Genomic DNA, 57,595 nt, shown 5'->3' on the forward strand with positions numbered 1-57,595 from the left:
CTCCGGTCCTAAATTGAATTACAATATACTTCTTATGATTAGGATGGGAGGTATATGTTTTATATTGGACACCCGTAGATGCTTGATGCTCAAATATCATGATGCGTGATCTCAGCTGTTAATTTTGGATCTGTTCTAGTTTGTGTGCTTTGCTATGATCATCTACAATTATGTTCCCTGTATTCCAGAAGGCCATCATTGCGGTATATGGCTTTTAATTGTCTTTTTTGTTTTGTTTTATTGGAATTTTTTCAAAGGAACTTAGCGAAGTGAAGAGGAAGAATGCTGCTCTTCAGATGCAACAGTTTGTTGGGGAAGAAAAAAATGATCTACTGGATTACTTGAGATCTCTTCAACCTGAACAGGTTTGTCTTCTTCAGAAAAAATCATAACTGGCATTGCTCTTAGACCTTGTTTTATCTTTTTTATGTTGTGTGATGTTTATATGTTATGGTATCTTGCTATAGTTTAGTGTTATGTGATTTTTCCTGGCTCTGGTTTGTCATCCTTGCTTGTTATGTTCATTTATTGCTCTGCAAGATTTGGATACCAAGTGCTGAGAATCCTACTCAGCTGTCATATTCTTGTGTTTGTCTATTTTGATTATGAATGACCCTAAGGAAAGAGTAGCGTGGCATCTAGTATCTGGTAAAAAGCAGTTACATTGCTCTCTGCTTTTGGCACATCTTATGCTTGCCCTTTGTGTCTCTAGTTTCTTTGTCCTTTTCTCTTGATAAATACTTTTTCAGGAAAAAAAGGAAGTTCACATGATTTTCCGAGTTATTCTTTTTTAAATTTTCTTCTGTTCCTTCATTATTGTGATGAAAAACCTTAGGATGCATTTGTAGCTAATGTTTTTATTGTCCTCTCTTCTGTGTGTTTCTCATTTGAGTGCGGCTTTATGAACTTGTCCAAACCTGTTCAACTAAGTTTCCAGCCTTTTTTTTTTTTTTTGGGGGGGGGGGGGTTTGTGGGATGAGTAGGTTTTCACTTCGCATATATTCCCCCCCCCCCCCCTCTCATTTGTGCCAGTGACTCATGCTATTTGGCCCTAAGCAGGTAGCTGAGCTATCAGAATCGACATCCTCTGAACTTAAGAATACCATCCACTCTGTTGTCCACGGTCTTCTAGCTACTCTTTCACCGAAGATGCATTCAAAAGCTTCTACAATGTCCGAGAACACAACTTCTGGAACTGCAAATGGTGGGATTGAGGATCGTACTGAATTTGTTGAGAATGCTTCACTACAATTTCAGCCTGTTATTTCATTAACTCGGGACTATCTGGCCCGTCTGCTCTTTTGGTTAGTTATATGCTATACCTTTGTACCTTATTTATCTGGATATCTACATTTTTAGTAATCATACCGGAACAAGTACCAGAGAAGTGATGTTAGCTTTACAAAAATTGTTACTTTGTTTAGTTTCTATCTTTGGGAACTTGACGCATGTCCTGACCATTTAAGAAACTAAACCTTTAATGTGTAATGTGATTTGCATTCGCTTTCTTGAGACTGGGGAGGGGGTAGGGTGAGGGAAAAATGGGTCGGTAGCAAGTAGAGTTCTTTTGGGGGGTTTGAGGGGAAGGGGTGTTAGGGGGGATACCGTAGTCTAAAAGTTCACCGTAATGGCAAAACAATAGCTTACTGATGATTGTTTGTGTTTGGCGAAAAGCAATTTTCCAGTGCTGTGCCTGCGGATGCTAATATTCTCAACAAAACTGACTTTTGGTTACTTTTTCTCCTCCTCCTTGTAGGTGCATGCTGTTGGGACACTATCTTAGAGGCCTTGAGTACAGGATGGAGTTGATGGAACTGCTCTCCCTGAGTGATGATAGCTGAGAATGATTGACCGGGAAGTGAGTTAATTGCTTGAATCCTGATCTAGTTTCGTTGGTGCCTTCTGTATATAGACATGTTGAGGTTCTCTGCGACCTATCTTTTCAACATCAAGAGGTTAGAGCATGGAAGCAAGTGCCGTGTTGTTTCTGCTTGGAGCTAGAGTAATCCTATCTTATTTTTTCTGCTAAATTGCCACTTCGTGCATCTGCTCTTGTTGCTGGACCTTTGGGGAAACGAAGCGGAACTATTGTCGCCAGGTTGAATACATCATGGATTTTGGAAATTCTGAGACTGCGGCAGACCGAGGTACAGGATGTAGACGTGATGTCTTAACATCAAACTGTCATTTATGATCTTGATCCAGTAATAAAGGGTTAATAAAATTATGAATAAATTTCTAGTTTTGTGAATCCTTTTTAATTTTGGTTGTGGTGAAACTTTCTGCAATTATTTTAATATTCACATCTGTAAAGATACTCCAATTAATTCTATTTTATGCTCTTCTTCTGTACACTTTGTTATTTGGAATTTACTTAACCTGAAGAATTAAAGCTACAGTAGATGTTATTTCTACATGTGTCTGATAAAACCTAGTGAAAGTTGCCCTGTCTGGGTGAATAGTCCGATACTCAGAGTCAGCGACGCCAATGTCGGGAGGTGGTTTTGGTTCCATTTCATGTGTGGCGTGTCAGAACGACAGGATAATTATTGTGACACATTTAATGATCTGATCTTTAATCGGTCGAACTAGAAAAATTGGTAATTTGACTTTCGGTTAATCGGCTATTCTTTGTGCACTTCGAGTGTTTAAGAATCAATCAGCTTCAGTTAAAAATTGAGATGGGTTAATAATTTTAGATGTATAAGCTGAACTTCATACTAATCGGTCTCTTTGGTCTTTACCAATGCAAATGTTTAATACTACTTTATACCAATGCAAATGTTTAATACTACTTTAATTCTCAATATAAGAGTTAGTTGACTAATTTGAGAAGATTAAAAAAAATAAGTTAAGTTAATTATTTGAATTAAATAAATATTGTCTTTTTTAAAAATATTCTTGTTAATTAAGTATATTGGCTAGAACTACTATTATTAGAATTATCTTGGAAAAAATGTATAAATATAAGAGACAAATTGGATTAAGATCTTATATTTAGAATCAAGATAAAAATCAAATAAGATTTTATATTAAGGACCGAAGGTAGTAATATATAGCAATAGATACGTGCCCTCACCTGGATTCAATTGATTTTCCAAGACTTCTTGGGATTGTTTGGTTTCCTCTGAAAGTGTTTTTTTAAAAAGTATTTTTATGTAAGTCGAGACAAAATTCTTCACATATTTATTTTGTATACCATAAAATCACTTCTAAAACTATAGTTTGGTTTTCACTCAAAAACCTTTTTAAAACAACTCATGGCTCAAGGTTCAAACTTGAGCATTTGGAGACACCTGAAAATGCCATGGCCAAATATTTAGACAATATTGTTAGAAATTAGAATTATGCTAATCAATATATATTATATCAAGCTCAACTGTATTTGAATTAACGACTACGAACCAAAAATTTTATTGAGCCAGCGATCAATCTAATCTTCAAATATTCAGAACTAACCACGATCAGAGTACTGTATTTTTTTTTTTGGGGGGGGGGCATTTACAGGTTTCAGAAACCTATAGCATGATCCGTACATGCCGATTGGAAAAATTATAGGGTAGGTTGGCGTTGGTGTGCTAGATTCAGCAACGTGTGACTGTCCGTCGACAAAGGAGAACCATTAAAACAACGATAATCACTCACCCGATAACCCGCGAGCTTTGGCAAAGATTTACATCTCATATGGCCATAGTGAGTATGTTGCCAAAATTCAATTTTAAGCCCATTCCTTGCTTCTTCTTTTTTTGCTTTAATTGTCTATTTTTAAGATTTTGTTGTTCTATAACCCAAAAAAAAAAGGAGAAAGAAAGAAAGAAAAAAATTACTCAGATGCTGTCTCCCAGCAATCTCTAGTCACAGCATTTCTACCGACAGACAGGCCTGGTACTCTCAGATGTTTCACCAAGATGGCCAATGTATTATATATGTCCTCAATTTGAGGATGTGACAAACACCCAACAAGAAACTCATGAACAACTCCATCCAAGCTAATCCAGCTATATCCTGGTTGCTTCTTTATCTCTTTCTCTCTCATTTCCGTCCTTAATGCTGATACATCACTCCAATGGTGATTCGAGGCAAAAGCATTAGCCAACATTACATAGCCTGCAGAATTACTCGGGTCAGCCTCCACAAGCTTCATGGAAACCTCTTGAGCCAATTCAACTCTGGAATGGAGCAAGCAACCTCCAAGCAGTGCACCCCATACAAAATTGTTAGGCTTGAAAGGCATGGATGTTACAACTTCCAAAGCTTCTTCTAGCATGTTCCCTCTTGCAAGGAGATCAATATAACAAGCATAATGTTCTGAGTTAGGAGAAATCTTAAAGGTCATATTCATGTCCCTGAATATTTGACGTCCTCTCTCTAACAATCCAGAGTGGCTGCATGCGCACAAAACCCCAAGAAATGTTCCAGCATTAGGTTTTATGCCAAATTCAAACATTTTGTAGAAGAGCCTCAAGGCATTCTCTCCCTCACTGTTTACTGCAAGACCCATGATCATAGCATTGAACAAGACAACGTCTTTGGATTCTGCATGTTCAAAAACTTCCTTTGCCCTATCTAAACTCCCACATTTAGAATACATATCAAGTAATGCTGTAGCAAGTATTCGGTTTGATCCAATAATACCCTTTCGTCCGTTGGACATCATGTATTCATGAACCCGCACACCCAGATCCAAATCACCAATTTGAGCACAAGCTGAAAGAACGCTAACCATGGTAACGTGGTTAGGTTCAGTTATTTGATCTTCCACCATCGTGCGGAAAAGAGTTAAACCCTCCAAAGGTAAACCATTCTGAACATACGCATTTATCATAGCATTCCAAGGAAGCACACTTCTTTTACCCTTAGAAGAAACCTGATCAAATCTGTCTCTGCTCGTCTCAATCATTCCCCATTTTCCATGAAGATATATGAGGACTGTATTAATGGAGTCACGGCAAATTTCTTCAGGGTCAGTGTTATCAACAAGTTCCGAAAGAATGGCAACCCATTTCTGAATAGTTGGTGTAGCAAAGTTAGAACATGCTGACAACACACTGACCATGGTATCATTTTCTGGATGTATATTTTGCTCAATCATCACCCGGAAAAGATTCAAAACGTCTTCACTCTTACCCGATTCAGCATAACCTTTGGCCAACGAAGTCCAACAGCTAACCACTGTTATGTCAGGAATTTCATCAAACACTTTAAGTGCAGAGACCAAATCATGAAACCCTTTGGCGTAGACTGAGACCAATCCATTACTAACAAATAAATTATTAAGCAAACCCATCTTCTGAATTTGAGAATGAACTTGCTCAACGATACGGGCATCTGCGGACGAGAAGCATGCCTTGAGGAGGAAAGAAAAGGTGAAATCATTAGGCAAAAGAGATCGTCGTTTGAGATTCTTGAACGCAGAGAATGCGTGAGAGGATTGACCCTCATCAGCGAGGACTCTGATAATGGCATTGAAAGGGAAGATGTTAGGATTCTGAAGTTGATGAAAAATCCGGAGAGATACATAAGATGGGTAACGACCAATGAGACGCGTAGCGACCCAATCGTTTTGATGGGCTCCTAGTTGATAGATGCGAGCATGAACTTGAAGAAGATGAAATCGAGAAATGGGGCCTCTCAAGAGGGCAAAGATGTTTATAAAGCTTGGGCATTCTGGACGGGAATGAAGAAGCCGAGCAACAGAGAAATGAACCTGGAATTTTTGGACAAGATCACGTTGGGAAGGTAAAAGCATGTTGGGTGATTCAGAAGCGCAGACTTTGACTTTAAGAGTCTTCATAAACGTTGTGCAAAATGCAAATGATTGAACTCTTTGACGCACCACATTCTTAGTGAAAAATCACGGTTGCGATCTATGTACTATAGTTGCATTGCAGAGCAAGAAACTCCAACTTCTCTCTAACCTTCCATTGATTTTCCTCTACTTCCCAAATTTTTAGATGAGTAAAATTTTATTACCTCTATGTTTAATCCAAGAGCTAAATTTTTTGTCCAAAAAAAAAGGCTAAATAATGAATTTGGAGAGATTAGAAAAATTAGTTAAATTGGTTAATTGTTATAAATATGTGTTGATATTATCCTTTTCAATAATATGTATTGGATGATTAGAATTATTCTTGATGCGAACTCTTTATAATCAATAGAGATATTTTTAAAAAAAAGAGAGAAAAAGTAAATTGAGGTCTTATATTTAAGACTAAATTAAATTTTGTAAATTGAGGTCTTATATTTAACACTAAATTAAATTTTTAACTAACTCTTTTATTAAGGATAGTAATATATTATGAATAAAAAATGGTTCAACTCCAAAATTGACGATGTGTTTTTTTTAATTTAAAAATAAATTCTTTGAAAAACCATTAAAAAATAATTTTTTACATATTAAAACTTTTCTTATTTTGTATAGAATCTTATGAAAAAAAGAAGTAGGAAAAAATTGAGCGGCACCCCAAATCTCACCTAAGTTCTAGCATCTGCCTTGCCTTCTCTTTGATTTCCTATGGCAATTCTTAACCTGCTTCACTGACTTCACCAGTTATGTAATTATATTAATTATTTAGGGTACTTTGATTATGTTATAAAATTCTCAGTCTGATTAAATTCTAATCTTATCTTTGTTTTCAAAATAAGTATATAAACTTCTAAATTTAATAAAATAACATTAGCTGTTCACAACCGTTAAACTTTATATTAAGGAAAAATCGTAAAAAAAAATCTTCAAAATAGAAAAATTACAAATAAGAACCTGTTACAACATTAGTATGAGTTTCAATAACAATAGTATGAGTTTTGAGAATAATTTTTGTGAACGGATTCTCGTGTACAATTTTTTAATTTCAGCGGTGTTCTTTTGCAATTTTTTCTTATATATTAATGATTATGCAAAATAAAAAAAATGTGATTGCTTATGTTTTTACGTTATTAATTTGATGAAACAAGTGAAAGCAAAAAGACTAGGATGGCATTGGAATCATCACCCAAAAAAAGAACCAAATCAAAAATAAATAGATAACTTAAAGGTAAGATGGTAAATATAATTTTTTAAATAATTTTGAATCCTCTTTTAAAATTATAATGTTTATCAAAACAAAATTAAAAGATAAATCATGATTGTCAGAAAATTGAAACGTATATCTCTTTTTAAATATATATAAATACTGAATTAAACAAAAGGTGATATAAATAGATTGATGATAACTCAACTTTTAAAAGTATAACTTTCTGTAATGGAAAAAATTACTTACGCGATAAAATTATTGCTCCAAGCTAGTTACGCATCATGCTTAAACAAAGTTATCTGATAACATTCGTGATGCTGATTGCTTTAATTTATTTAAATTTTAAAATGTTTATTATATTTATATAATTTATATGATTATATAATTTCTAGTCTATCTGATAGATTGATCTTTATGTATCCAAATTTATTTAATCTGAGTCCATCTTTTATATAAAAACGCTAGCTCTCAGCTAAAGTTTTCGTTGGATGAGACTGGGGAGAAGAAGGAACAGCATCTTCATTCATTGTTTGGTCGTTCATCAGGCAATCTTTCTTTCTTTCTTTAAATTTTTATTTTTCCCGGAATATATTCTACTGAATGAAAATCCTGTTGAGACTAGTTTAGTAATCCTTTCAACTGACCAAGAAAAACCTTCAATGTACCCACATACGCAAACTTAGGTCTCGTGGTTATTAGGAATTTGAAAAATTTATTAATTCAAGAATCTATCATTCATTTACAATATTATTTATTATTTATAGTATTATGACTTTTAGTATTGTTACGTAATTGCTAATTATTGATGATATTTATCTTTTGTTTTGCTTCGTTTCTTTTTATTCCTTTAATTTATTTGATTTATTTTTTAACAGTAAAGAGTTATGATTCTTGCTTTATTTTTGGATAATGTGTGTTTTAACTGCAGCGATGGATCAGTCTACTCAATTTCTTCGTAATGGATCTCCTTCTGATGATTTTCCTGCCGTCGAACTTATTCCAAATCCAGAAAACCCCCCCGCTTACGTGAACTATCACGACCACGTTGGAAATCCTATGTCAGAAATAGATCGTTCTTCGTTGAACAGTCAACCTCGAAGTCAAATTTCTCTTAACAGCATAGAATTTGATGAAAATATCAATTTTGGACCCTTACATCCACTAGAGGCTCAACTACAAAACTTGAGAATTGATTCCGTAGGGGAAGGACTACTTCATGAAAATAGTACAAATCAGCAAACCCTAGCTGGAAACTCAAGGCCGATTGAACCAAGACATATTTATGATGGAGCTCTTTATAGGTATAATATTACAAATAAGCAAATCCTAGCTGCTGGAAACTTTGGGATTGGACCAAGTCATGATTATGCAAGATTGCTTCATGAAAATAATACAAACCAGCAAAATACCAACCAACAAACCCTAGTTGGAAACTTTGGGATTGGACCCCACCACCTTGTTTATGAAGGACTATCTCAATGTAACAATACAAACAATGAAACCCTAGTTATTGGGAACGCTAGGATTGGACCCAGCCCTGTTTATTATAATTCTCCTGTAGGAAGAATCTTGCAGAGATATAATGACATTACATCGCTTGAAGTTATGAGGGGACGTGTGGTTTCAATGTCGAAAGAGGAATATGGAAGTGAATTTCTGGTGAGATTGTTGGATGGGAAGAACCCTAGAGATATTAAATTCATTTTAATGGAGTTGTTGAATCACTTACATGATTTAATGATGGACCAGTTTGGGAAATGCGTCATTGAAAAGATTTTTGATGTACTCAATGAGGATCAAATAACCCTCCTTTTTGAATTGATCACTAAGGATCTTCCCAAATTTCAGATTGCCTGCAAAAACAATATAGGGTAAGGGTATGATATTATTTTTCTCTCAAACTATCTTTATTTTATTTCACGATTTATCATATGAAATCATCTCATATTATTCTTATTGTAAAACTTTTTACGTGTCTGATATAATTTATGCAGTCTCTTTAATTTATTCGGTATACTAGTGTAAGAAGTTACACTTTTGACATAAACTTTATATAATTTCAACACAAAAATCACTTAATTTGATATATTTTTTTTCCTGTTTTGGTTTTTTGTTTAATAGATTTTTTTACTCGTTTGTTTTTTTTGGTTATAGATGCAGAGTTATACAAAGTATGATACATCATCTTACGACAGAAAGGCAATGGATTGTCTTTACATATGCTCTGAGGGAAATTGTTGTCCCAATAGCCACTTCCCATTATGGAAGTTATGTCCTTCAACATTTCTTAAAACTTTGTCATAGCCATCATTTTTCAAAGGTAATTAATTAATACAACTCTTCATTCCTTAATTTTCTTATTACACACTAATATATACTATTACAAAGTTATATGTTGATCATGACTTAATGAATAACCAATGTTTTTATTTTCAGGCTATTTTAGATGCAATGGCATCTGAATGCACTCTTGTTGCCACAAACAAAAGCGGTTGTTTTGTTCTTCAAAAATGTCTATCTATTTCTACGCTAGAACTTTCTTACTTGTTGATTTGTGCCGTTACTAATCGTGTCACAGTGCTAGCACCACATCAATACGGGTCAGTAAATAGAATCATTTACACAATTTTAAAAAAAATCATTCTTTAATAAAAGTAAATAAATATTTATTATAAGCTAATTATGTTGTTATATATATATATATATATATATATCCACAGGAACTATGTGGTGCAGTATGTGATTAAGTTGAGGTTGGGTGAAGTAAATGAAGCAATAGTGAATCAACTTCGAGGTTGCTATGTTGACTTGTCTATTAACAAGCAGGCTAGCAATGTGGTGGAAAATCTGTTGATATTCTCAACTCAGAAGAATGTTGATATTATAGTTCAAGAGATTATAAATAGCCCTAGCTTTTTGTACCTTCTTCAAGACCCATTCGGCAATTACGTTGCTCAGACAGCCTTGGAATGTTCTAAGGTTAGATTCTTCAACTTCATCTCTCTACCTACCTAAATGGTTTTAGCTTTCGCTTAAATTATACTGCCTCGATTCTTCACATCTTTCCACAAAATATTCTTATTGCTTATAAGTGATGCCTAGAAAGGGGTAATTTTAATTATCTAATATTGAAGAGGATAGTTTAAGAAGACTAACACACAAATAACCAACTTAATTAATTTTCTTAATATCTCCAAATTCTTGACTAATTTTCTTAATATCACCAAATTAATTATCTAAATCTTATATTAAGAACTGGATGTAGTATTCTCGTGGTGATATTTAGTTATGTATAACTCTTATCTATAATACTATTCTAAATTACTACCTTTGGTCCTATTTATAAGATCTTGTTTGTAATCTATAAATAATGTCTTATAAATAGAACTAGAAGTAGTAACTTTTTATGTATGAATATACTAATAAATTTTGTATTTGGTTTTGCAGGGAGCTCTGTATGATGCATTGGTGAGCACAATTTCGAAACACTATAGAATTCTGTGTACTGATCAATATGGAAAAAGGGTGTTAGATTTTATGTGTGGAGGAGCCAAAAAATTTTATGCGCAATTTCGAAGACATTAGGAAAATGGATTTGGAATATAATTGTGCATTTGTAAAAATGTGCACCGTATGTAGATTATTAATGTACGGACCAATTTACTCGTGTCCCCCCCCCCACCTTGTTAGTTTTAATGGAGATTAGATATGTTTCTTAGTTTGTATGTGTATGGTATTGCTGTATGTTAAGTTTTATAGATTCTTCTTTCGAGTTTTGGAACTCTTTGAAGTTTATATATAATAATTCTTAGAGCTTTGTTCTTGTTTCATTTACATCAAGATATATGTAATCATTAATCTTCAATTAAACTCTAAAAATCTGTACAAAGGAAAATAATATTCAATAGTTATATGTGCAAAAATTTTAAATGAAAAATTTATTTATAAATTTCTAGGATTTAACCAATTAGTTCTCACAAAATGTAGAATGACTAATAAAATATAATATAGTTTAATTAGATTCAATTGGTCACGGCTCCTGACTGAGAAAATGTATAAATACACACACGATCTATCAACATATCCAACAATTTAATATAGCTTCACTTATTAATAATTAATACATTTAATTGAAATTCGTTTTTTATAGTCGAATATAAATATTTTGTACATTTTATTTAAACTATGTTTTTAAATCATCACTAAATCTGTTGACTTAGTCTGGACTACTCATCCTTCACCCATTTTGAGTTAGTCGAGCGAAGCTGCCTCTCAAAGATACAGAGGCTCCTGTACATATAGGATCATCTCTGTAATTAATTAAAAGGGTATTTGGATGAAAATTAAATTATAATTTTAAAAGTGATTTTATGATATACAAAATAAGTATGAATGTGAAAAAATTTTGTCTCGATTCATGTAAAAGTATTTTTTTGGGAAAACCAAACACCCCATCGTGTAAATTATAGGGAGTGTTCTTTAAGCTTCTAAAGTATAAGGATTCGATAATTGAAAATAATCTCCAAAACTTTTCAGTCACTGTTTCCGCTCAAAACTAAAGAGAAATGGCTAAGAAAATATTCTGATCCTGGCTGATCATACAGCAAGCAGGGGTTTAGTAAACAATAAGGAACAATAAAACTGGTTGTTAACAAAATTTTGCCAACACCTTTCGCACTGAGCAATCTGAAAAAGATAGAACAATTCTAACTTGAAAAATGATGAGCTCTAATTGATACGAGCGTAAAATCTTAATTAGGCATTCCAAAGTAGCCTTTGTTTTCCAATTTCATCCCTGGAGACAAATATTTCTTAATACGTTTACAAATTTACCAAGATTCTTCCAACAATTTAAAAATACTCATGCAATGGACCATTAGATTTCAGGAAGGAATGTAATTGATGTCTAGAACAAAAGGAAAGGGTGTATATTGCACAACCAAGCAATCCACAGAAGAGTGGAAAAAAAAAAAAACGTATAGATCCTTATCACTTTATCAAGGTCTTCACAAGACCAGATTCTTGTACATTTATATGAACAGACAATAAAATTCTAAAAGATTTATTTTTGAGCACAAAGCTTTCTTCAGAAACGTTTGGTTTCAAGCTGGAAACCACGCTTTGATAGAATCAGCAAAACCAAGTGCTCAACAACAAAACCAAGTGCTATGACTAGAACTGCCGAATAGCTGCAACAACTTCAGTAATTCCTTCAAACTTTCTTCTCTCCTCGAGAATCATCTTGGCAAATAAGTCAAGTGCTCGACGTTCGCAGCTGGCTCGTTTGCTAGCATTACTAATGGACTCAAAATCTTCAACATGCATGTGCCACACCAACAATTCTCCTGCCAGTCAGATCATTAAAAGGATAACGTTAACCAGGCGATCTAAAACAACGACTTTCAAGTTTTTACACTATCATTTCACAGTAAGTACCAAGTTGTGCGTGATATAAGTGTTGATATGACATTTTTCCTTTCTATTTACAAAGCTAAAACAAGCCCAAATTATGCAAACATGGAAGTTATACATCATAATAGTAAAAATAGGAACGTGTTTAGTGTCACCTTATCATTTTGGCTGAACCAAATCCAAGAGTGTCATGAAACAGATCTTCCATGTATCTCTTTTGTGCAAGCAGCAGAACCTCAGCATTGTTACAAATTGACGAAAGATAGGCCTCACCAGGACCCTTTCTATGCCGTGCAAAAGTGCGATGAATCTATCATGAAAAAAATTCCAAGAGTCTTCACTTGTCTTAAGAAATCCACTCTTCATATGTCTGCATGAAATTCTGTGTTTAAATCCTTAATTTTCTCCTCTTCAGTGATTAATGCATGTAAAGTTTCATCATGTAATTTATCCCGTTATGGTGTGACAATAAATTGACTAAAAGAAAAATTCCACCCTAAACAAGATAACACAGTGGAAGAACATAAAAAAACCAGTCAAGGAACAAATCAACGCAAGTTTCGATTAAGTCATGCTGCTAGTGCCGGGTCTAAAAGAGTGTCAAGTTTCCCAGGAATGCTCCTATGTCAAAACCTATTGGTCCATGAAATGCAAATTCTGGATCAATAACTTGAGTTGATTCCTGAGTAACCATGACAAAACTAGTGTGTCGATCTCCATGGATTAGAGCGAGGGCCCTCTCACAGAACCTACAGGAATATAAATTCTAATTAGAGAAGAAACTAAAGCAATTTAACAGCCGCATGTAATGGAAACTTTGCCCTAGTCATGATACTTGGATTTCAGCCCAGCAATTTCAAGCTTCAGCAGATCGACTGTTCTCGAACAGCCTCAGCATCATGATCGACGTAAGGAGCAGTCCAGTGATTATATTGAGATAAGGGTCAGAGAAAACAGCTAGTGCAGTATGCCTACACATCTTCACATTCCCGCAAATTTGGCAACTGCATTGAGCCAATGTGTATTTAGGCTTATAAGAAATTTATCCAGTCTTAATGGTCCATCTATAGACACATATATCACCAATAACATAAAAAAAAAAAACAATTATAATTACAATCTTATAATAACAAATGATTTTTTTTTTTGGGACCAGTTTTCTCACGCAAACTATAAGCAAAAGTAAATTCTTTAGTAAGCACAAATGAGCAACGCACATACAACGGAGCAGTTAGACCCCGACTTGCAATATAAAATTAGCCTACATAACCACTATGACTCAATCAACTTTTAGGCGCAGTATCAGATATAACAGAATCAGAACCAAGTAATTTAGAGAAAACAGCTGCGAAGTTCTACAAGATAAAAGACACACAAAAACACTATATTAGAATTTTGCAGCTTTTTTTTCCCATACCTAACCCCAAACGATGTTGTGTCCCAGTGACACGTACTAAAGGCGTAGTGACAGCGTCACGCAGTTTCAGAAGACAAAAGAATACCATGCATTACAATGGCAACACTAGCAAGGTTTACGCATACTAGACAATCTGAATCCAAAGTTCAACTTAAAGTGAGATAAATGTAAAGCACGTGAAACAACAGATAAAGAAAAGTGGTGGAGGAAGATTACCATCTCTCTTGTGCTCAGTAGTGGTTTGAAAAAGGAGAGATGTGAAGAACAGTGTCTGGGCCATGTAATTAGCCGTGTGTTCTGCCAATAACGGGTACTCAATTCCAGCAATCAGATCTTTTCTTAGGCTTATATGCGCAGGTTCCAGGTAACACATGCCAATTAAAGACGTACTGTCAAAATGATAAACTTCAGAGACATGCTCGGGGCTTAAGCGGCCATGTTCTTTAAGTGCCAGAACCTCAAAATATGCTCTATCCTTCGACATAGGCCATGATTCTCCTATGCAACAAATATATGGAAGCGCCTATACGGTTGCAAAATTGGAGTAGCTTTACACTTTTTGGGATATTGTTTTCTTCCTCTTTGAGGAAAGCAATTATCATAACAAATAGTCCACCAAAAATTTGATCAACAATTGGAGCTAAGTGAAACTCTTACCTCTTTGACGACAATAGAACCGGCGGAGTTGACGATAACGTAGGCGAAGTTAAGGTAGCCATCTCCGACTTCCTTAACCAACAAGTCATCGAACTTATTCCCAATCCGTGAAGAAAGGAAGGTGTAGCCTTTACGTATTCAATCAGCAGCTTCTCATCCAGCGGACGAAACTCCGTCAAAGCCATATTGGGCGTCGATGGTTATCGTTGATGCCGGCCATGATAGGGTATAGAGTTGGCAGAAGCAAGATTTTAGGGAGCGGGAAGCACATATCGTGGTCTTAAATTTTTTTTTTCTTTTTTGCCTAAGGAAAAAAAAAAATCAAATCCTTATGTCCTTATCCTTCACCGAAGTTGACAGGGAAAGCAATGAAGAGACTTGTCAAGACAGAAAAACGTGGGGTGTAACGTACGAGAACAGGATGGGACCATGGGGGAGGAAAGCTGGACAAAAAATCAACTTGGTTTTCATCAACGACCTGAGTGTTATGACACATATAAACAACAGAAGTTGGAAACTTTCCGCGATGTGCGACTCGTACTGAAGCATCTCCATACCTGGAGGAAAGTCATGCCCAACGTCACGAGACGGGAGGAGTCTATTTATTGGAACCTCACACAGGGTAGTATCGACAAACACAGAGGCAGGGCAGGGAGAAAGAGGAAAGAATTCTGGAAACTCCTCACCCACAACATTAGCTCGAGACTGGAGAGGGTCGACGGGGAGCAGGACATTCAAGTGGACATGATACGACAGACGGAACGCAATAAAACGACATCGGGCTATAAGTGGGCTCTGACTCTGGATCTCTAACTCTAGGCCCATTCATATAATTGGGCCTCTCATATAAGCCCTTCAAACAATAAAAGCACGGCGAGGAAGAAAAGTTGGCATCATGCGTGAGGTGAGAGCTATCTTCCCTGTGAAAGGCAACGATTTGATAATTGTTTCCATTACTTAAACTGGCTATACTTTTCCATTTATTGTACAGAACTTTTAAAAAGAGAAAATCCCAAAAGCTATGATACTTGTTAAAGTACTTTATGCATTCCTTTCAATTTAATAAACAACTAATGCATAACAGAATTTCTCAAGAAATATGGAGCCAAATGTTGCTGCAGAATTTACATCTACTAAGAGACAATGAAATTTACCCATTCACAGTCTCAATGTTTCATTAAATATTGTATTTTTCTCCAAATTGTTTTCCTTGTTGATAGTTTCGTAGTTATTAACAGGATGGAAATCTATAATATTGCCAAGATCTAAAATACTTTACCATGTAGTGCATAGTTGATAGCGGCTAACATGTGTATAGAAAACCAAAAGGAAAAATGACATAAAAAGAAGTTAAAAATTGCATTATTTCAATTCAGCCACTTCAAATTTTAAAATAATAAAAAAAAAAAGTGATGTATGATCTGGTATTTTGCAAATCTTGTTAGTAAGATCATATCTAAACAAATTACTTGCAACTTCACTAATTAACGTAAAGATGAGGAGCAAGGGACATAGAGAGAACGCGCTCGTGAGGTTCATTTTGAATACTTTTCAAAGATAAGATGTTTATCAAAAAAATTAAAAGATAAATCATGATTACCTTAAATTTTAAACATATATCTTTTTAAATATATGTATAAATTCTAAACTAAACATAAGTGACTTAAAAAATAAAATATAACAGATAATAACTCTAAAATTTTTAAAGTATAATTTTCTATAACAAAAAAATTTCTACACAATAAAATTATTGAAATATCTATCTTCTTCAGATTTATTAAGATACTGTACAAAAATAAAATCTCTCCCAACTAGTTACCGTCATGCTTAAACAAGGTTATTTCATGACATGGATGATATTGATATTGAGTGCTCTAATTTTTAAAAAATGCTTATTGTATTTATATAATCTATAGAATTATATAATTTTTGGTCTATCCAATAGTTTACTTCTATTTATCTTTACGTATCCAAATTTATTTAATTTGAGATTTTTTTGCCAGCTAGGATAGCATCTTCATAAATTCTTCAGGTATTCTTTTTTCTTTCCTTAATTTCTCTCTCTCTCTTTTAGTTTGATTTTTCCTGGAATATGTTTCACTGAGTCAAAATACTGTTTAGACAGTCTAGTAATCATATCCTTTCAACTGAAAGAAGTACCCACGCGTAACTTAAATTCCATATGTAGTTATGAGAGTTTGAAAATTTTATATAAAGTCAAGAACGTAACCTAACTATAATTCATTTACAGTGTTATATATTTATTATTTATAATTTTATGACTTTTAGTTTGTGTGACGTAATTGTTACAAATTAATTTCAAATTAGAAACTAGCCACTGAACACTAATCTTTAAACCGATTTTTCCTGTCCTCTTAGCGCTCTTTTGTTCTGTTTGGTTTGATGATTCCTTTATCCGGATATATAGCGATGGGAGACAAGAGTCAACTTCTTCAGAATGGATCTCCTTCTGATCATTTGCCCATCGTAGAACTTATTCCGAATCCAGGAAATCACGGAAGCCCTATGTCAGAAAAAGATTATTATTCTTCTTCATTGACCAGTCAACCTCAAAATCAAAGTTGTCTTAACAACATAGGATCTCATGAGAATATCAATGGTCCCGGCCCCTTACATGCACTGGAGGCTCAACTGCAAAGCTTGAGAATTGGACCAAACCAGGTTTATGGGAATAATATTACAAACTAACCAATACTAACCGCTGGAAACTTTGCCATTGGACCAAGACATGCTTATGATCATGAAAGACTACTTCATGGAAATAATGTTGTAAACCAGCAACGCCATTGATGCCTTTTATGTTCGTCAATTTGGCCGCATCTCTTTCAGCTATACTCATAGCTAAAGCAGGGGTACATGGTTGATTCACATCTTCTCCCTCCTCAAGTTTGATTTCATTGGGAAGATCTAGTGAATCATTAAAGACCAAATGAGGTTCAGTACGGAGGGGTTCAATGGGGAATAAAGATTCTGACTCAGGTCCATAATCCATTAACTCCTCTAGGTCTTCTTGAGGAACCTCTTCAGGGTCCTCTTCAGGATCCTCATCCTCTGATTCATATTCTGGAACTGCATCATCCATGTATGAGTATTCTAATGAACCATCTTTGATATTTTCAGTGCTACTAGAAGCCTCTTGCTTCATTTTCACCTAGAAAAAAATAATTTAAATTATTTTGAATATTCTAGAATTTATTTCCGCATGAAAATACCAGAAAATACACTGAAAATACTCACAAACGGATCCTTAATTGTCTCTAAAATTAGCAAATTATATATCAAAATGAAAATCTTGATTTTTGGGATTTTTAGAGACCAACCACATCCAAAATGAAACTTCCACGTGCCTACACACGCCCCAAGAAGATAAAATCCGAGAAAAATAGAAAAAAATTTGACCCCACTCGCGTTGTCGGTGCGTGTGCTCAGCTGGCCGATGGCTCCACGTGCCGTTCCGAAAGCCTCCACGCGCCACCACCTGTCAGGTGGTGGTCCCCACGTGTCTAGATGGCATGCCACGTGGCAACACACGCCACAAGGCAATTCGGCACCAAAAAATTTTTTTTAAAAATTTTTTTTTAAAGGAGGACTAGATCCCTTTTTGTTTTTGTATGGGCTCGTCCTTTTCTGGCCCAACTGAGAAAAAAGTTTTTTTTTTTTAATTGTTTGGGGACGAGTTGGGCCTGGTTCAGTCCTATCCGGATCCGGACCAAACGGCCTCAACCTTTTTTTTTGTGTGGCGCAACGCCAAAACAGTGTCGTTTAGATGCTGGAGGTTGTCTTCAACCTCCAGCCGGGTCTGACTGACCCGGATTCCTGCACGGGTCGGGTTCGTCAGACCTCGGTATCTTCTCTCCCCCATATCTCCTATGTCCGACGCCCGTTTTTCGCATTCTTGGTGTCATTTTCTTTGTTTTTTTGAGCTTTACGCAATGGGATAATTTTTGAAGCAAAAAAACTTCATTTTCTAAACACTCAAAAATGAAAATAGTACGGCTGAAAAAGATTACTGTGTGAAACAATTTTCATGGAGGTAGAGAATCAACCCAGCATGTCGAAACACAAATATAAGACACAAAAACTATCATACTAAAAGTAAAATGGAGAATTTACATAATATTTATTGAAACAAATCTCTGGATATTCAAAACCGAAAAACACAAAAAAAGGAACATTGGAAGCAGGCGACAGAATTGACACCAACAGGAAAAATAAACCTATGCTCTGATACCATTGATGAATTTTGGGCATACCTGGAGTGTCTCAAGTCTCTTCAGATAGCCACGTAGGGATCCAGTCACAACCGCGAACTCGGATTGGTGCTACACAGTAAATGCACCGGTGTGGAGAGGAAGAACACAGAGAGCAAGAAAAAGAGAAGAGGAAGTGGGAGAGGTTCTGTTTCAGTTTTTTTCTTATGCGTGTGATAAAATCAACTCCCCCTCCATATACCGTTCGGCAATAACAATTTCATCCTATCTCAAATTGCAATTTTAAACAAAATGGGGAAAATTGCAATTGTCAACCCAAATATTCTGTTATTTGCACCAGAATCCTAAACTTAATGGGTTTGGATCCAATCTACCAAGGGTGGACTGGCCATTTTCCTACAGATAAAGCAAGTGAAAGCAAAAAGATATAAAGGATGAGATTTAAGCTATCCATGGGTATATTGAATACTTTTGAAAGATAGGGTGCTTATAAATTCTGATTACTTTAAATTTTAAACATATATCTTTATATTTGTAAAATAATAAATTAAGCATAAGTGATATTAAAAATTAAAATCACAGATTTTTTTTTGCCAAAAGAGATTTAATTTTAAATATACAGATGATAATTCTAGAATTTTAAAAGTATAATTTTTTATAACCAAAAAAAAATCGACACAATAAAATTATTTAAATATTAAGATGATGGCTCCAAACTAGAGATTATTGGTAATTTACATGATTTGATGGTCGATTATTTCAGAAGACAAGTTATGGAAAAGTTCTTCGATGCTCTTGAAGAGCATCAAATGACCATCGTATCTGAATTAATAGCAAAAGACCTAGACAGGTTCCGAAGTGTCGCTAAAAACAAAACTAGGTGCGTATGTCATTTCATTCATAATATTTCCAGCTTTTTATTTCACCATTTTTAAAACATTATTTATTTTTTTAACAAATCCTTGACCTTAGAATATACTCCTCTGGTCCTATTTATAGGGCAGAGAGAGAAAGTCTTTTTTGATCCTATTTATAAGTCACTTTATTAAATTTTCACTGTGAATATGCTGTTCTGTCCTTTATCTATTATAGTGTAGGTAGTTATCTCTTTTGAAATGTGTATATATTAAATATGAGTAAATTTGAAAAATTGTTATATTTTAATAAAAATTTAATGCATTTTAAGGTTTTTCTTGATTTGTATGAAATATGCTGAAAGTGTTTTATAAATAGGACCAGAGGAGTATGATAAAAAGGCTAACAATAGAAAGACAAATGACAACAATAAAAGATACTTTGAAAGTTGTTATTATACTAGCATCCACTTCATACTTTGGAAATCATGTACTCAGTGTCTTTTTAGAAAATTACCCCAATCTTGTTTCCAAGGTAATTATTCCTAAAACAATACTCATTAATGATAATTTTATTAATAATTAATTTAATGTATTGAATTCTAATTAGGATTTGTTGGATTTTTTTAAGACACAATAGTCATTTCATTATTTACAACTGTAAATTTGTAACACTATTTCTTTACTGTTATGCGTCACACGTGTATATACTTGATAGGTTCATCAATAATTATTTGTAAACATTGCACTGTACCTTTTCAGTATATAACGAGAATAATCTAGCACTATGATGTGTGCCTTTGCATTGCAATTACCCTAATTTCTTTCTTGGTATCAGAGCCATTAGCCTTAAATTTTATCTTATAGACCCATTTACAATCGATCAATTTTTTAGCTCCAATGTATGGCACCAAGATCCATGTCTTGTTTTGTTGGAGAGTATTAAACTCTTCAATCATTGCATGTTGCTAGTATGCTTCTACAAGAGCTTATGAAACAGAAGTATGTTCCACTATTTGCAGTAATAAATTGAGGTCTTTTGAATGCCTCATCCCTGTAAATGGGTATTTAGGTTTGTAGATTCCATTCTTGGCCCGAGTCATCATTGGGTGTACATTATGAGTTTGGGCTTGTGGTTCATTAACAGAAATAGGCTCAACTGTAGAATGTGCATAGGATAAACGCCCAATGAGAGGAGATCCCTAAGGTGAAGGATCTTGATCCAAGTTCAAATTTGAATTTGATATGGAGTGCAAGATTCTAGGCATTGAAGATGGTGATTGACAGAGATCTGTGACGCTCCCTCATTGATCAGATAATCTCATGGATTCCAAATTTACAAGCGGGATTGAAAAAGATGTTACAATCATTAGTAGGTTGATATGATCAAAATCTAGAGTAGTACCAGACTTTTTATTTAGAATCCTGTAATAAAGGGAAATATGAAAGGATCAAACACCATATGCCTATACATGAAAACTTTCCCAGTCAAACCAAGATATTTATAACCTTTATGCTGAGATGCTAGACCCAGGTAAACACATTGTTGGCTATAAAACTGAAACTTGTGTTCATTGTAAGGCTTGAGACAAGGATAGCAAGCACAAGCGAATGGTTGAAGCATTTTACAATGTAATGCTTTTTTGAACAGCTTGAATAAGGGCAAGTCTCCTTCAAGAACTGGCATAGGTAGATGATTTATCAAGAAAATGGTAGCTTGAAATGCATCTACCCAACACATGAAAGGCATACAAGCTTGAGCAAGCAGTGTTAAGCCCATCTCTACAATACGCCAATGCTTTCTTTCGGCCCTTCCATTCTGTGAAGAAGTATAAGGACATGCGAAGCGCAAGTCGATCCTAGCAAAACTAGCAACATGTATAAACAGTTTGTACCCTGCCCCATTATCACACTGAATACTTTTGATTTTTTTATTAAACTGATTCTCAACAAAATGTTTAAAATGATTAAATGCATTGATAGCCTCTTCTTTGTGTTTATAGGATAAAGCTAGATGTAACAGCTATAATCATCCATACAGTGAATGTAAAATTCATCGATTGAACAGGAGCTGGACCCTAAATGTTAGTGTGAATTAATTCTACAGGACCAGCAGCATGAGATAGAGAATTTGCAAAAAGAAGTTGCTTAGATTTACCAAATTGACAAGCTTCACAAACATAACTATCATTAATAGAGAAGTTCACACTACAGTTACTCATGACTTGTCTCAAAATCCTATGGCTAGGATGTCCTAATTTACAGTGCTCTAATAAACTCTTCTTCATCTCTTAACTTAAGTTGAGCAACATGAACTGGAAGCTGATATTCTTTGCATTGCTCACTTTCCATTGGGCACAAACCCAGTTGCGGTATCTCTTGCAATAATAGACTCCCTATTGCCTTGTCTTTCACAGTGCAACTAGTGTTAGTGAACTTAACGTCCACAAAATTATCATCAATTAATTTATTCACACTCCTAAGATTTTTCTTTGCAGATAGAACAACCAATACTTCTTTGAGAAGAAGCTTTGAAGAATCATAACAGGAAATAGATGTTGAACCCATACCTATGATATGACTTTTTTCACGAGTGCAAGTGAGTAAATGAGACTTACCGACTAGATGTACTTGATTGAGATTCTCAGTGTTAGGGGTCACGTGATAGTTGGCTCCACTATCCTTATACCAGGTGGGATTAGTGACTGACTATGGAGTGGTATAAAAAGCTTGAGGAGCATATAAACCATAAGCTCGATTTGGTTTTGAGTTATAATAGCATTGAGCAACACTATGACCAGGGTGCTCACATATGTGACAATATAGATGATTTCCAAGGCCCCCATTTCTACGACCATGATTGTGAGTTTAAAACCACCTCACCGATTACCACACCAACCACCTTGACCATAACCAAAGTCAAAGGAGCGACGATCTCTATCATCATTGTGCTAAGTAAGATTTGCAGAAGGCTGGAGAGTTAGAGAAGAAAAATGATTCAGTTGTTCCAAGTGACTCTCATAAACTAGCAAGGTGGTTTGAACTTCCACCCAGCTTGAGTGAAGTTGATTAGCAAGTTTTACCAAAATAAGATTATATTTTGCATCTAAACCATTCAGAGTGTGAAGAATCAAATCATCAGTAGGCACAGGGGCACTAGCTAAAGCAAGTTAGTCAGCTATGTTTTTCATTTTCCTAAGGTATTCTTCCACCTTGAGATTGTTTTTCTGAGTTTGATAAATCTTTGTTTTGAAAACCATAACACAAGCCTTTGTTGAAACTTCAGACAGAGATTTCGCTCCACTTCACAATTCTTGTGCGATCTTGCAATGAAGGAGCTGAGCACCCATTTCAAGGGTCGTGGTGTTTCTGAGCCAACTGACAAGCATTCAGTTGACAGCATACCACTCCTCATACACTAGGTTCGATTTGGCCCCTGCTTCATCAGAGGTATGTTGAGGAGGTGCCTAAAAAAGACCAATAATATAACCTGTAAGTTTGTTGCCTTTAATAAGTGGCAAAACCACTAATTCCCATAAAATATAGTTACTACAATCCAACTTGATGGTGGTAGTTTGGTTGGATGAGCTGAAAAGGGAGTATGACTTAGAGGCTGCCACACTAGAGGAAGCATATACAAAAGGAAACAACTCACTAGCAGTCGAAAATGTTAACATGTCTCACCTCACTAGCTCTGATTCCAAGATGAAAAATCTTATGAGTGTGAATAAATTAGTTGATGATAATTTTTTGATGTTAACTTCACTAACATTGATTGCATTTGCATTGCAATTACCCTAATTCCTTTCTAACGCAATGGCAATTCATTGCCATTACATCAGCCAAACCTAAAAGGAAAGCATGGTTTTAGAAAGGTTTTTGCCTACTATTATAAATTCTTCTACTTTGTGTATAGACCAACTCATCAGTGGCGCATTAAGTCTAGCTCAAAGCAAATATGGGTAGATTTCTATATTTAATTTTTTTTAACAAAATTAGATTGACACTCTATGCTAATTGTTATATTATTTTATCAATAGTTGTTTTGTATTACAAGGTTTGATTCGCATGGGAAAGATTTTAGAAATTATTCAGATAGCACATCAACTGAAGTCATAGTATGGTCAATTATCTACCTACATATATAGTAGAAAAATGATACAAGACCTACTACGATCATTGAATAACCAAAGCCTTATTAATTTTATAGTAGAAGAAATCTTAGAGAACAATAGATTGTCTTCCATACTTCAAGACTTGGAGAAAAGCCAATTGGCTAAGATCGCTTTGGAATGTTCCGGGGTTAGATAACTATATCTAAATGCTTTGTCCAAATTAAGAATCATTTGTATGCAATCAAATCCTAGGAAATGAAGGTTATATAGGACTAAACTAGTTGGAAGGAAATTTGATCCTAATATTATTATTTTCTAGTGTGTGATACTACCTAGTCTGAAATTTTTCTAGAACTTGCCCAAATCCTTGATTCAAGGCCACATATGCACTTAGACTCTCGGCAATGAAAAGGGAATTCAATTTTATTACCAATTAATCCAAACAGTACTTAAACCACAAAATTACCTGTTGTTATCCCCCCTTTGAGATTTTCACTTCCTTAAAAATTCCATGAATTCCATCTAGTTAACCCAAACAGTGGCTCTCATGGACTTTGATCTATCCATAGCACTATGCATATAGGAAATGCATATAAAAGACTTGCAGACACATTACATCCTTAAAAGACCCTTTGATCCTCTATCCATTTATAGCACCATGCATATACATCATCATCTATCCATTCCACATCTTTAGCCATTGGAACATTACATCCTTAAAAGACCCTTTGATCCTCAGGTATGTATGCTTTCTGGAGATGTAGGATTTCTACAAGCCTATGGTAGAAATCTAGTTAGATAAGTAAGAGAGAAATCACCCTTCATAATTGAGAGTTGAGAGAAATAGATTGCCTTTGTGAGGAATACATATACGTAGAGGTGGTAAAACGAGCTCATTAAAAATTTTTCTTCCTTCTCATTCCCTCAATTTCCTTCATACCAAACATAGGGTTACACTATCTAAAAATAAGGGTGTCTTGAAAAACTAAATTACATTTTTTTACATATTTATTATTTTTAACAAATTTTAACCAACTTTTTGGTTTGCATAATTTGAAGTCATGACAAGATGGAGTATTACACATGTATTTGTTTTTATTTTTCTTTTAAAAAAATAATTTTTATTTTTAGTTCCCAGAAATACAAGGATATGGAGGACTAGTGTTATTATCCGTCACAAGTGGACTTGTCAATTCTTTTTTTTTTTTTTGGGTCAAAAGGACTTGTCAATTCATCTGACGGCACAGAGCGATTCCATCACCAATAGGAAGCATACAAATACAAATTTCAATCCTAGGCTTCACAGCAAGAGTCTTGTTGAGCTCCAACACAAAATCTCTACAAGTACTAGAATATGGGAGATAGTTAACTAATTCATATAGATTAAAAAAATAAGTTATAAGTTAGTTAATAGTTAAAAAAAATGTGTTAATATCTCTAAAGTATTTTTTTCTCTTAATAAATTATATAGGAAACCATCCCAATTAATTATATACACTAAGGTATAAGCAAATGATAAAAATAATTAAAAAAAAAAGAACGTGAGAGGAAGAAGATTGAGGTTTTACTTTTAATATCAAAATAAAATTTCTAAATAACTCTTATATTCAGGATTAAAAGAAATATATAAGTGGAATAACCAATATCAAAGATTATGAACAAAATAGCCAGCACCAAAAATATAGGGCTTGCTTGGTTTCTTGTTTTGAAAATAATTTTTTATCTTTTAAAAAAATTAAAAAAAACTTACCTAATAATTTGTTTTTTGTTGGTTGTTTTAAAAAAAAAACGAAAAAATAGTAACATGTTTTTAAAGATTAAAAAATCAAAATGATTTTTAGATTTTTTTTTTTTAAAAAAGGAGAAACCTTATTATCATCCATTGCTGGCCACGTATCACGATTGATGATGGTCACCACCCACCAAATGTGATGTTTTATTTTTTCTATTTCAAATGTGATCTTTTAAAATAATTATCCAAACATATTTTTTAATTTTTAATTCTCGAACAAGAAATACCAAACACCCTCCAATTGGATTTGGAAGACATTCGGAAAACCGAGATCGTTAACGTAGGGGCCAATTTAGTGGTCTTGTCTCGGTTTGATTAATTCTCAGGGGGCTTAGATATGTTTCTTAGCTGGTATGTGTATGGCATTATTGTTATATGCCAAGTCCTATATGCATGGTTTGTTGAATTCTTTTGCCTGCAGTAATTTTGGAACTCTTCTTTCAAATTTATATAATGATTCTTGAAGCTTCTGACACTATATTTGTTCTTGTTTCATTGGGTTCAATAAAACCATAATGAATAAACGGATAAATGTAAAAAAAAAAAATTACTCAGCACCGAAAAAATTACCCAGTTATTCAATCAACAGGTATATCAATCTTCTTCCTTTTCCTTCTTCCATAATTATTGTTGAGTATAATGTAGTTTGAATAGATTAAAAAAAAATTTGTAATAAATACGAGTTGAATTTTTTTAAGTATTTTTTTTAATCATGACTATCTTTGGATTCTTTTGCCAGTAATTTTGGAACTCTTCTTTCAAATTTATATAATGATTCCTAAAGCTTCTGATATTATATTTGTTCTTGTTTCGTTATAGATTACATGAAAAAAAATTATCCAGTTATTCTTTTGCACGTAACTAATAAAGACACATGTCTGTAATTCTTTATCAGTTACTAAACACATCTTCTCTCCTTCTCTCCCGTTCTTTTAGCGAATTGAAACACTAATTCTTTATCTAACATACACCCAGATATAGGTTACCAACTTAAAGGTTATATTAATATACAAGAAAAATTGACCCGATGAAGTCAAGAAATTAAAGAGTTATTTAACTAATTTGAGAAAATTAAAAAAAATTTATAACAAATATGAGTTTATTTTCTTAAAATATCCTTGTTAATCATGGCTATTTTTGGATGAAAATCCCTTAATATGTGTAATCAATAAGGACAATTTAGAGAGTGAATTAATAAATTTAGGAGACAATATGAATTGAAATCTTTTATTTAATATCAAATCTAAATCCTAATTAGCTTTTTATATTAAAGATGGAAGGTACTATATAAAGTTTATTTTACGTTGTATCTTTTCTCTTATGCGTTACGTAACATTTGAGTTTACTAAAGAAAATAAAAAACACATAATTTGCACGGTTGAATGATTTTATGGAGTCCATTTTTTGATACATGTGCTGTGACTAATTAAAAAAGTTATTTTTTTTTTAAGTTCCCTTCGAATCTGTGCTCCAAGGACTTGTCATCCGTGTTAGTAGCATCGTATGTAAACAAATTACTTGTAACTTCACTAATTAACGAAAAGATGAGGAGCAAGGGACAGAGCCAGAACGCGTTCGTGAGGTTCATTTTGAATCCCTTTTAAAAGATAAATTAAAAGATAAGATGTTTTTCAAAAAAATTAAAATATAAATCGTGATTATCTTAAATTTTAAACATATATCTTTTTAAGCATATATAAATTCTAAATTAAACATAAGTGAAATTAAAAAAATAAAATATAACAGATGATGACTCTAAAATTTTAAAAGTATAATTTTCTATAACAAAAAATTTCTACACAATAAAATTATTGAAATATTTATCCTCTTTGGATTTATTAAGATACTGTACAAAATTAAAAATCTCCCCGAACTAGTTAACGTCATGCTTAAACAAAGTTATTTTATGACATGCATGATATTAATATTGAGAGCGTTAATTTATTTAAAATGTTTACTCTATTTATATAATTTATAGAATTATATAATTTTTAGTCCATCCAATAGTTTACTTATATTTATCTATCCTTACGTATCCAAATTTATCTAATTTGAGATTTTTTTTTTGCCAAGAATTTGAGACGACATCCTTTTATATAAATAAGCTAGGAGGCTTTGTTTCCAACGTACGTCTATCTTTGGTAGCTCTCAGCTTAATTTATCGTTGTCGGACGTTGGGGAAGAAGGATAGCATCTTCATTAATTCTTCAGGTACTCTTATTTCTTTCCTTCTTAATTTCTCTCTCTCTCTTTTAGTTTGATTTTTCCTGGAAGGTTTCACTCTTTGAAAATACAGTTTAGACTAGTTTAGTGATCCTTTCAACTGGAAGAAGTACCCACGCATAACTTAAATCCCATAGTTATAACTGTGCCGATTACTCATTACAAATTAGAAATACTCATGTTTAAACCGATTTTTCCAGTTCTTTTAGCACTCTTTTGTTTTGCTTGGTTTGATGATTCCTTTATTTAGCTTTTACAGTTGTGAGTTAATACTTGCTTTATCTGGATAGCAATGGCAGACAATAGTCAACTTCTTCAGAATGGATCGCCTTCCGATCATTTGCCCGCCATAGAACTTATTCCAAATCCAGAAAACCACGGAAACCCTATGTCAGAAAAAGATCATTATTCTTCGTCATTGACCAGTCAACCTCAAAATCAAACTTGTCTTGACAGCATAGGATCTGATGAGAATATCAATGATCCCGGGCCCTTACATGCACTAGAGGCTCAACTGCAAAGCTTGAGAATTGGATCAAACCATGTCTATGGGAATATTAATATTACAAACCAACCAATACTAACTGCTGGAAACTTTGCCATTGGACCAAGGCATGCTTATGATGAAAGACTACTTCAAGGAAATAATGTTGTAGACCAGCGAAGCCAAGTTTGGAACTCTGAGATTGAGCCAAGTCATGTTTATAACAGACTATGTCATGGAAATAATACAAACCAGCAAAGCCTGGTAGGATACTTTGGGAGTGGACCAAGCCATGTTTTTGGAAATCAGCAAACCCTAGTTGGAAACTTTGGGATTGTACCAACCCATGTTTTTGGAAATAATACAAACCAGCAAACCCTAGTTGGAAGCTTTGGGATTGCACCAAGCCATGTTTATGAAGGACTAGCTAATGGAAACAATACAAACAAGCAAACCCTAGCTGGGAACGCAGGCATTGGACCAAGCGACGTTTCTAATTCTTCTTCTTCTGCAGCAAGGGTCGTCATGAGACAGAGATATAATAACATAACATCTCTGGAAGTTGTGAAGGGAATGGTAGCTTCAATCTCAAAAGAGGAAGATGGAAGTGAATTTCTGCTTAGAATGTTGGATGGGAAGAACCCCAGAGACATTAATTTCATCTCAACAGAGGTGTTGGATGACCTACATGATTTAATGATGGACCAGTTCGGAAAACGTGTGATTCAAAAGATATTTGATGTGCTCAAAGAGGATCAGTTAACCCTCCTGTTTGAATTCATCACTAATAACCTGGTCAAGTTTCAGAATGTTTGTGAAAACAATATCGGGTATGCTATATTTTTTTAAAAAATCAAACTATCTCTGTTTCATTTCATGATTTATCACATGAAATTATTTAAAACTCTTTGATATGCTTTTATGGTTTATTTGGTTTTTGTTTAGCAGATTTTTTTGACCTTTTTATTTTATTTTATTACAGATGTAGAGTTATACAAAATATGATAGATCATTTTACAACAGAAAAGCAAATGGTTGTCTTTACACGTGCTTTGAAGGAAACTATTGTCCCTGTGGCCACTTCTCACTATGGTAGTTATATCCTTCAGCACTTCTTAAAACTTTGTCCGCATTTTTCAAGGGTATAGTTGATACAACTCTTCATCCCTTAATTTTCTTATTATATATATAGTAATCAGCACATATTATTAAAATGGTTAATATAATTTTTAGTCCCTCAAATTTAGTCTCATTTTGATATTGCTCCCTAAAATTTCAGGATATTTTAGGTGCAATGGCATCAGAATGCAGTCTTATTGCCGCAAACAAGACCGGTTGTTCTGTTCTTCAAACATGTCTATCTATAGCTCCCCCACAATCTTGTTTCTTGTTGATTTGCGCAATTAGCCGTCGTGTATCATTGCTAGCACCACATCAATACGGGTGAGTATATATGTCTTTGAATCTTCAATCAAATAAATCACTCTTTACATGAACTTAGATAAATATTTATTTGTAAGCTAATTAAATTGCTATATATATTTTTTATCGCAGGAACTATGTGGTTCAGTATGTAATTAAGCTGGCTTGTCCTGCAATAAATGAAGAAATAGTAAATAGACTTCGAGGTCACTATGTTGAACTGTCAATGGACAAGTATGCTAGTAATGTCGTGGAAGATCTGTTGCGATTCTCAACTCAGAAGAATGTTGTTCTTATAGTTCAAGAAATAACGAGTAGCCCTTGCTTTGTGTACCTTCTTCAAGACCCATTTGGCAATTATGTTGCTCAGAGAGCCTTGGAATGTTCTCAGGTTAGATTCTTTTTCTCTCGCTCTCTCTCTCATCCTTATTGCTTTTGTACCTCTTATCATAATCTTAACACAGTACTTCCTCGGGTTCTTATTATGAACTTCAAATAACCAATTCATGGATAACGAATAATTAGTAAAAAGTAATATATAAGTTAGAAATAAACTTTTATTTTCAAATATGTCCTTATAATAAATGAAAAAGAATGTGTGGGGAAACATGATAAGAGATAGTATGATAAAGGAAAAAGAATAGATAATTAAGGAAAATTTTTTTTTTAAAATGTATTAAATGTTAAAACAAACCCAAATTAAAGCTTATAAAATAAACTACATCACTCTCCAAATTTACAGTTTATATATAGTACTGGAGGGACTATATATATAATTCTAATCAATAATAATAGTCTCAGTTAATTAATTAACTTTCTTTTCATATGCTTTGGTTTGCAGGGAGCTCTATATGATATGTTGGTGAGCACAATTTCGAGACATCATGAAAGTCTCCGTACTGATCAATATGGGAAAAGGGTGTTAGCATTTATGTACGGAGGAAAATGGATTTGGAATAATGCATTTGTAAAATGTGGATCGCGGGTAAATCATTAATTAATAATGTAGGCGTGTTGTTTCAGTTTTGTTAGTTGTCAATTCATAGAGGTTAGATATATAATGTATGTGTTTCTTGGTATTATTCTGTTAAGTTCTTGTTCGAGTTTTTTTTTTTTTTTGGGTCAGTAATTTTGGAACTCTTCTTTAAAATTTATATAATACTTCTTAAATCTTAGTTTTATTTTATGTCAATATATGTGATTCTATTTTTGATATAATTGTTGGATTGTAACTTGTTAATTTGGCTTTGGAAGTTGTCTACAGCTCATCTACCGTTATTGTTGTTGCTTAATTTTAAAAAAGAGTGTGGCTCTTGAAAAGAGATTATAAGATGAAGTAGATAAGATTAATTACGATACATTATCCCATTTAATTATCTCAGCAAATCCAAATATAGCAAATATTCACTCAGAATAAATTGCGAATAAAAAATAAAGTGTGATTACTTCCAAGATTTTACGTTATTTGACGGAATAAGTGAAAACAAAAAGATATAAAGATAGGATGCTTATAAATCCTGACTGATTACCTTGAATTTTTTCAATATATATATCCCTCTAATCCTTAATATAAGACCTAATTAACTAATTTAATTAAATTAATAATGTTAGTTAAATTAATTAGCATTATATCTTTTTTCTAAAATACCCTAAGTATTTTCCTTTACTTCCTGTTTCCCTGTTTTATTTTATTATTGTTGAGAGATATTAATAAGATTTATTTGGGAAAAATTACTAAACATATGAAATAGTTCTTACATATAGGACCAATATCAAGTCTTCTAATTAAGGACCAGAAGAGTATCTTTGTAGATATAAATTATAAATTAAACATAAGTGATATAAAAGACTAAAAATAACATTTTTGCCAAAAGAGATTTAATTTTAAATATAGAGATGATAACTCTAAAATTTTAAAAGTATAATTTTCTATAACAAAAAAAAATTATACACAATAAAATTATTGAAATATTTGTCTTATCTTCTTTAGATTTATTAAGATGCTGCGCAAAATTAAAAGAAAAAATTTCAAAAAAATAACTATTAAATTTTAAAATGATAAATCAGGAATTACTATAAAAATGTATTGTTATTTGCTTTTTTAGTGTAATCATTTTCTTTACAAGTATAGTAACTAGTACTAATTTGGAATTTTAAAATTCAATAGTTATTTTTTTTTGGGATTTTCTCAAATTAAAATGGCTCCAAACTAGCTACAAGTCATGCTTTAAACGAAGTTATTTCATAACGTATATGCATGGCATTGAGAGCTTTAATAATTTATTTAAAATGTTTATTATATTTATATAATTTATAGAATTATATGATTTTTAGTCTATCCAATAGTTTAATTCGACTTATCGTTCTGGTAAAAAAAAAATAGATGTATCGTTATTTATCCAGATTTATTTAATCCGAGACCGACCTTCTTTTCTATAAATAAACTAGAAGGCTTTGATTCCAACGTTTACCTTCGTTAACTGGTCCCAGACTGGAGGAGAAGAAGAATAGCATCTTCATTCTTTCTTTGTCCGTTCATCGGGTACTCCTTCTTCTTTCCTTCTTTCCATCTTAATTTTCTTTCTTCCTTTCTTTTAGTTTGATTTTCCCCTGGAAAATGTCGCACTGAATGAAAATACTGTTTATGCTAGTTTAGTGATTCTTTCAACTGAAATAAGTCTTCAATGTACCCACGCATAACTTGAATCTACTAGTTAACAATTTGAAAAATTTATGAACTCCAAGAACCTGGTTATGATTCATTTACAGTCCTTCTTTGTCCGTTCATCAGGTACTCTTTCTTCTTTCTTTCAGTTTCATTTTTCCTGGAGAATGTCGCGCTGAATGAAAAATACTGCTTAGACTGGTTTAGTGATCCTTTCAACTGAAAGAAATCTTCAATGTACCCACCCAAAACTTGAATCTCCACGTTAAGAATTTGAAAATTTTATGAACTCCAGGAACCTGGCTATTATTCATTTACGATATTATTTATTAGTTATAGTTTTATGGCTTATCGCTTGTGTTACGTAATTGTTAATTCTTGATGATTTTGTCTATTTAACCACGCAAACTTCAATACTTCTTTCTCGTCGGTCATTAATTTTTAAATTCAAACCAGAACTTGAAAAATTATGCAGAAAAAAGAGTGCCCGTAAAACAGATGCTGTGATTCGGATTTTAGTTTTACGTTGATTCTATAATGATCTGAATGCTCTCAAACTGTGCAAACTAATTACAGTTGGGAGTTAATACTTGCTTCATTATTTGGTTATCTTGTGTGTTTTAACCGCGTCAGTTAGTTTCTGCTAATTGGATAGCCATGGGAGAAACTGGTAAATTTCTTCGTAAGGGACCTCCTTCTGATTTGCCTACCGTCGAGCTTCTTCCAGATCCAGAAAACGACATGAAAGATCACGACCACGTTGGAGCACCTACGTCAGAAAAGGATGGTTCTTCGTTGACCAGTCAACCTCCAAATCAAAGTTGTCTTGTGAACAACACGGGATCTGAAGAGAGTATCAATAATCCACTGGAGGCGCAATTGCAGAGCTTGAGACTTGATGCTGGAGTGCAAAGAATTTTAACGAACCATGTTTATGAAGGAGCACTTCATGGGAATAATATTATCAGCCAGCAAGTCTTAACTGCTGGCCATGGAAATTCTGGGATTGGTCCTAGCCATGCTTATGAAGGAGCACTTCAGGGGAATAATATTATAAACCAGCAAACCTTAGTTTCTGGAAACTCTGTGAATGGACCAAGTCATGTTTATTATGGAGGAGCACTTCATGGTAATATCATAAACCAACAAATCCTTGCTGCTGGAAACTCAGGGATTGGACCAAGACATGCTTCTAAAAGACTACTTCATGGAAATAATGTTATAAACCAGCAAAGCCAAGTTTGGAGCTCTGAGACTGAGCCAAGTCATGTTTATAACAGACCATGTTGTGGAAATAACACAAACCAGCAAAGCCTTGTTGGAAACTTTGGGATTGCACCAAGCCATGCTTATGAAGGACTAGCTAATGGAAACAATACAAACGAGCAAATCCTGGCTGGGAATTTTGGAATTGGACCTAGCCAAGTTTCTAATTTTTCTTCTGTAGAAAGGATCTTCATGAGACAGAGGTACAATAACATAAAATCACTGGAAGTTGTGAAGGGCATGGTGGCTTCAATCTCAAAAGAGGAAGATGGAAGTGAATTTCTGGTTAGAATGTTGGATGGGAAGAACCCTAGAGACATTAATCTCATTTCAAGGGAGTTGTTGGATCACCTACATGATTTAATGATGGACCGGTTTGGAAAACGTGTCATTGAAAAGATTTTTGATGTGCTCAATGAGGATCAATTAACCCTCCTATTCGAATTTATCACCAATAACCTGCTCAAGTTTCAGAACATTTGTGAAAACAATATCGGGTATATGCTATTTTCTTATGAAACTATCTCTGTTTGATTTCATGATTCATCACATGAAATTATGTAAATCTTTGGTATGTTTTTATGGTTCTTTTGGTTTTTGTTTAGCAGATTTTGTAACTTTTTTATTTTGGTTACAGATCCGGAGTTTTACGAAGTATGATAGAACATTTTACAACAGAAAGGCAAATGGTTGTCTTTGCACATGCACTGAAGGAAATTGTTGTCCCAGTGGCCACTTCCCAATATGCTAGTTATGTCCTTCAGCACTTCTTAAAACTTTGCCCTCATTTTTCAAAGGTATAGCTAATACAACTCTTCATCCCTTAATTTTCTTATTATACATATTGATCTCTGTTATTTTCAGGAGATTTATGATGCAATGGCATCTGAATGCACTCCTATTGCCACAAACAAAACCGGTTGTTCTGTTCTTCAAACATGTCTATCTATGGCTGCACCAGAGTCTTCTTTCTTATTGACTTCTGCAATTAGCCATCGTGTATCATTGCTAGCACGACATCAATATGGGTGAGTATAAATCAAAGAAACCACTCTTTACATGAACTTAAATAAATATTTGTAAGCTGATTACGTTGTTATACATTTTTTACCACAGGAACTATTTGGTGCAGTATGTAATTAAGTTGGCTTGCCATGCCATAAATGAAGAAATAGTAAATAGACTTCGAGGTCGGTATGTGGAATTGTCTATGGACAAGTGTGCTAGTAATGTGGTGGAAGATCTGTTGCTATTCTCAACTCAGAAGAATGTTGGTATTATAGTTCAAGAGATGATGAGTAGCCCTAGCTTTGTGAACCTTCTTCAAGACCCATTTGGCAATTATGTTGCTCAGAGAGCCTTGGAATGTTCTCAGGTTAGATTCTTCAACTTCATCTCTCTCTCACCCTAAATGTTTTTGTATCTCCCTTAAATTATACTCTGCCTCTTATAATAATCTTTATACGGTGTATATATAATCCTGATCAATAATACTAAGCTAGTCTCGGTTAATTAATTTTTTGGGATATTTTGGTTTGCAGGGAACTCTGTATGACATGTTGGTGAGCACAATTTCGAGACATTATGAAAGTCTGTGTACTAATCAATATGGGAAAAGGGTGTTAGCATTTATGTATGGAGGACGCACATTTCAGCCGCTTCGAAGACTTTAATTTGGAAAATGGATTTGGAATAATGCATTTGTAAAATGAGCATCGCAGGCAAATCATTAATAATGGGGGCATGTTGTTTCAGTTTTGTTAGTTGTTAATTCATAGAGGGTGGATATGTATACGGGTTTCTTGGTTGCTATGTGTTTGTATTATTCTGTTAAGTTCTTGTTCGAGTTTTTTTTTTTTTTTTCTGGTCAGTAGTTTTGGAACTCTTGTTTGAAATAAATATAATAGTTCTTAAATTTTTGTTTCATTTTATGTCAATATGTGTGATTCTGTTTTTGAGTAATTCAATTGTTGAATTGCAACTTGTAATTTGGCGCACTATCGGATTTAATTCTAATAGAATATATCAAATTTTATGCTTCCATATCTTTTTATAATAAATGAACAAAATAAGATAATTACAATACATTATCCCATTTAATTATCCCAGCAAATCCAAACATAGCAAAGATGCACTTAGAATAACATCTACTCTAAGTCATATCTCTATATATAATTATGATGTGATGAAAATATGGTATAGATATCATGTTTTTTCATAGACATCAGGATAATAAATTTGAAATGCATTTGTAAGATCAATAATTTCAATTTAAATCATAGTTTTTATTGCAACATTTGTGTGTCGCCCCCATATTCTAAAGATCCGCCACGGCACGCGCGCGCACCAAACAGAGGGGGCGCTTGCATCATGAAGAAAAAATCAAAATTTAAAAAAAGGGGACCTAATTCTCTGCCAACCAATTTTTATCTACCTAATCCTCAGGCTACCAATTTTTTACCTACAGATGGCAGGAAACTGTCTTCGCGACAGCAAATGAGTCATTAGTTGCACACAATACATGTACATGTGATCTTAATTTGAATTTCTTATGGGCCTTAAATTACATTAGAAATTTGCCCACGCCAGGATAATTCTGAAGCAGAGGTTGAAAGTCCTGAATCAGTACATCTGCAATATGATATGTTAGGCTCCCATACTATGGGATGGACAGGGGCGCGGCTGGTCAGAATCATCCTTGGCATAGCCACTAGACGCTAACAAATTGATCTGCAAAGTGGGGGAAAGAGAATTAAAATTTGAGAATTGGACAAGTTGCGATCGAATTTTCATCTATTCTCCCTCATTATCGTTGCAACTGTACAGTGTACACCCTCAGAATTGTGTCCTGAAAATTTGTCTGAAAAGGCAGGGGAAAGGAGGAAGGGAATACTTGAAGGCAAGAGAATGAGAATGTGATTTTTCTTTCTCCATATTTGGATGAAATGACCTGAGGAATGAGAAAAATTCTCTCTTTTTTTCTTTCCACAAATGGAATGGAAAATAATGGATCCAACTTTTTCTTATGCCTCATTTTCTTTCAAAGCAAATTGCTCAAGAGGCTCACAGGATCATTGAGATCGGGATGCTCTCAAATAACGCAAATAAGAAAGCAAGCTTGGCATTAATTTACCTTAACAATTTCAGACCTGGAAGCTGGACGCATATAGGCTGCTAACACGCTCATATTGAAATCCTGCATATAGCATCATTGCAAGGTCAAACGAAAACTTAATACCGAAGTGAACTCCAAGGTAATCCAGCTTTATGGCAAAGCATTCACGATTGATGCATAGACCAGTTAGACTAAGTATACGCAGGACAACCCTTCCAACTTATTTTAAAAGTTTCAAAATAATAACAGGGGAGGCCATTGTGACTATCGTCGCTCAGTGACACACATTTTTCTGAATCTGACAAAAGAAGTTGAGCAGGTCCGCTGAAACTCAAGGAATGTGTGAGCTGGTGTAAAATAATAACTGCTACGGTGTGTAGGATTACTCTCTATTAAATATTAATGGCCAAGTAAAATGCCCATGGGCGACTGAGATGCCCCAAAATCAATGTTGTTCATAGCAAACTCACACGATCATTGTTTTACAATGCTGGGTCTGCCACTGCAAACTCAAACCATGGAATCATTTTTGTGTAACCATAAAGATCAGCATAGATATAGTACTTTAGCTTCTACGAAATCAACCTCGTAAAGGAAAACAACTCCAGAGTTCAGAGGCATAGCCCAAATACAATATTTGAATTTGGCACGGGCAATTAAGAAATCAACCATCGAAGCATGATAAGAGAAAATTAAAAAGAGAGAGAGAGAAAACATGTGGATGGGAAACAAATAGTAATAATGACCATAAATTGTCCAAATTAGAGGAAGAAGTCCAATATTTAGAAATCCATATCGTTAGTCTCCCCTATGAGAATGCTAATAAGGGGTGCCATTTCCTTTTATCAAAAAGGGTCAAGCAGAAAGAAACTTACCCTGAAAGGATCACCCCTCAAAGATTGAACATACATAGAACTTCCAGAACTTCTTCCCTGCAAAGACACATCCCTATTATATGCATACAATTCATTCAGATTTGACGTGTTAAATGGTGGTGATAAAATGTTTACATTTGGAATAAGCAGTTGATATGCACTCTGTCTGATAGATAGAATGCACAGGCAAACTTTTTCACATTCAATGGATATGGGAATTGGAACAGAAGAACCATTTTTGAACGCTTAACAGCGACTTACAAAGCTTGCCTAGCCAATGTAGAATTATAATTGAGTGACGCACCTCAAGGGATATATCCCTCAAACGCCTCCCTGTTTGAGCACAGCATATACGAATGACTTGTTCATCACAACTCCCACTGATAATATAGTCCCTCCCATTCATGTAATATGAACGAGTGTAGTTCTGAGAGCTTCCAGTGGAAGCAATATCAAAAACCAAGTGAAGCCTACCATCAACAGCTAGAAGTTGTCTAACCTGTCATGTAAAATTTACACATTACTTCTGACACCAAAATAATTTCCTCAGGACTTCATAATCAACATGTCACCAAGATAATAAGTTACATGCATGAGTGCTAGCCACACAAAATCAATATGTAAGAAAGAAAATTGCACAAGTCCAATGAAAAAATGTCAAACTTTAGGTAGCTCAGGTTCCAGTCAATAAATATCATATTCACATACATGATGGATAAGAAATCAGTATGAGGTTTAACTAATGAAATCTACAAGAAAAAATATGAGAAAGGCAATTAAATGAAGGGGAAGCAAGCAAAGCGAATGACAAGCAGAACACCAAATGAATCACCCAGCTCCTGGACACTTTGGCTACTTGTTTCAAATCTAACTCAGATTTCAAAGGCAGTGCATATCTTAATAATTACACCTTGAAGTGTCCAGCAACCCCACAAATCGTCAATAATGAGTTACCTCATTGTCAACAGCTGATGCAAGAATATATTGGTCGTCTGGAGAAAAGCAGGCCATAACGTTTCCTCTAGAGCTTGAAGCAGTGAAGCAAGGGTGTATGGGTTTTTGTCTCAGATCCCACATTTTGACATCCTGATCAAACGACGAAGTGGCAAAAATTGAAGGAGAATGATTTGCAAATTTAACTACATTAATATGCCCCTGATGCATATCAGTGAACACTTGCAAGCGCTTTCCATTGCTGATGTCATATAAAGCAACATTTCTTGAATAACCACTTGCAAGAAATAGTTCATCTGTGGAGTTGACATGCACAGATGTCAACTGGTCAAACTCATCAAAAGTAACACAGCCAGAACTGCCATATATGCCCGTACTTTTTCTTCCAATATGATGGATGTCATATAATTTCAAGGAACCATTGTCCGAACCTGCTATAAGCTGATATGAATCAGGGGGAAAAAAATAGAAGCAAAGCATCAGACGTCACCATTATAAAGCCAATTCCTTTTTATTTTAATAAATCACTAAATCCAGTCTGATTGTGATAGCTTAACAATATGATGCATAGTGCTTGCATACTCCAGTTATTTAGGGAAAAAAATAATCTCTCTCCAATCTAAAATACTTTAGCCTCCACAAGGTTATAAACAAAAGAAAATTCAAAATCTTGCAAGGAGGTGTCACAATCTAGGTTCATGAATGAGATGACAGCACACAATTACATATGAAGCTGTTACATCACACTTAAAAGATAATAATCAAGCTGGCTATATTCTCTGTGTCACCACTTTCCTCACAACAAAAACATACCTTGGAGGGATATTTCTTGAGCCAGCAGAGTCCCAATACACTATTCATTGCTCCAAGTGACGGGATATAACTCACAATCTGCTCACTCTCATGGTTGATGACAACTACTTCACCATCTAAAGTTCCAAAGACCATCAGGCTGGAGTCAGATGGATGGTACTCAAACTGCCTTGGACGAAAGACTCTATCTTCACCTCCCAAGCGACAGCCAGATAGAGAAAGGGGGCACAAGAAAGGCCAAGTTGAAGACCCCACTTTTGCAGCAGAGAAAGACCTAGCATAAAAATATTGGGTCTTTCCAGAACGATATGATGGCCTGTACTTGAGGCTCCGCACATTTAGACGACTTGATTTTATTTCACGGTTTTGTAAGATATTAACAACACTCTCCTTGTGCTTCCATCCGTATGGTAGATACTCAAAGTGTTGAGAAAACATTTCAGTAGCCTGTTCCTCGTCAATCTTTTTTATAGGTAAATTATCCAAAACTTTCAGGTTGGGTAATGAAGCTATCATAAATTCTCTGTAGTGTTTCTCATAGCATATTGGTGATGCATGACAGGGCATATACTTCCGAGAACCTTCAGCAGTACGCCTTGCAGAGGCACCTCCCAACAAATCCTCTTCATCTTGATTCTGGAAAGCAAAATAGAAAAGCTAAAGCTGAAAAGAATTTTAAAATTACAGCTTCACTAATAGAAACTTTAGACCTAAGTAATTATATAACACCATGAGCCATTTTAATGCAATTAAATAGAAAAGACTTATACAATAATTTCCTAAATATGTTGCATGCATAATATAATCTAAGGCATTCAAAGTCATTGACAAATTTTCCAAGGACAACGTTACATTACAGTAAAAATTGAACTAGGCAGAAGAGAATGACAACATACTTACAGGTTATGAGTAATACGATTATTTTTTAGACCAAGCTATAGCTATAATAATCATTATCACAACTAAATAGCATATCAATTAAAATACTTTAATTCTAAATATGAGGGGAAATCTTAATATTGCCCTCTTTGTAAGAGTGTTTTACAGGATTCTTCTAAAAAACCACCAAGTGGACGCAGCAATATAATCCCATAATTGTAAAGGTAAGGTCAAGAGGAAATGTTTCATCCTAATTAATGCTAAATATAAATCTTCAAACACTGGTAGATTCAAATGGTGGCTTGACAAGTACTTGGATGGAAACCTTGGGATTAGACCATGCCTATGCAATATGATCATCTGGACGTCACAACATAAGGATAAATCTAGCTCTGGACAGTGCAACCTTCTTGTAATATGTTTTAAGAAGTTCCTGCAGGTTCAAGACTGAATCTCCTTGGAGTTACGATGTTATTTCTAAAAATCTCTTTCTCCTTGGTAAGATGTTTCACTGTGTTTCTGTTTCTGTCTCAAATGATGTAAGTTTATTTTCTGACGACGTGTATTACTTGCTATTATATGCCAGGAGACTTTTCTTTTAATAGAATTTGTCCTTTTATTGGGGAAAAAGAAGAAAAAAATTAAAACATAGAAAAATGAAACCATTCAAAAGGAAATCTACTAAAAACCAGAAAGTGGGGGGGAGGATTTTGACTACCTCATTCCGAAGAGGCAACTGTCTGTTCCACCTACTAAAGAGAGCTGACAACCAGTATCTCTGACGACGATGTGAAATGTCCATTTCACCATCATCTGATGAATCATCAACAATTCTTGGGGCATCATGATTCGTAATATCATCAAATGAATAAAAATTACTCAGTGGATTATCTGCACTAAAGTTATGATCTGTCAGATCACTTGTGCCAATGCAGGATTCACCAATACATGGAACTCTATTTGATAGAACGAAATCAGCAGTGTCATCTGACATCCCACTGGATGAAGCACAAGTGGTCATAGCATCATTGCAATGCGACAAACATTGAAATCTAAGTTCAACTAAAGAAGGAAGCTTAGAGAGGGCAGCAACAGTTGTCCAAAGATTGGAAATCCGGGTCTCACGCATAGATAGGCACATTAGATTGGGCATGCAATTAAAGCAGTCCCCTTGGAAACTGGTCAATGAAGAGCAGAAATCAAGATTAAGAGTATGCATATTCATGAACTCCCCTGCCAAGTTCAGCTTCCAGAAATGTGAAGACCTCAAAGTCAAAACTTGGCATGCCAAACCTCTTTGAGAGACATACCTGAAGGTTGAGCCCAACATCAGCCATGAAATGTCATATATGACAAAAACATGTTGCTTCAAAAAGTACATATGTGCCCATCAGGGCAATGTTTCTGTTGGAAATGAACCACCCATGTCTTTCATAAACTACTGAGATAAGTGTAATTCAATCGGATAAAGCACGTCATATATTTCTAATTGGAAATTGCACAAATCAGAGACAATTTGTTGCAACAAATGAACAAGAAATCAGATGTCCAACAAGCTACACCTGAGAAATAGCAGTGTCCAATCACTTTCAACATGAAATGATTGCTCAAATCCAATTTTTATCAAGTGTTGGTCAAACTTTAAGATTTTTTTTTTTTTTTAAGTATTGCTCGTAAGCATTGGAGTCCTAGATAGGTGCCACTATAGCTATTCCAATGTCCAACAAATCGGCACACAAATGCATGATTGCTTTTTTAAAACTTCAGGGCACCAAGACAACAGTTTCATGCCAAACCAATATATAAAGATGTCTTAGATGTTCAATCACATGACATAGTTCTGACATTGCTCAAGTTTCAAAATATAGAACTTTTATACACCAGTATTATCGATCTTCACTGTATTAAATATATATATAAAAGGTGAGATGCAAAACAGAATAGAGGTGTCCATAAATAAACAAATCAAAGACCATGTCCCCTATTATAATATAAGACAAGCACCACGATATACCATAAGAAATCTTTTCCAAATGACAGATCCTGTAGATGAACTACTCGAAGCTTTTGATTGATAGCACGCATCAACGATAAGGCATATTCTCCATTAATTTCAGATGTTGATTCATTACGTAAATCAACAGCTTCTATTTCAGAGGTATCAAGGTCCATGCATACATCAAGAAGTGGAGGAAAATCAATATCCTTTATGTCATCAATGAAAATCTCTAGGCAGCAGCGCTCCTGGCAGGACTTTTTTATCTCAGCCTGCACAATAATGGTCGTGTTCAGCTTCATATTCCCATTTAAAACATAAAATAGGAAAATAAGAAAAAATTAAAAGAAGAAAACAATCAATGAATAATGAAAAGGGAAAAAGGACAGAAAAGTTATGATCTCAAATAGAATATAAAACAGAATGAGATAAGGAGCAGAGATGAAAGTTATTTGAATAAAATTTGCTTTTAAAAATAAAGGTTTCAGCGCCTTTGCAGAATATCTTAACATCACAGTAAATACAGACCTTAAAAAAGCTTGACAAAACAGAACTGTTAGGCAAAACACCATGCCTCCTGCAAGAGCCGATATACCTAGAACCAAAACAATAAATATGAGACAAAAATACATGCAAAACAGAGAGCACTGGACAAATTAGAAATTACAGACTTGATTATATCATCAGCTGCTATGGAAACTAAGAAGAAGGCATTAAACCGAAGCCTTTTTGTTAAGCCGGTTCTTTTCCTTTATTCAAATCTGGATTAATAGCCAACTTGTCGTCCGAAAATTCGGATTTGACAAGACAATGAAAAGCAGTTGAAAATGCATGGAACGAGGGAGCAGCAGTAGGTTTAGCTACTTCTTTAAACAAATCCTACCGCCATAACTCTGAATGCATGACATCATTCTGATGGAATTAAGTGTTCATATACTGGGAAACTATCATAATTCCCATAGCTTCCCAGAGGAAATGGAAGAGGAAGTAAGAGGATTATATTAAAATTAAAATTAATTTAAAAAAAACTCGGGCTGATGAAGACCGTTAAGAGTCTTTGAGCATTAAAATTTTCCGATTACAGTATTATCAATCAAGAATTAGCATTGCAAGAAAGAATTTTCAATGCGAAGCATTCTTACAAAAGAGTCCGTGACTTTATCATCAATGCGCAATAAGGACAATGCATCGAGTTGGCAACAACTTACCTTTCTTCCAAGGTTGGGATGTCAATAGCCATGGCGATATAGCTTTCTAGGAACAATTGAAATGCGATTGGAGATCTGACCACTGATCAACAATTCAAGGTAACAAAGCATATACCGAAAATTAACAAGGAAAATCGAATAGCCTAATGGCAACAACGGTTGGAAGGTGAACCCAAGCTGCAGAAGCAGTGAACGAGAATTGCGGTTTCTTTTGGTGGGGGAAAAACACTTTTACTTTTCTCCTCCATGTCCTCCCAGTGGACCGCGATAACTGTCCAAAACTGTACGATCTCGTAGAAGCCCATAATTTTTGGGCCTAGACCTTGAACCAGATTTGGCCCAAATTATGAAAGCCCAATAATATCGAATGGAATGAGTACTGTAGTCTGTAAGCAGTGTTCGGCTCAAAATAAAACCAGATTTTTTTACCAAAAGAAAAAAGAAAAAGTTTTTTTGACCTTTTTTTCCCTGAATTTTTTTACTTGTGGCTTACCATTTTTATTTTCAAAATTTTAATTTTTCCATCTTTATGTTATTGGCATCGTGAAAATAAATAATTATGGCACACAAAAATTAGTTATTAGAGTTATCCACTTCAATTTTCTGTGGCTTTAGCCGAATCACCATTTTAATGTCTGAAATTACTTTTCCCACCTGCTCAAAAAAATTGCACAATATTATTCTAAAATTGATTTTTTTCCTAAATTATATAAGAAACATTTTTTGTTGACACTAACTTTTCAATTTTGTTTCATTTATTTTGCATATTAAACGATGCTAAATACTCATTCAATACTAAATGTAAAACTCATTTTGTAATATAAATTATATTACAAAATAAGTCTTACATTTAAGATCAGAAGAGTATATAGGATTGGCTAAGAAAGAACAGTTGGAACTAAATTTAGAGAATACACAACAGAACACAGAAAAATTGGTTGTTTCAGATTACTTAAATTTATGATAAATTAGGAATCCAAAATTCTAAAAAAATTAAAGTAGCATACTAGTACAAAATAACAAGATATGTTATTTATAATTTATAAGGCTGTCCAGAAGCCAAATATTTCAAATACGCAAGTAGATTTCTGGTAAAAAGAAACATGTAGACATATTATCTTCTTCCTTCTCATTTACTTGTCATATATAACACCATCTATATGGTAGTTTGTTGTGGTTAACCCCAGCAATATATATCACGTTTCATGCAAGTTTGATAATAAATCTTATTTTTCTTGTTAGTATGAGAGATGCGAATGAAAAAGATATCCCAGAAAATATTTGAAAATTAAAAGCAAAAAACATGATGGAAACAGCTTGGGAAGAAGCCAAAAAAGATGGTCAAGTTGCATGGGAAAGGTCTGACTTTGTAAAGTAGTAAAACTGGATTGGGACGGAAAAAAACAACTCTTTTGGTATATGATTATCTGATATTTAATATTGTCGGGTGAGATTAGAGCATTATCAACTCAAAAAAAAAAAAAAAATGCAGGTACCCTGCCTGTTGAACAATTGTGGACCCATGTTTATGTTAACTGGATTAGGTAAAAAAAAAAAAAAACCTCTTTTTAATTAGAGGACTGAGCACTAACAACATAAAATTACAAATGATATCAAACTTGTAACCAAACTGTTACTCATAATATGTAGAAGTATCCCATAATTTCATAGAATCATTCCGTCAGACTGCTATGTAAAGAATATAAGCCTAATAAAGGAATGGGAGTAGCCAAGGCATACAAGATATTTTTTTTCACAAGGACCTACAATGTAAAAGATCTTAACATGAGTGATTAAACATATTACCTTTAATTCTTAATATAAGAGCTATTTGGAGGGTTAATTTTGGTCTTAAATATAAGATTTTAATTAATTTGTCTCCCATCTTTTCTCAAAGGGTTAAGGTGTAAATTTACCCTGAAAGTTTTTATATAAGAGTGTTGAGCACCTGAAGGTCTTTTTAAGTTCAAATTTATCCCAAAAGTTTATATTGTAGCAATATTAACTCCTGCCGTTAAAAATATTAATGGTCAATGTCACTATTTTAACGGTCAATGTTAGTTTTTTAACTATAAGGGCAATATTGCTACAATTTACAATTTCGAGACAAATTTGGACCCAAAAAACCTTTTAAATACCCAGCGCTTTTGGACAAAAATTTTCAAAACAAATTTGCATCTTAACCCTTTCCTAAGACATCATTATTGATTGTAAGGAGTTTCTATTAAGAGATAATTTCAATTATCTAATACACATGGTTGAGGAGGATAATTAAAGAGATTAACATTCATTTGTAACAAATAATTAATTTAACTAATTTTTTTTAATATCTTTAAATCAGTTATCTATTTTTTATGTTAAGGGGGAGGTAGTTTAACTTCTTCTTTTTTGACCAGCAAGGGGGAGATAGTTTAACTAGTTCATGTGATACATGGTTATATTTATAACTCAGAATTAATCCAATAGAGAATATGCAAATTAATCACATTATGTGCATGATTTATGTTTGAATTCAAATTCAAATTAATTAAGGATGAAAGTCAGTTAATTCGTACGCACATCGAACCTATCAAAAACAAACCAGGTTCACCTACTGAGTGAAAAAATCAACTATGATTGATTGCTGATAAATAAACTTGATGTGACCATAGATTAAATTTCAAATGTTCATCTTGCATAGGACTTTGTGGAATTTTCAATTCCATTATTGATGAAAAAAATCGGAGGTGGACCATAAGCAACACTACAATATGTCAAATAAAGCGGCACACATAATGTCTTCAATCATTTCACTAGGATATCATGAATACATATATAATTAAAAATAATAAAAGAATGAAAATTAAAAAAAAAATGGCCTCACACCGTATTAATTGATTGATTATATGAATGACATTCTACCAATTTTTAATTTAAGTAGATTAAAAAAATTAGTTAAATTAGTTTTTAGCCAATATGTTGGTTTTTGTTAAAATATTATCTTAAATCATTTGTATTAAAACTATCTCTCAATATAAATTTTCCTAACTTGTACAATTAATAAGAATATTTTAAAAAATTGATAAGTATGGAGATAAAATAAACTAAGATTTTATATTTAAGACTAAACCCAACCCTTAAAATAACTCTTTAACTTGAAACGTTGATCAAAAAATTAGATTAGATAGCAATGTAGTCTTTTGAAGAGTAGAAAAGGATAGGGGAAAAAAATACTTAATAAAGTCATTAAATGGGGCCTTTTAGTTAATAATATTTTCAGTGATTTGATGACTTGATTGACGATCAATCACAATGAGGTCATAGAAATTATATCACCAAACCTTACCTAATAAAATAAGGCTTGTTGTTATTGTTACGTTAAAATATCATATTCCTGGAAAATTTGCTTCCATCAAACCAAGCATTATGATTCTCTGGCTTCCTCTCTTTCACATGACATGGATGGTACCAAATACTATAAGGTTAATTAGTTAATGAATTACATATACATGTAACATGATTAGTTGTAAAGGTGAGGCCGCCACCACCACTCAGTTTGGCTACTTGTGAGAGTGTGTGTAGTTTGGTCATATATATGTATAGACGAAGCACCTGGTAGGGCGCACAACGAGGAAGGCTATGTATTGTTGTCGAGGCAAAACCAAAAGAAAAGCCTCATTTGGTTGTGTTGTAGAAAAGAGGGAGTAAAATATCATATGAGGGCACCCGCATGTCTATCCAACCTCTCATTTGATAATATAAGAGTAAGATAATTAATTTATAAATATTAAAAATTAATTATTTGCAACAAATGTGTCTTGATTTTTTTAAAATATCTTTCTTAATCATGTTTACTGTAGTTACCCATTGATGAGAATTGTCTCACTATGTACAACCAATATAAATATTTTGAGGAAGAAATTCTAAATTTGGAAAACAAAATTGATTGAGATTTTTATCTTTGGGATAAAAATAAACCCCTAGTCTAAGTTGCCTATAATTCATGAAGGCTGTGAGTTCAAACCTTATTGCCGATATAAGAACCTTGTTGGTAGGTGATTTGTAAATACTTCTGTAAAAGTTCTTCAAATCCGAAGGCATATCCTAATTCTAATAGCTCTGAGAACCAACATATTTAAACTTTTTTTAAGGAGAAAAAAACCTTTATCTGACTCTTATATACAACGAGGACCGTATATATAGAGTTACGGTGACTTAGATTGATTGGCAGATTATAAAAGTTACAAGGATTCACATGTTTGCTTTGCTGGTCAAAATAAGAATAAACAAACATGGTATCCACAAAATGGACAGCAATAATATTTTAAAGTGGTCGTTAGAATCCAAACATGGCAGAGTATTATTTATAGTTGCCCCCAGCTTTTTACTACCAGTCATCCCCAACATATATCCCTTTTATTCACATTACCACGTGACTCGACTCTTCTGCTGAGTTGTGAGAATAGGCAAGCATTCAAATCTGACAAAAGAATATCACATAGATGTTCTTTGGGAGTGAATGTAGCATTATTAATTTTTAATTTTCACCCGTTAATGGGCGTTAATGGGCTGATTAGATTGTTACAGGTTTGATTTGTTTGTTCTTCCTTCTTTGATCTGCGTGGAATTGATTGAGATTGGTGAACAAGATACTGGTCCTATCCTTCGTTTAGATAAGGAGAATGAAATATTAATAATAACACTTTTAATTTAGTTTTTAAATTTATAAATTTTAATTTTAATACCGTGAGCTTCATTTAATAAAAAATGATACTCTTTCTATCTCCTTTTTATAAGACGCAATTTCTTATCGTGATGTTTCCAGATATAAGAAACAAATTCTTTTTATCTAAAATTATAAACTAATTTTTCTATTTTTACCTCTATTAAATATATGCCACTTATTATTTTCCTACAATAAATCCTGTTTTGTCCCCATTTAACTTAAATTTACTAAGCCAGCCCTTTTTATTAAACCTGATTTTTTATTCTCTTAAAGAGAGGGATGCCTGCCCCTGTACTCGGACGAGTCTTAAAAACCAATCATATATTAAAAAACAATCATATAACTTTTGCTTCTAAAAATTAAATTTAAAAATATGGACTAAGAGCTTCCAATTATGGGGTCATATTCAAATTAGACTTGATCACCAATATCGATATATTTTTAAGGCCGTCTTATTTTATATTCGCAAAAATTCAATATCTTGTTTGGGATTCTTTGACCGTGATCGATCCCGCCTTGGCTCATCATTCATCCCAAAGTGAACTTATGAAAGAACTCCATTAATCCCATAAATTAATATCTACAAAATCTCATCAAATTTTATTTTTTGACAGGGAAAAAAGATCAATTTGTATTTTGGTGAGGTGATATTTCTGGAGTGTTTGTCTATCTTTTTTTCGGGTAAGCAATTCTATATTTTGATTAGATTATATTTAGCACCTTGAAATATCATTAAGGTGTATTACAGTCGCTCTTTTTTTTTTAATCTTAACAACCACTTTTTTTCCAAAAAAAAACTTTTAATTATCATGATACTACTTTTATAAATTATAATTAAGGTTTTTTTTCTTGACCAGCTTATAACCGAGTTTATTCTGTTTGTGTAGAACCGTCGGCCATAAGGGCGATGAGTAGATTTAAACAGTAAAATCAAATAACCAATAATGGACTGGCATTGTCTCGTTCAATTTTGAGCTCTTTGGTTCAATTAAAAATGAGGAGGATAAAATTAAATAATAAATTGAAAGATATGCAGATTCCAGATGCAGTCAAGGGTCAGTCAAAAAGATTTTAAGGGGAAAAAACATTAAGAAAGAAAGATAAACTGCAGAATCAGATCAAGAGAAAGTCTTGCTGCACAAGTTGGTGCTGTGCTGCTGTTTTAATACATGTACAAAATCACTCCATCCAGAATAAATTTATTATTTAATAATAATAACAAAAAGTATGGAATATATGGTATCCCACATAAAGTTGAAAAGAAAATATCATAGATATGAATGGAAGGATAAGATAAGAGAGAAAAACTAATCTAGTTAGTATCTTTCAATCATTAAAATGATAGCTAGACAACTCATTTATAAAAATTAAAAAAAAATTAATTATGTTAGTTACTTATAATAAATGTGATAATATTCCTAAAATGCTTCTTTTTTAGTCATTCACATTTGAAAACCCCCAGCCCATTGATGAAAACCTGACAGCATATGCAATCAATAGAAGTGTGTGATAAAATAATTATAAATTTGTGGGATAAAATAAATTGATATCTTATATTTAAAATTAAAACAAACATTTCAATTAGTCACTCTGATGGTTAGTGTGAAAACTGCTTAACTGAGTTAAGTAAATTAAAAAAGTTGAATAAATTAATTAATTATAACAAATATGATATAATATTCTTAAAATACTCATGTATAACACTCTCTTCTTGCAATTCATTTTATAAGTTAAATAAATTAGGTTGGGTAAATTGATAAATATGTGAAATAAAATATATTAAGATATTATATTTATAACTAATTTTTATACTTAGGATAGGATTGACAACTAATACTATGGTGTTTAGATACCCTGAAAAGTGCTTTTTAGAAATACTTTTCCGCAAATCGAGATGAACTCCTCCACATATTTATCTCGTAGACCATAAAATCACTTCTAAAACCATAGTTTAGTTTCTTTCCAAATACCCCATATGGATATTCTGTTATTACTGGATAGGAAACAAGTTGGGGGACAAGTTGAAAAAGAGTGATGAAATGTGAGAGAGAAGGTTTGTCAAAATTAGAAGAGGCTAAGAGCTGACAAAATAAATAAAGGAGTTTTGGGTTTGATTTCACATGTAGAGAGGAGAAAAGGGTGAAGTGACCTATTTTGGGAGAGGGAACATCTTAGCTGGACGCAGTGTGCACCGTAAAGGAATAAAGCTTATAAACGCGTTTTTTTGTTGGGCCCCAAACCCGAATCAAACCCATTGCCCTTTCACATCCCCATTTCGCCCGCACTTCATCATCATTTCATATATAAATATATATATATATATATGTTATTCTGATTCTTAATATAAAATTTTATTTAACTTTTATTTTAATTCTAGGTATAAAATTTTAATCTATTTTGTTTATTATATTTATTTATTTTTTTGAGATAATCTTTCTAATAATTATAGTTCTAACCAATACATTTGATTAGTAAGGACATTTTAGAAAAGACAACACATATTTATTACAAATAACTAATTTAATTAATCTTTTTATTTTACTCAAATTAATCAACTAGCTTTTATATTTAGTACTGGAGATAGTATTTCATATATATATATATCCCAAATTCCTAATCTTAAACACATGTATATTTCATTTATTTTTTATAACGATGTAACTCATATCTTCAATGAATGGGTGTTGATTTGATAAATCCCACTATGCTATGGATTTATTGGTTCAAACCCCACATTGACATGAATTAAAAAGCCCATGTCAACAATGTGATATATGAACTTTGTTAAAAAATAATTTGAGATTTTGTGATTTATATACCGTCTTTTTGTTTTATTTAGCAAATTAAATGTACCAAATATTAGGCTATGAGTTGATTGATGATATCAGTGATTATCACTAGCCTAAAGGCAATGTCCCCTTTTTCTTCTTCTTTAAATGTACTTGACAAATGTTATGTCCAAAACCTATGGTTAAAATGAATTTTACAATTAAAAAATAATAATTGTTGTTGTTATTATTGTTATTATTAAGAGCAACAGCAGCCGTGGGATTTTTTTCTTTTTTGAAAAAGAAAAACTATGACGACAGCCTAAAGGGAAATAAGAAGAGTTAAGAGGAAGTTAAAAGAGGGAATTTTATCAAAAAAAAGGGGTAAGGGAGTGTTTGGAAGCACTCAAAAGTGCTTCTCCACAAAACGAGACAATCTCCTCCATATATTTATTTTATATACCGTAAAAGTACTTTTAAAATCATGTTTCATTTTTTATCCAAACACTCCCTAAGAAGGAATGTTTGAACGTGAAATAATGCTTTGATCAAAGTAAAATAATATATGGGCTCTCCTATATATCTGTGAGTTTGTCTTATTTCCTGTCTCAAAATCTTCCTTCCGTTTCTACAACCCGCTCACCATGTGGTTTCAACAGTTGGACCATTTCTTTATTCTCCCAACTTTGTAAATCCAACTTCAGCAAACTAACCAATAAATTATTATCATTAGTATTAATACCAAACATGAGATTTATAACTAAGTCCTAATGTTTGTAAGTTATAAACAATATAGCTTATATGCATATGTAATAAGGGAGAATTATAACAAATTCACAAATTAAGTATTAAGAATGCATTCAAATTTACCACTCACACAGTGTAAGTTTAACAGTCGAATTACCAGTATTTGCAATTCAATAACATAATTTTTCAATCAAAAATATATTTAAGACTATTTACCACTCAGATAATACAAATTTGCAAATGGGATGGTGATTTTATCATTAGGTGTCCTCACAAACAAAAATTTATAAACTTGATCCTAGGACATAATTCTTTCCAGTGATATCACATTGTGGAATTCAAACCCCACATCATAACCTCATAGAAAGCTACTCCATATAAAAGATCATGAGTTTAATTCCAATTCTTAAACTGTAGTGCCTGCCCTTTTCAATTGAAAAGGATAAATATATATTTAATACACTGATCTTATTTTTCAGATACACTCGGCATTTTAATTTTTTTATGATGTACCTAGTATCATGATCTTATTTTTCTGATGCATCCAGTACCCTAATATTATTTTTTAATTACATTAAACACCTTAAAATTTAGGGTGCTATATGTACTAAAAAGATAAAATCAGAGTGTTGGATGTGCCATAAAAAAGATAAGAACACTGAGTGCACCTGTAAAGTAAAGTAAGATTAGGTGCCATACAGGTTTTTATTTAAAAAAAAAAAATCAAAGAAACACTTAAACAATATATCAACTTTGGTCTCATCAAACAATTATGAGCAATGTAGCCATGTGAGAACCATACGTTTAGGTTTGGAGGGATTAGTCGGCTCTGGTTTTTGACCTAATCGATAGCCTCATTGTCTATATATCTCCCATTGTGACAATATTCGATTAGTCTCTTTCATGCTCAAATCATGCAACTATCTTACTTTTAGATTTTTCTCCTTCTAATTTAATTTATATGATTGATTTTTTTTCAAATTTTGTTTAATCTAAGTTAAGATAAATAAAAGCAAAAAAAATGTCCATGTTATTAATATCAATTTAAATTTTTAAAATACACAAAATAATTAATAATATAGCTCATTTTACGCACCCAACATATATTCCATATGCAAAGAACTTATACTTTCGCATGTGAGATCCATTGGAAATTTGTTTGTGAATTTTGCTGTGGAGGATACCACGATTTTTATTCAACTGTTATTTAAAAAAAAATATTATGCGAGAAAATCTATAAAGGGATATTGTGATTATATGCAGAAGACAAGCTGTTGCTTTTGGCCAGCATTAAACTTTATGTTGATGGTAAACTTTTCAGCTTTACAAGCTTATTGGTGTTTTTAGTTATAATTTGGATTAAATGTAGCACAACTTCTTATTAATTTGCATAATGTCTTGATAAAATAATGGTTTTTCACCAAAGAAACAAGGTTAAAGTGCATTTTTCTCAAGAAATAATTTTCTTTTCGAAAGAGTTATGAATACCCTTTAAAAATTATAAAATAGTAGAGTATATAATCTTTTAAAACTGATGTAAGGTTGCTTTTTTCTTTTTAATAATCAACATTAACTAAATATTGGGTAAAAACTAGTCACTACGTCACATTAATAGTTGATTGTTAATCTTGTTGTCGATTGTCAAAAATGACAATATTACATCGATTCTAAGGTATTTTGTGTTATTTTTCAGAAACAAATACACTTTTTTTTGGCCCGAAATAATAATACACTTGAACACAAGAAAATTATTGTAAATGATTGAAAATTGGCAACCTAATGGGGAATTTTATTAAATTGTTTTCTATTTCCCATACTTAAGAAACACTTAAAAGATGTGCTTAGTAAGATCTTGAAAGTTTTACTTTGGTTAAACTAATTAATTAAACACAAATTATACTTGTTCCATAGAATCTTGAATCTTCCTTTGCTTCTTAGTTAGTCTGTCAAGTGTTATCCTCTTAATTAACTCTGTACTTATTTTGAGAAAAATTTTATTTCAACTTATATAAAATATACTTATAAGTGCTTAAAATTGTGATTCTAAATTTGTGCCTTTTTTTTTGCCAAAAAATCTTGCCTATTTGATGTCACTTGTATAAGTATTTTACACATCAAGTCAAAATTTTGAATCAGGAATAAAAATTTTAATGCGGGGCTTCCGGAAAGATAAGGACAAATTTTGAAATGAGCAATTATACACGTAAGGATAACCACAAAACTACAGGAGTTGAACAAACAACTTTTTTACTGAGACATTATTCAAAAACAAGTTTATCAGGTTTTTTTTTCCCCCACATACAAGGATTTTAAAAAATTTTAGTTGTGGGGGTGACAAGATTTTATTTTATTCTGACCCAATTGCCCAGAGGAAAACAACGTTTAATTAAGTTACCCCATACAACATAGGCCCAAAAGGGGCTCCTTTTTTAATAGCTAGAAAACATGAAAAAGATAAAGAGAGTTATGTTATTGTGTTATACTACCTCTGATCCTAATTATAAAAGTCAGTTAACTAATTTGAAGAGATTAAAAAAGTAAGTTGAGTTAGTTATTTGTCCTGAATAGGTATTGTTTTTTCTAAAATATTTTTGCTAATCAAGTGTAGTGACTAGAACTATAATTATTAAAAGGACTATCTTGAAAAAAATTGAGTAAATATAAGAGACAAAATAGATTGGGGTCTTATATTTAGGACCAAAATAAAAATCAAATAGGGTATTATATTAAGGACCGGAGGTAGTATTATCATTTTATCCGATCTTTATTTTTTTTTGCCAACTTATCCTATCTTAGATATAAGTAATTGGTTTTTAAATTGATTTATTTTTCATTATTATTTAATTTTTATTTTGTTAATATTATTTTTATTCTTATAGTTTTGTCTCATTTTAATTTTGAGCTCTGAAATTTTTTTTGAACCTGAGCTCTGAAATTTAAAACTAATAGTTTTAGCTTATGAAGTTACAACTCATTTCAAATTTTAAAGTGAAAATGAAGTTTTGAAGAAGTGATATTAACATTTTTTGTTATTAATTAGATTTTCTATTTATAATTAAAGTGACTAGATATTATTCGTCCGCCCGCTTGCTTGGCCAAAAGCGTTCTCTCTCCTCCGTTTGCTTTTTCTTTCTCTCTCTGGAAATCGTACGCCCACCAACGCACACGGCACACTTCTCTAAAGTCCCGCCCCCTGCCTCTTTCACGAGACGCACTCGCCAAACCGTTTTTCCGTTCTTCCCATTTTCCCCACTATTGCTTTCCCCTGGGATGCTCCATCCTCGTCAACCTCTGCTTCAATGAAGTTCTCTTGCTTCTTCATCATTCCCTCCGCTCTCCAAGTTTAGCTTCCTTCTTGGCTTCAGAGTTCATACCCATTACTCGATTTGCTGCGGAAATCCCGCTTTCTCTCGCTTTTGGAGCTTCAGATTCTTGTTTCTTGGACCCCCTGAAGATGGAAAAGAAGCAGGGTTTCTTCTCGGCTTTGAAGGAAGAGGTAGTTCGTGGTTTGTCACCGTCGCGTTCTCGGGCTAGCAGTCCGGGGAGAACCGGTTCACCCATTTCGGGTCTTCTTCGGAGAAAAAAGCATAGCAACCAAAGCAACTTAGCAGTCAGCCCCGACTCGTCGATCGGAAGATCCGGTAGTATGAGGCCGTTGGGAGAGACCCTGACGCCGTTGATAGAGGGTCCGGAGCAGAACGGCGGGGAAAACGGGGATGCAAAGAGAGTCGGGTCGGGTATTGGGCACTGGATGAAGGGTCAGCTGTCTCGGGCTCCTTCACCAGCCTCAACGTCCTTCAAGAGGTCTGATCTGAGGCTTCTTCTTGGTGTGATGGGTGCTCCTCTCGCTCCTGTTCATGTTAGCGCCACTGACCCGTTGCCTCATCTCAGCATCAAGGACACTCCCATTGTAAGCTTCGACCCCCTTCCGTTCTCTACTTCTGTGTGTGAGTGAGCATGTTTCTGTCTTTGTGTGCAGAAGGGTTATTCAAGCTCCTTTTCTGATTTCGATTATTTTCTAACCAAAAACTGGAAAATGAGAAGTGAAAGCACATGATGTGCAAATTAGAGAAGATTCTCTCTTTTTTGGATGCATGTTGTTTTCAAAATTTTGGACGCTTCCTCGGCGTTGGGAAAATTTTCTCTTACAAGCCATCGGCGAATTCGGCGGTTTTTACTGACCTTTTCACGTTTTGAGTCACTTCAAGATTTAGTAAACTTTTAGCCCTCCAATTTTAGTTTTACCTGCCTCCTAGGTTATCCTGAAATGGTTCATGTCCGGACTCTTCGCTATAAATTCGGTTCATGTTGGTTCACGGGATGTTTGGCTGCTGAGTAAAAGTGGATAAGAACAGAAAACTCAAACTTCTATATTGATGCGATGTTCTATTTACATATTTTGCTTTGTTTTGTCCAAAATGTAAACGCTTAAGCTTGAAACATGGTGATCATGTCTTGATGTAGTTTTCCCTGCCTACTTAGAGTAAATCAGAAGAGGTTTTTGGCTTTGTGGTTATCTTGACTACCCTATTGATTATCATCTCTCTGAAACATTGAAAGTCTCTCAATTTTCAGCTAACATGCTTCTATATACTAATACTTTATTGTGTGGTTGGGTGGGTGAACCTGCAGGAAACTTCATCTGCCCAGTACATATTGCAGCAGTACACAGCTGCTTCTGGGGGCCAGAGGCTGCAGAACTCTATTCGGAATGCCTATGCAATGGGTAAGGTGAGAATGGTAGCTTCTGAGTTTGAAACTGCCACAAGAGTAGTGAAGAATCGGAATGCCTCTAGGTGCGCCGAGTCTGGTGGATTTGTGCTCTGGCAGATGAATCCCGATATGTGGTATGTAGAGCTCGCAGTTGGGGAAGTAAGGTTCATGCAGGTTGTAATGGCAAGCTTGTTTGGAGGCACACTCCTTGGCTCGGTGCTCACACAGCCAAGGGACCTGTGAGACCATTGCGTCGTGCACTTCAGGTTAGGCTTTGTGTTCGATGTGGTGTTAGTGTTCCACTTTATCATCTATAATTTCTGAATTGTGTTTGTTTCTTCAATTAGGGTCTTGACCCTAGAACCACTGCCAGTATGTTTGCGGATGCAAGATGCATAGGGGAGAAGAAGATAAATGGTGAGGATTGCTTCATCCTTAAGCTCTGCACTGACCCTCAAACATTGAAGGCTCGGAGTGAAGGCCCTGCAGAGATCATAAGGCACGTCTTATTTGGCTACTTCAGCCAAAAGACCGGACTTCTGGTTCACATAGAGGATTCTCATCTGACTCGAATTCAATCTAATGGGGGTGATGCAGTTTACTGGGAAACCACAATCAATTCGTTCCTGGATGATTATAGGCCTGTGGAAGGCATCATGATTGCCCACTCTGGCCATTCTGTTGTTACTCTTTTCAGGTTCGGGGAGATGGCAATGAGCCATACCAAAACGAAATGGAAGAAGCATGGACAATCGAAGAGGTTGCATTCAACATTCCTGGTCTCTCATTAGATTGCTTCATTCCCCCGGCTGATCTGAGAACTGCTTCTATCAGTGAAGCAAGTGAGCTTCCCCAGGATGAAAAGGGAAGAACTCACTCACAGTATACCGAGCCAAAGTTGCTGCGCTGGAGAAGTCGCAAGATTGCAGCATCAACAATATGACGTGGAAGATGGAAGTCTAACCAAGGGATAGGATTGAAGAAGTCAAAACAATTGTTCATAGAAGTATATGACCACTAACACTGTTAGTAGAAGTTAGGGTAGGTGTCCAGTTGGTTCTTCCATGAAACTTTGTTTATGCCTCTATTTAATCTGTAAATGGAGCATAAAAATTCACTGGTTTCACTTCACCCAGGTGATGAGGGTGATGACCAAAGTGAATCTTTATTCTCAATGCAGAATCCAACTATGGAGTTGGAGCTCGGTTTTCCCAGTAGGAATAGAGCAAATGGAGGTTGAGTTTTAGTTTGCCTTCCATGAATGAGAGAA

General features: G+C 33.8%; 3 protein-coding genes and 2 pseudogenes across 3 annotated transcripts; 2 read left to right on the forward strand and 3 right to left on the reverse strand.

The window, feature by feature from the left end:
- Positions 1–190: 190 nt before the first annotated feature.
- Positions 191–2,265, forward strand: LOC114751786 (uncharacterized). The gene is made up of 3 exons (XM_028940454.1): positions 191–365; positions 1,060–1,304; positions 1,757–2,265. Exons 1-3 carry the CDS (start codon positions 297–299, stop codon positions 1,839–1,841), a joined length of 399 nt encoding a protein of 132 aa, XP_028796287.1. The 5' UTR covers positions 191–296; the 3' UTR covers positions 1,842–2,265.
- A 1,547-nt stretch (positions 2,266–3,812) lies between these two features.
- On the reverse strand, positions 3,813–5,721 carry LOC114751787 (pentatricopeptide repeat-containing protein At2g29760, chloroplastic-like). The gene has a single exon (XM_028940455.1). The coding sequence runs from the start codon at positions 5,285–5,287 to the stop codon at positions 3,824–3,826; it is 1,464 nt and encodes a 487-aa protein (XP_028796288.1). The 5' UTR covers positions 5,288–5,721; the 3' UTR covers positions 3,813–3,823.
- A 6,464-nt stretch (positions 5,722–12,185) lies between these two features.
- LOC114751782 (methylthioribose kinase-like) lies at positions 12,186–14,684 on the reverse strand (annotated as a pseudogene).
- A 21,155-nt stretch (positions 14,685–35,839) lies between these two features.
- Positions 35,840–43,589, reverse strand: LOC114751783 (uncharacterized). Its single transcript, XM_028940453.1, has 10 exons — positions 43,393–43,589; positions 42,713–42,779; positions 42,203–42,456; positions 40,907–41,498; positions 39,310–39,945; positions 38,497–38,937; positions 37,847–38,041; positions 37,543–37,599; positions 36,686–36,748; positions 35,840–36,282 (listed from the first exon to the last, which is right to left on the reverse strand). Exons 1-10 carry the CDS (start codon positions 43,422–43,424, stop codon positions 36,199–36,201), a joined length of 2,421 nt encoding a protein of 806 aa, XP_028796286.1. The 5' UTR covers positions 43,425–43,589; the 3' UTR covers positions 35,840–36,198.
- An 11,150-nt stretch (positions 43,590–54,739) lies between these two features.
- Positions 54,740–57,588, forward strand: LOC114751784 (uncharacterized; annotated as a pseudogene).
- The last annotated feature ends 7 nt before the right edge of the window (positions 57,589–57,595 follow it).

The sequence above is a fragment of the Neltuma alba genome, unplaced genomic scaffold (assembly GCF_004799145.2).
Source record: "Neltuma alba isolate B1F8T4 unplaced genomic scaffold, ASM479914v2 tig00007108_pilon, whole genome shotgun sequence".
NCBI lineage: Eukaryota > Viridiplantae > Streptophyta > Magnoliopsida > Fabales > Fabaceae > Neltuma > Neltuma alba.

What these genes read in the sequence shown, in the direction of transcription:
- LOC114751783 (XM_028940453.1), bottom strand. Translation starts at nt 43,424, where the DNA reads ATGGCTATTGACATCCCAACCTTGGAAGAAAG. An exon ending in ATCCCAACCTTGGAAGAAAG is followed by an intron (nt 42,780 to 43,392) that starts GTAAGTTGTTGC and finishes TTTTGGTTCTAG; the next exon opens with GTATATCGGCTCTTGCAGGA. An exon ending in AGTTGCCTCTTCGGAATGAG is followed by an intron (nt 39,946 to 40,906) that starts GTAGTCAAAATC and finishes TTTGCTTTCCAG; the next exon opens with AATCAAGATGAAGAGGATTT.
- LOC114751787 (XM_028940455.1), bottom strand. Translation starts at nt 5,287, where the DNA reads ATGGGTTTGCTTAATAATTTATTTGTTAGTAATGGATTGGTCTCAGTC.
- LOC114751786 (XM_028940454.1), top strand. Translation starts at nt 297, where the DNA reads ATGCAACAGTTTGTTGGGGAAGAAAAAAATGATCTACTGGATTACTTG. An exon ending in GATCTCTTCAACCTGAACAG is followed by an intron (nt 366 to 1,059) that starts GTTTGTCTTCTT and finishes GGCCCTAAGCAG; the next exon opens with GTAGCTGAGCTATCAGAATC. An exon ending in CTGGCCCGTCTGCTCTTTTG is followed by an intron (nt 1,305 to 1,756) that starts GTTAGTTATATG and finishes TCCTCCTTGTAG; the next exon opens with GTGCATGCTGTTGGGACACT.